The sequence below is a fragment of the Vigna unguiculata genome, chromosome 4, assembly GCF_037176805.1.
Source record: "Vigna unguiculata cultivar grain cowpea cultivar isolate G323 ecotype 2 chromosome 4, ASM3717680v1, whole genome shotgun sequence".
Classification (NCBI taxonomy): domain Eukaryota; kingdom Viridiplantae; phylum Streptophyta; class Magnoliopsida; order Fabales; family Fabaceae; genus Vigna; species Vigna unguiculata.
This window is the reverse complement of record NC_140795.1, coordinates 15,100,739-15,172,827: the sequence shown is the minus strand read 5'-3', so window position 1 is coordinate 15,172,827 and position 72,089 is coordinate 15,100,739. Positions and strand designations below refer to the sequence as shown.

Sequence of the window (72,089 nt, the reverse complement as noted above, 5' to 3'; positions counted from 1 at the left end):
CGTGATGGTGGAATTGGTGGAATTGGTGTTGTAGTGGGATGTGCTGGAAGTGGTGGAATTGACTCTTGAGTAGTCCTTGGTTCAATTGAAGTTGAACCTTGTGTACAAATCACGACTGGTGGCACATTTGCACCTACATCAGAAATGGATGTTTGGGTTCCAGGGACAAATTGAGCAGAAGTAGATAGTTGGGATGGAGGCACAGATTGTTGACTGGACAGATTTTGCCCTTCATCGGAAGTTGGTCCCTGGTTTGGAGGCATAGATTGTTGACTGGACATATTTTTCCCTTCATCAGAAGTTGGTCCCTGGTTTAGAGGCACATATTGTTCATGTTGGGCTTCATCATAAGTAGTTGTTGGTAGTGGAGATGGTGGAGATGGTGAAGCTTATGGGCAAGTGGTTCCATTGTGTCCAAGTTGCTTACATGTTGAGCATTTCTTCTTTATCCCCCCTCTTCTAACCTGGATGTCATCTTTCTTCATCTCAGATGCTTGTAATCTTCTTTTCTTCTTAGGTCTTTCAGGCAGTATACGCTTTAGTGGAGGCAGTATACGCTGTAGTGGAGGCAGCACATCAGGGAAGGGAGTGATTTCCCAGATATCTTGGGCGTTTACAGGATATATGATTGAGCAATATATTTCTTCATATGAGGACTTGGTAAACCAGTGTGCTACATATGGATCTACACTCAGATTTAAGAATTTCATTGCAGCCAGGGAATGTGAGCATGGGATGTCAATAATACCCCATTTCCTGCAACTACCTTCCATGTTGTCCACATTAACCACAAACGTCTCACCAATAGTAGACACATGTTAGACCTCAAAAAGCTTGTCTGCTGACCAACTATATTCATTAAAAAAAGAACACATATTATTAAACCAGTCACAATCTTGAATATATAAAACAATCCAATCAAAGGTGAGCAATACCTGGGAACCCAATATTTTGTTAACTGCAGCTCTTTATCTAGTCTGTCACGAATCCTAGGGTATATTGAACCTTCGAAGGAACTTACCTTCAACCTATTACTTGCCCATCTATTCATCATGTACAACCTTATGTCTTCAAGCATGGTAATTATTGGCTTACTCCTTGCATCCACAATGACGTTGTTGAATGCCTCTGACATGTTGTTAACTAGTGTATCACACCTGACATTGGTATTGAACCTTAATCTTGACCAATACCTATTAAATTTGCGGCATGTCAGCATATTGATACTAATAGCTATTATAGTATATAAAAAGCTAAGTAATCAGTGGAGGAACTGGCCTTGGAGGAATAGCTATTAAATGTTTGAATGCATCCTTGTTAACTTCTTTAAGCTCTAACATAACCTTTTCCCATGCTTGTGGATATGTGCAGTAAACAGCCCTCCACATTAAGCGTTTCAGCATTTTCCCTGGAAATTTCTTCCCGAAATTCTCATACATGTGGCGCATACAAAACCTTTGATCAATTCCTGGAATGAGTTCATTCAAAGCTGGCAGGAGACCCTAACAAAATAAATATATTAAATTCTGTAAAAAGCTGCCAGTACACATATTTCAAACAACGAAGTAAAAAAGTTTACCTTTTGCTGGTCTGATATAAAGGTGATTGAGGCACAACATTCAACCCTATCAAGATCATCAATTAAAAGGTCTAAGAACCAAGACCATGTGTCCTTATTTTCAACCTCCACAATTGCATATGCTAATGGCAACATCTGATCATTTGCATCTCGTGCCACAACTGTCAATAACTCACCACCAAACCTCCCCTTTAAAAAACATGCATCTAATCCTATTATAGACCTACATGATACAAAGTTGTCCTTGCATGCTTTTAAACAAACATAAAATCTTTGGAATATCTTTGCACCATCATGATCTTCAACCTTTAATTTTATTGTTGAACCATGATTTGATCTGCGCAGCTCATGAGCATAATCATAGATGTGTTTGTATTGCTCTGTAAACGACCCATCAATCTTGTTTGAAGCCAATGATCTTGCTCGAAAAGACATTGCACGAGATATAGAAACGTTCCACTTTCTTAAGCCCTTTTCACGAATGTGCACAGCCTTCACAATAGGATTTTCTCTCACTATGTTTTCTATTCTTCCACTTAACCACTTTGCATTCATTAGCAAGTTGTTAAACTCTCTACAACAGGTATGTTTATCAACTATCTTTCTTAATTGCCAAGTCTGAACAATAGGTATATATGCACAATAAGCAATCCAACCACATTTTCCTTTTGAACCCAAACAGGTCACCTTTACTCTTTTTTAGTCATTCTTACCAATTTTCAAGTTTCTCCCGTTTTGCAACCCATATGTTCTAATGGCTTCTATAAATTCTTCTTTACTTACAAAATATGTGCCCACTTCCCATTCATAGTCAACCATACTTTTGGGAATAGAAAATGTGGGAAACTTTCCACATGTGTCTTCCTCTTCATTATCAGAATCAATGCCTACCAAACTCAATAATTCATCAGATTCCCATTCATCATCAGAGAGTCCCCTAGCATGTTTGTTGATTTGTACATTATTCTCAACCTTATTAGTTCTTTTCCTCTATCCATAGGAGGTCCAATATGAACCACCCATCCCTGGGTCACAATCTATATCCACATCAAACAAACCATCACTTTCTTCATGTATGGAATCAATGGAGGAACCATCTTCAATCTGAACCTCTTCCACATTCAGTGTTTTAGGCTGGACCTGCGAGACACCACTCTCAGGCTATACCTGTGATTCACCCACATTCTGAATCTCAACCTCAACCTCAACAATTTCAGGCTGCACCTATTCTGCTGCCTCACACTGCACCTCTTCTAAAACTTCTGCCTCACACTGCACATGACCCTTATTTACTAACACTTCTGCCTCGCACTGCACCTCAACCTCACCAATTTCGGGTTCAACTTGTTCTGCACCATTACACTGCACCTCAACCTCATTTGTGAACAAATTTGGCTCACTCTCAACCTCAGCTTCATTTCGTAAATCCTCTACGGGTTCAGCCTCAGTGTCATTCTCCACACCAGTATTGTCTTCACCATTATCCCCAGTTGGATAATATTCCAACATATGTACCTCCTCTGCTACACAAACTGAGTGAATGACATACATATGGACTTCACCACGCTGCTTCGCGATTTGGACCATATGCAGTGCCCCAACATCATCAACAAAATGACGCAACCTTTCCTCCAACACTGGACAACCTCCTACTGAATAACATAGATCCTTCATATTAATATAACCCATTTCTCTCAATATAGAAAGCACCTCGAAGTAAGACCACTTGTCTTCATCACACCATAATTCGCTTCTTTGGCCATAAACGTACTTGATTCCCCCCTCATTCATGAAATATCCTCCATGGTGAATAACCACTTGAAACTTGTCATCTTTCATCACAAAAACTGGGTACTGCTTGTAAACCTGTGAAATGACCAGATACCCATAACGATATACATTTGTTACAACATATACCACTGACAACCCGACAGGATACACAAACCCCGTTAAAGGGGGACCACAAACTACATATTAATGTGAAAATGGTGGGACAACACCGAAACATCAAAAAAATTAAACAAATTTTCAATTGAAAACGACAATCAAGCGTCCAAATCAAAACCCTATACCCAAAACCCCCAAATCAAAATCCTATACCCAAAATCCACAAAACCCTAAAACACAAGCTATAAAATTCGAAGCACAACTGACCTGGAATATGCTCCATGATTTCGATTACAGATGATAACCCCAAGAACGAAATTGGTGCTGCTCCCAATTCCTCACACCAACGCAATGCCTCGACAAATCTTTTTCACCTTGATCCCAATTCCAATATCAATAACCCTAATTACATTCAACCCAATTCACCTTCCACATAAGCATAGTGTAACGAGCCACGTAATTCCAAGTGAGACAGAGTAAAACAACCATGTCACTGTTCCGTTATTGATTTTGACGCTGTTAACTTTGAGGACTAAATTGAGTCACTTTTGAAAACTTGAGGACTAAATTGAGACTCTGAATAATAGAAGGACCATTTTGATATTTGCTAACAAATTAGAGGACTAAAACAATAATTAAGCATTTTATATTATCACTACAAACATATCATTAAATAATTCACCAATTTTAAAGACAAAAAATAATTAATCATTTTATAATGACTAATTTGAATACCAATTTATAAACTAAAAATTATTGGTATCTAGTCTCTACTATGAATACAAAATTATAATTAATGTTTGAATTAAACTTTAAATTGGTTTCCAACATTAAATATCAAGACTTTAGCTATCAAGGAATTATTGTTTTCATTTATAACTAATAATGGTGACAAATTTAGATTTTAATTCACAGATTATTTAATCAAAATATAAATTATTTTAAATACTAATCATTTTTAGTTTATAAATTAATATTTAATGAAAAATTATTTTTTATTTTTAAAATTGATTATTATTTAATAATTTCTTTTAGTGTATAATACAATAATTTATGTATACACTAGTAAAAACACATGCATGCATGTTGAATTACTTTTCTTTATGGTAAAAAAAATTATAATTATAAAAATAAAGATAAATAAGTTTTACAATTGACTTTTATGAATTTTGTAAGTAATTCTTTTATTGTAAACGTTATTTTAGTTTTAATAAAAAAATTAAGTTTTAAAAAAAAGTTAAATAAGAAAACGGAGCATTAAAACAAATAATTTAAAGGATAAAATTGGTAAAAGAAATTATTTTAGTTTTTTTTTTTTTAAGTTAAGGATAACATTGTGAATCACTTTATATAATGGTGTAAATTTTAGTTTTAGTATTAATTTTCAATACATAATTATCAATGCTTCATTTTTTAAAATTTAGATATTTTAATCTATATTTACAAAAATAACCATATTTTTTTTACTTTATTTTATAATGTAAGATTCAAAAATTAACTAGTGGAACAATTATATGAACTGTTTTTGTTTTCCTCATCAATTTCTGTAAATGTATTATTGAATGAAATGAGCCAATAATAGGTATTTGGGGCTGAAACTGAAATAAAACTTTGATTATTTTTATTAAAAAATAAAAATATGAATCAAAATGAATTTCTTATAGATGCTAAAAGAACAAATCAATTTGAAACGTAACTATTAAAAATCACAAAAATGTGTGAATATCATTTCATATTGAATAAGCACTGTTCATGATTTTAGGACATATTGATGAAAGAGAAGTTTTTACTTTTGTAAGTGAGATTTTTAACTAGTTAAAATTATTTTACTATGCAAGCCAGCAATGGTTTTTGTATCTGTATTTACATTAAAAATGCATAGTTATTAAGTTCAATTAATTTATTGCAACGTCATAAAAAATAAATAATTGTCTATAATATATTTGTTAGCTTATAATATCTCTTTAAAAAAATTCTAAACTAAGGTTCATTGACTTAATTGATAACGTAAAAAATTTCTTATATTATTGGATTGAAAATATTAGATAGTTTTAATTTTCTGCGGGAAAATTGAAATAAACATGTGTTTCGTTATACTATTAATTAATGAAATAAATTTTAATATAATTTTTAAATTTATTACAAAATTCATCTACTTGAATTAAAAAAGAGTAAATATACTATTTATTAGTTATTTCTTATAGCATTTATTAATGACTTTTTAACAAAATTTTCTGTTTGGCGTCTACTATCTTTTAAAATTATATTATGTTGGTCTTTGTGCTGTGATGGTCTGTTGTCAACATTATTTGAATGTATGTCGGGGATCTACCTGTCCGCGCCACGTGTAAAGTGGGTGGCATCAGACGGTGTCACCATCCTCTACAGTTTCAAAACCAAACGTATGGTGTGCGATCATAAATTTAACCATTTAGATTTATGAAATTTAATTTTGAAAACTAATTTATGATTCAATTAAATTTCATGTGTAAGGTAAATTTAATTATCTTTAATTAAACTTCATTTAATATTCTTAAGTGTTTATATCTTCAATTGATTTAAGACATTCTCTCTCCTTTCACCTTCTCTTTTTTCTCTTTCTTAATAATTTTCTTCTCCTTTTTTTTTTCTTTTTATATCTCATATTTCATTTTTTTTTCAGAATCTAATCGCATTTAATTTTTTTCTGTGTTTCTTTATTTTTTTTATCAATTTTGGCTAAACTTAGTTGGAAAATTTTATTATAGTATTTTAGGTCTCGAATAAGTTTATTGCTTAGATTTAGAAGTCGATATGAAGAAAAGATTTATGTTTTTTCATATAATCTTAAGATAAATAATTTGAACACCAAGGTGACATAATTACATTAACTTGAGTTTTATGTAAAAATGATGTTTTGTTTGAAAATTATTTAAACATTTGAAACTGAATGTTATTTGAGTTGTTATTAAAATATTATTATTTATTACCATATCATTTTTTTAATTAAGGGGATTTCTCTTGCATTCCCAATCTTTTCTCTTGTACTTCCGATGTTAGTATTAATTATGATTATATCCTTATCTACTTCGATGGTTGAAAGTAATTATCAAAATTTACTATGCGCTGTGTTTTTACTTTTTCCTCTCAGAGAGAGAGCCTGCACCTCCAAAATTTTTCCTGTTCCGTTTTTCTCCAAACATTTTCTCTAATCTTTGTCCATGGTCTAGCTCTTATCAATAGTAAGTCAGGAAGTATGGTCTTCTCGTCTTAGAGTGTGGTCCTCTCGTCTCAGTCCCTGAGTGTCTCTTGAGTGTCTCGTCTTCTTCGTCCTCTTTCAAGGGTTTTCTCTTTCACAAGTTAGTATTCTTACCCATCAATTAATGTTATTTTAATAAATGGTGGCAAATAATGTTGTTGGTTATTTATGATATTTGTTTGTTATTGCTTAGTTGATATACAAAATATATGAAATATTAATTGTTATAATAGAAGTGGACATCCATAATAGTATTTCAGTTTTTTTGCGGTTGTTGACATCCGCCACATTCTTTTTTAAATTTTCGTATATAATTTTTTTAGATCGAATGTTGATCTATTTTGGGCATTACTGATAACGTAATATGTAAAATAATTAATTTAATGATTTGGTAATTTTTTAATTATATAAATCTAATTTCATTAAAAAAATTAAAAAAATATGTTAATAGATAGTGCATTGTAGATGTCGACATCCGTTATTGAATTTCAGTTTGTGTTATGGATATGGACATCTGTAAACTATTTTTTTTTAAATTTTTTCGTTTATATTTAATTTTTTTGGTTTGATTTGTGATCCATCTCATCTAGGAAAAATTCTATAGTATGTATAAATACTAATATAGTTGTTTGTAATTTTTTATTTTAATTATATCAACATGTTTTTATTATAAAAAATTAAAATAAGATGCTAATAAAAATCTGTATTGTGGATGTCGACATCCGCAATACAATTTCAACGGATCTTAGATACTGCGGATGTCGACATCCGCAACTTATTTTTTTTTTCCTTTTCATATTAAATTTTTTTGTGGTTTGATTTGTGATTCATCTGATCCAGTAAAAATGCTATAGTATGTATAAACATTAATACAGGTGTTTGATATTTTTTTTCAATTTTAGGAATATGTTTTTATTATAAAAAATTAAAATAAGATGGTAATTGAAAACTGTATTGCGGATGTCGACATCCGCAACTTAATTTTTTTTCCTTTTCATATTTAATTTTTTTGGTTTGATTTGTGATTCATCTGATCTAGTAAAAAGGCTATACTATGTATAAACATTAATAGAGGTGTTTGATATTTTTTTTCAATTTTAGGAATATGTTTTTATTATAAAAAATTAAAATAAGATGGTAATTAAAAACAGTATTGCGGATGTCGACATATATGTCACGTAATTGCTTCCTTCCCAATGCAGGGAAGTTCTCGTATATCCAACTCTATATGAAATAACATTTCATTTAACTATTGTGATATAAAAGGGCAAAAATGTTAAATATTAAAAAATGGTGTAATATATAACGATACCTGTAAAAGAGGTATATATCCAAATAATTGCTTTGTATTTGCAAAGCTAGCATCTCCTAGCTGCTTATAAAAGTAGACAAGAGCAGCAACTCCCTAAGCATATTTACGACATGTGGGGAGATCTCTAAACATCTCCAAGTAATGGGTCCGAACAAATGTGGCGCTCTTATTAGCAAATATGGTGCACCCTACAAGGTGCAAAATATATACGCACGTAGTAAACTCCCATAGCTGGTTTTCACAACAGCTGCTATAGAGGTCTCTCAACCAACTAAGTCTAACCTGTGAACCACGATAATGGTTCAACTCATCGAAAGCTATAGCACGATCAACACCAAGAAGTGTCATCATAGTCTGAATTGAATCTTCATATTCAAGAGGTTCAGTCGAGCAAAACTCTTCGGTGACAGCAAGATGAATGAGCGACCACACGTCATCTAAAGAGATGGTCATCTCACCCACTAGTAGATGAAAATTATTAGTCTCGGGATGCCATCTCTCCAGAAAACCCAAGATCAACCTAGTATCGGGGTAATCATATAAAATATCGCACAAAGGCGAAAAACCAGAACTCAGCACAAATGGCTCAACAGAAGGATGAGGTCGTCCCAATCTTTTTACTTTTTTAGAGTGAGATACTAGTTTCACAACTCGATCCTAATAAAAAAGAAACATAAAACAATAAAACAACATAACAACAATATAATAACATATTTTAATTGTTTTTAACTAACTTGACCCTCCCATATGATACGTGCAACATGACCAACATAACGAGTCAATAACGATGTATCAAATGAACCACCAAGAAATCCTTCTCCATCATTCTCAATCTCCTAGTCCTTAGCAACATCGACATCCCCGTGCTCAATAGGATCATCATCTTCATGATCTGACAATGAGTTTTGGTCATGTACTGTAGGTATAGCCTACTAACCCCTTCTACGAGATGAAGTGGTTGGTCTCCTTCATGTAGCACCCTTTGCAGAACTCTCAGGTACATCATGTGCAGAAGAAGATGCACCACGTCTAGATAAACCACCTTGTTTCTTAACCATATCTATAAATATCTATAAATATAAAAGTTAGAGTACATAACAGGGTGATGCAAGGGTGGAGCAATCAACACTGACAACCTATTTATTATTCAAATAAATAGTGAAACACTAAGTGGCTTGGGGGAGGTGAGAGTAGGGACAACAAATTTTGGGGAGTTGAAAATTGAGTGAGTAAGAAGAAGATGGTGAAGGTGAAGGTGAAGAACATGCAGAAGAAAGGTCAAGGGGAGGGTTTATGGTGTGGTAGAAGAACCCATAATTGTGACCTTTCAAGCTGGTTATTGTTACAAAATAAGTGTGAGGAGTGATTGGAAAGTGGCATGGAGGCAAACACCTTGGCACCATTCTCATGTTTCTCGTGGCCTACCAACACCAAACATGAAACGAATGTCGCTCAAAACGAAAAAAAAGAAACAGATGTCGACATTCACAATTTAAAATTTCTAAAGTGGATGTCGACATCTGCAATGCATCAAAAAACCAAAAAAATTTACGAAACGGATGTCGACATCCGCAGTTATATTTTTTTGAAGCGAATGTCGACATTCGCAATGCATCCTGAAAACATAATTTTTTTATGAAACGAATGTCGACATCTGCAATTATATTTTTTTGAAGCGGATGTCGATATCCGCAACGCTGAAAAACAAAAAAAAAATAATAAAACGGATGTTGACATCTACAATTCAATCGACTGAAGGATGTTAACATCCGTAATGGCCAACTTAATTGAAAAATAAAATGGGTCTTGAAATTAAACATGGATCTGTGGATTAAAGTGATTCAAACATTGATCTATGCATCTATTACATACATTGCAAACAACAACATTCAGGTTCATTAATTAGGTAAAATAAAAAAAATGTGAATCAATGGTTGAGAAAAACTTAACTGGATTTGATGCTAATGGAGTGTGGATGAAATGTGGACGGAACTGGAGGTTACTATTGCTGCTCATATCTACTTGAATACAAAAGGAAAAAAAGGGAAGGAAAAAAAGGGATGGGCTGTAATTGGAAATGGAATGCGCCACGAATACATGAGGAAGCTTCTAGGTCAAACTAAGATGGAAAAGGAGATTCAATTTGGGGTGTACGAGGAGCTGATAAATAAAAAGTTACAAATTTACTATTTTTTTCTCTTTCTTCGTTACTTTCTTACTGTGTGGGTAAAGCTGAAATTAAATATGGTTTTGGGATACAAGAGAAAGGGTTGGGTGCAGGGAGAAGCCCCTTTTATTAATCACAATAACTAGATATAAGAAGAAAAATAGAAAAAACAATATAATAATTACATCATTAAAAAAATAGTAAAAAATTAATTAAAAAAATATAAAAATTGAACCTTCAATAGATAATACAAATTAAATAAAATCTCAATTAAAAATATATAAAATTTTCATATCCTTATTAAACCTTAATTTACCATACATTAAAATACAGTGTTAATCACTAAAAAATTTAACTATTAGGTTATATTAATTCTTGAATTCCTCTTACTTTTGGTTCTTATTATAATAAAGTAATTTTGATGGATGAAATTCATGGAGAGAGGAGAGGGGATCAAATGAGAGTTGTGATGATGTGTGTACCGTTGCCATAGTTGAAAGTTGAATGAAATAAAAAAAAAAATATTAAAGGATTAGAAATTCTTGAATGGATCCGGTCTAATTATATAACATAAACAGTCAAATTTGAATTGAAAAAGTCATAAGTTAATAGAGTTTAATATTTTCATAAACGATTTCATACTCTTAATTAGTTAAGAATGTTTTTATTTAATTTAAAGGTGACTATTGGATTAAATTGTTATTTTGATATTTTTTTTATTATTTCTGATTGGCATTTCAGATTTCGTTTGTGCTTTTATTGCTTAAAGTTTAGAAAATCAACATTTTTGTTCAAATTACTAATTTGCATTATTTTACTTTTTATTTATTTTGCTTCAATTAAACCGTATACCTAATAATGTTTATTTAAATTATCATAAAAGTCCTTTTTCATTTTTTGTATAATTACAATATAAAAGAATGCATAATTACAATATATATATATATATATATATATATATATATATATATATATATATATATATATATATATATTACTAAACTATTATATAAATAAACTAGTGACGGATCTTGACCAAAATTATTAGAAGAAAAAATAATATACTTAAAATTTATATATTTAACATTATTGTCACTAATTCAATAAAAATGAATAGATAATTTAATATAACTATAACTATAAAAGAAATTATACATATATGAAGGATTGTCCATTGTTTTTTCATATTCTTGGACTTATAAAATAATTCAATCATGATTAAATTTTTAAGCTATTTTTTTTTTCAATATAAATAACCCTATTATCTACAAAATATTCATTTTCCATTTTACTTATGTGCACATATCGATTCAAAAGTCATCACAAACATTTTATTTCATTGTTATGTGATGACCAACAATATTGTCCTATTTTGATCTTCAATTTTCTTTTATCAATTTTAAAAAATGGATTTATTCTTTTTTTTTTCATCAATACACCTATTTAAAAAACAAGTTTAAGATTGTACCACACCAAGCCAACTTAACAAAATAATGATAAAACGATCACCATACCAAAGCATTCAAGTAACCAGCCTAGGCTGGCTTAGCCGGCCAAAACCGGTAACCTAGACGTCTAAAGGAATGACCTACCTAAGACAACCCATGAGTAACACAAACCGCCAAGGAAAGTAGTCGATTTAGGCCGACAACCTAAGTATACTCAGTAAAATCGAAGCCCCCGGTGTTCAATAGGTCCTAAGGGCCTGGGTTAGGGCCTAGGCCCACTTACAGCCCAAACTAGAGCCCAAGCCAAGGCCCAACCCATGGGATAACCAGACATAATTAATGCTCTATAAATACACGTGGACCCCAGTAATTAAAGGTATGCATTCATTAATCACTGATTTGACCTTTTGAGAGTTTTGACTCACTTGAGCTTCAGAGCCCCTTCTGCAGGTAACCCCTCCTAGGTCCAAACCGACATGTACCAACCGGGAAGAAGCCAACTGAGGAGATAGCGGACTACACGGGTAAGGTGACGCTTGTGCCTAACTTATCTTGTTTGTTCTCTGCAGGAACAATTGGCGCCCACCGTGGGGCACGAGACGAACACCTTTAGTACCCGTTTTTCTCCGAAGATGGTTTCCACCCGCAGTAGAGCTGGAGTCAACAAATAGGCATATGCTGGTCCCTCAGGACCTGCTGGCATCACCCCTGACTTAGCCGCCATCCTAGACGGCCAAGCGAAGATGCAACAAGAGCTGACAGATCTGAAGAAGCGTAGTGCTGACGAGATGCAGGCGCTGCGACAAGAGAACTCTCGCCTTAGGCGAAAGATTGAGGTTGATCCTACCCTGAAGGGAAAGGCCAAAGAAGCCTCCAAGGCCGCAAGGTCCCCAACCTTCCAGTCCACGGAGGAAGAAAGCGAATACAACCTCACCCCTCACACCTTTACCACCACCCAACAAACACCCATCCCCTCCACCCACCTCACTCACTTTCCATCCACTCAACCAGGACATACCGCAAACCCAACCCCTGCCGCTACCCTCCCTGCCACCCAGATCCCCTACAACATACCCACCACCCTCCACACCACACATGTTCCACAATATAACCCACAATACCTCCCAACGGCCCATATCCCTCCTCATAATCTTACCTCTACCTTCCCCGCCATGATCAACCATCTCATCCCACCTCATCTGCTCCCTACCCACCAGCCTAGGAGTCGCCATCCTTTCACCGACTTCATCGCCAACACCCCCCTACCCGTCTAGTGGGAACCCTTCACACTGGACCACTATACTAGTGAGACCGACCCTGACAAACACCTCAAATTCTACATCACCCATGTCGCCCTGTACACGTCCCAAGATGCAGTCTTCTGCAAAGCCTTCCCCACCACCCTCAAGGGCCCTACTCTGGAATGGTTCACAACCCTTCCGCCTTACTCCATCGACAACTTCGACGTCCTTTCACACATGTTCTCCACCCATTTTGCCGGCAGCCGTCCACACCAAACTACCACAATCTCCCTCCTGGGCATTAGACAAGAACAAGGCGAACCACTCAGAGCGTTCATAGACCGCTTTAGTAAGGCAGCTCTTCGCACCCCACACCTCAACCAAGAGATGATCCTCCAATGCATGGAACTTACCCTACAACCCGGCCCCTTCGCTAACAATGTCTACCTCCACCCACCTGCCTTTATGCACGAACTTAAATTGCGTGCAACCGACTATGTCCACATGGAGGAAATGCAGACCCTCCATACCAAATTTTGCAATGACTATGCAGCCACCACCACCAACCCTACCCCGCAACCTCCCTGCCCTGATACCCGCCCACGCGAGCCCCGCCAACCTCGCTTCACCCGATATGCCCCTCTTACCGTAGCCCGCTCCTGCATCCTCGATGAGGCCCTACAAGCTGACCTCATCCCTCCACCACGTAAGACAACCACACCTCCTAACGCTGATATGACCAAATATTACCGTTACCACCGCAATCACGGCCACACTACAGAAGACTGCAAAGCACTCTAGGATAAGATAGAAGAACTGGTCTGTACTGGTCACTTTCGTCACTTCATCCGTAGAGATGAACATCCCTCTCGATCCCGCCACCCCCTTGATCCGACCACAGACGCCCCCCACACGACTCCCGTCATGACAGATGCCCCGCCCAAACCGCTAACCAGGAACCCGAACCAGCCCGCACCGACATCACTCCCACCGACCCTCCCCTGCGTGGCACCATTAACACCATCTCTGGTGGCTTCGCTAGTGGAGGATCCACCTCTTCTACACGAAAGAAACACCTCCGCCATATCCAATCCATCAACCACATCACCCATTCCCACCACAGACGCCGCATGCCTCCTATCATCTTCACAGATGACGACTTTCATGGCCTCGACCATCAACAAGATGACCCCATGGTCATCACTGTTGAAATCGAAAACTACGCCGTTAAGAAAGTCCTTATCGACCAAGGCAGCTCCGTTGACATCCTCTACTGGGCCACCTACCAAAAACTCCAACTTCTGGACACCGCCATAGTCCCATATGACGAGCCGATCTATGGCTTCTTTGGCGAACAAGTATCCACCCGTGGCTACATCGACCTCTACACCATCTTTCGTGAGGGAACCCAAACCAAAACCATCCCAATCCGCTTCCTTATCGTCGACGCGCCAACATCCTACAATGTCCTCCTAGGCCGTCCTTCCCTCAACACCCTTGGTGCTATCGTCTCCAGCCCCCACTTGGCCATGAAGTTCCCTTCTCCCTCTGGTGACATCCTTACCATCCACTGCGACCAGCGCTTAGCACGTGAATGTTACATGGTCAGCCTGCGCCCACAGCTTCCAATTCAACAAACCAACCACATCGAGCGACCATCTGGCTCCAGCATTGCCCTGTCAGGCGAAGATCTAGATCCCAGAGTAGGCCATGATGTCCGTCTCGAACCAGTTGAAGAGACCTCCCCTCTTGAACTTCCCAACGGCCACTCTATCAACCTAGGCACCGGTTTGAACTCTGACGAGCGTGCCATCATCACACTCATCCTCACTAACAACACAGACCTTTTCGCTTGGTCAACCACTGACCTACCTGGGGTGGACCCTCAAGTGGCATCCCACAAACTCTCTATCTACAAAGAAGCCCGATACGTATCCCGGAAGAAACGCAAACTTAGCGAAGAACGCCGATTAGCGGCTAAGGTTGAGGCCGACAAGTTACTGAACGCAGGATTCATAAAAGAGGCTCACTACACCACTTGGCTTTCTAATGTAGTCTTGGTGAAGAAAGCCAATGGCAAATGGCGGATGTGTGTAGACTACACGGATCTGAACAAGGCCTGCCTTCACGATGCCTACCCCTTGCCCAATATCGACCGACTTGTTGATGGTGCAGCAGGGAATAAGGTGCTAAGCTTCTTGGATGCATATTCCGGATACAACCAAATCCCCATGGCCATATCTGACATGCACAAAACCGCCTTCATCACGGACGACGCAAACTACTTATATAAAGTTATGCCTTTTGGTCTTAAAAACGCTGGAGCAACCTACCAACGTCTAATGAACAAGGTCTTCAGTCATCTCATGGGACAATGTGTCGAAGTATATGTTGACGACATGGTTGTCAAGTCTCCAAGTCACCATCAACATGCCGAGGACCTCTCGGCCGTCTTCTCCGCACTACGCCAATACAACCTCCGCCTCAATCCCGACAAATGTGTATTCGGCATCGATCGTGGCAAATTTCTTGGGTTCATGTTGACCCAACGTGGCATAGAAGCCAATCCCAAAAAATACAAGGCCATTATTGAGATGCGCAGCCCCACTACCATCAAAGAGGTCCAACGCCTTATAGGCCACCTCACAGCCATTTCCCGTTTCCTACCCAAACTAGCCAAACAAACCCAACCCATCGTTCAACTCCTAAAGAAATCCACTCGGTTCACGTGGACTGATGATTGTGAACAAATCTTCCAGAAACTGAAAACAACCCTTACTTCGCCGCCTATTCTCCACAAGCCGGACACTCGCCAACCCCTCCTTGTATACATCACAGCCACTGACCACACCGTCAGCGCTGCGCTTGTACAAGAAATAGAAGGTACGCTACATCCTGTGTACTTCGTTAGCAGAACGCTACAAGACCCTGAAACCAGATACCAAATGATGGAGAAACTAGCCCTGTCCCTGGTCCACACAGTCCGCCGTCTACGCCCATACTTCCAAAACCATAACATCACCGTCAAAACCGACTATCCAATCCAAAAAATACTGCAAAAACTAGATCTAGCCGGACGGATGTCATCCTGGGTCATCGAGCTGTCGGAATTCAACATTCGCTACGAACCCCATGGCCCCATTAAAGCCCAATGTCTCTTAGACTTCATCAACGACCTCCAGTACACACCCACAGAGGACCAGTGGACGCTCCATGTAGATGGTTCCTCAAATCCAAAAGGTGTCGGTGCTGGCATCGTGTTAGAAGGCCCTAATGACATCCTCATCGAAAAATCCCTTCACTTTGCCTTCAAGACATCAAACAACCAAGCCGAATACGAGGCTATCCTCGCTAGCCTTTCCCTTGCCCGTGAAGTAGGTGTCAAGACGCTAACGTGTAAAACCGACTCCAAGCTTACTGTAGGGCACCTAAATGACGAGTTTTAGATCAAAGACCCCATCCTTCTACAATATTACCATCTGGTCTGTGCAGTCATTCAATCCGCCTTTGAACGAGTTACACCATGATAGGTGATGATCTTTACAAATGCGGGTACAACCAACCCCTCCTTAAATGCGTCATGGCAGAGCAAGCACACTATATTCTTAAAGAACTACACGAAGGCATTTGTGGCTACCATTCCGGCGCACGTACCATGGCTACCAGAATTCTTAGAGGCGGGTACTTCTGGCCGACTATAGAAGCAGACTGCCAGGATTATGTCCGAAAATGCAAACCATGCCAGAAACATGGCAACCTTATCCACCAGAAACAAGAACAACTGCACCACATACTATCCCCATAGCCATTCGCTAAGTGGGGAATGGATATCCTCGACCCTTTCTCACCCGGCAAAGGGCAGGTGAAATTCCTAATTGTAGCCGTCGACTACTTCACCAAATGGATAGCAGCCAAGCCGCAAACCACCATCACGATCCAACAAGTTCAGCAATTTGTTTGGAAAGATATTATATGCAGATATGGCGTCCCACATACTATCATCCCAGACAATGGTTGACAATTTATAGATAAGGAGCTAGCCAAGTTCTACACTGGCCTGGGTGTTACAACCGAAATTGCGATGGGACGACGAACCAAAAAAATAAAATTTGTAAAAACAGAGTTTGGAGTTGCCACCATAGTTATTATAGGAAACTGTGGAAAACCATAAAAAAAATAAGGTCTGCGAAAAACCAGATTTTGGGTCCGGGAGTCGGTTACGCGTGGGGAAGGTATTAACACTCCACAACGTCCGTCCTAAGACGGTACCTTTAATTAAATGTGCAAAAGTTATGTGGTTTTTTCAAAATATTTAATTTTCCCCAAAAATATTAATAAAAGAATGTACACAAAACAACAAAACTATTTTTTTGATTTTTTGGGCCCGACGAGGATTAATCCTCGCTCCTACGTATCTCCATGTGAATGGAGAATCAGGGTTACGTAGTTCTTTTAAAAAAATCTATTTGGAAAATTATTTGAAAATGATTTAATTTGTTTTATAATTTTAAAAATCTTTTTATTTAAATTTTAGTATTATTTTAAAATTGGTGTCATGCGACGTGAGCGGCCGGATAGACACTTCAAATAAATTTTTTTCTAATCTTTTATTTTTTTATTTTTTAATCATTTATAAATTTTTAATATTTTTTTAAAGTTATTTTGGAGTAGTTGTGGATGTCATTGCGACGTGAGCAACCAAATAGATATAAAAGAGTAAACAAAGAAAGTTATATTTTATTCTTAGATTGATATATATTTTTTCGAAAAAAAAGGAACGAAAGTCTAAAATAGGTGTCATGCAACGCGAGCGGTCGAACAGACACCAAAAAAATGGGAAAAATAATTTAATGATTTAAAAAGAATAATAAAAAATTGATAAAAATAAATCAAAAGAAAAAAAGAATGAACTAGCAGTTACGTACCTTAAAAAAGGTTCAATATCTCCTTACCTTTTCTCTTTTTCTTATTCTTTGCCTCCTTTTCTAATATTTTTGTTTTTTTAGAGAGATAAAGATGAGAGGTGTCTATGTGGGTGGTAATGAGAGAAAGAGAGAGGGTAGAGAATGTTTTTTTTTCTTTTTTCTCCCTACTTCAATATGTTTTTTTTAAAAGAGAGATTAAAAAGAGGTGTGTATGTAGGAGTGGTGATGGGAAAGAATTAGAGTAGTGTCTTGAATTTTTTTCTGGTCATGACAGAGTGCGTATTTATATTCACAACTTGCAATGTCAATGCAATCTCAGCCTTAATTGTAACGAACAATATAAGGAAGAAATTGATCATGATAGTAGCAAATTATGAGTATCAAATCGCAACAAAATAGAGCACAAAATCAATCATCATCAATAACAAATCAGAGCACAAAATTAATCCCAATTAATAACATTGATTCTTACCATTTGAAGAGATATTGCTTCTAATTATTATTATATAATTAATTTCTCTGTCAGGAACAAAGATAGAAAATATTTGAGTTATTGAGCTCATGAAAATAAATAACAAATTGGGCTCTTCCTCCATTTTTTTCTTCTTTTTTTTCTCTCTTTTTTCTTTTTTTTTCTAAAGTTGATGTTTGAAAATCTGTTTGAAGAAAATTTTGTTTCACATTTTTTTTATTTTCCATTAACTAAAAAAACCTTTTTTTATTATTTTTTTTTTATTTTTTTCGAAAATAAATTTATTCACCCGGACGAAATTGGGTGTTGACACTGGGCATCAAACACATCACAAGTTCTGTAGAACATCCACAAACCAATGGACAAGCAGAGGTGGCAAATAAAGTTATCCTAGTGGAGCTACGCAAGAGATTAGATACCGCCAAAGGCCGATGGCCCGTAGAGTTAGTAGAAGTGCTATGGGCTTACAGGTGCACCCCTTAATCATCAACAAACGAATCCCCATTCAGCCTAGTCTATAGTGCAGACGCCATGATACTGGTTGAGATTGGTGAACCATCCCTGCACCGAGAACTATACGACCCAACTCACAACCACCAAAACATGGCTATACATCTCGACCTCCTACCCGAACTCAGAGAAAAAGCCCAGATACGCAATTTAGCTGCCAAACAAAGAGCTGCCAGAAAGTATAACACAAACTTATGTCCACGATCGTTCGCAATCGGGGACTTAGTATGGAGAATGGCCAACAGTGCAAGAAAGAAGGATGGCAAATTCTCCGCCAACTGGGACGGCCCATACCCCATCGTGAAGACGCAAGAGGAGGAGCTTATCGCCTTGAACATTTATCTGGGGAAGAAATACCTAACACTTGGAATGTATCCCACCTCAAACTTTATTTCAGTTAAATGTATGCTGCAATAAGCCGAACACTTGTAACCCTGGGTGTACTCTTTTTCCTCACCTAGTCTTTTTTCCCTAAGGAGGGTTTTGGCCAGGGAGGTTTTAACGAGGCACCCCATATTCAATAAATAAAACAAAGGGTTCTCAACTATACAACTTTCCTACGTTTTTACTCTCATATTCGTTTAAGTTCCCCACCCTTACCACAAGTAAGCAGCCTAATTCGAACACCCTTAATTTGTGCTTAAATTGTCTTAGTTCCCCACCCTTACCACAAGTAAACGGCCTGGGTCGAACACCCTTAACTTGTGCTTAAATCGTTTAAGTTCCCCACCCTTACCACAAGTAAGCGGCCTGGGTCGAACACCCTTAACTTGTGTTTTAATTCGTTTAAGTTCCCCACCCTTACCACAAGTAAGCGGCCTAGGTCGAACACCCTTAATTTGTGCTTAAATCGTCTTAGTTCCCCACCCTTACCACAAGTAAGCGACCTGGGTCGAACACCCTTAACTTGTGTTTTAATTCGTTTAAGTTCCCCACCCTTACCACAAGTAAGCGGCCTGATTCGAACACCCTTAGCATACAGTCGAACGCGCCATACATACACCACAGATCATCAAAATCCATCATACACCATAACATACAGAACATTAATCGCATTCAACATAGATGCAAAAGTGTATCAATGTAACACAATGTACCAACTATTACAAACATAGGCTCAAATAATATTTTCAAATCAATAAAATTCGAGGTCCTATTCTGCTGCATCAAGGGCCACCTCCTCGGCATCACCCGCTTCCTTCACCTCTTTAGCCGCCTTCTCCTCCGCCTCCTCACCCGTACTGCTTTCATCTTCCTTCACAAGCCTCCCATCAATAACATCCTTGTTAACATCAAACTTTGTGTCCGTAATATCAACCTTCTCATGGAAAAAGGCTGCTTGACGTAGACTTTCTCAAAACCGTTGATGTGTTCTTGTATGATATAGTTCTTCAGGTCGTCAAGCTCACCGATAGCACCGTCATACTTTTCCTTCAGTTCGTCATAGTCCTCCTCCAACTCCTCTATTCTCTTGTTCAATTTCTCCTCAGAATCCAAACACCTAACCCTCCACGTTGCCAACCTCTTTCTCTCTGCCTCCCAACCCTCATTCTCCTTCTTCCACGCAGCCCTTTCCTCCTCAAACTTGTCAACTTTCCCCTGCAGCTCTTCCACCTTCTCCCGACCTCCCTCCTTCACCTCCCGTCGATATAAAGACCCTACACGACGACTCAATATCAGGGCCTTGCTCCCAAATTCCACCATTGTCCTTACGATATGATCCGCCTCCATACCGTCGATTGAGTTTATAATGGTATTCGGGAGGTTGATCGCGATATCCTTTCTCAGATATTTTTGGCAACTCAATTAAGCCAGATTTCGGTCCTTTCTCTCCACTAGCCGACCCTGCCCCAAGCAAGACCGCCCTCACTTTCTTCACATCCTTCCCATTATCGGCGCGAGGCGGCAACTCGGCTTTCCTCTTCGTTCCACCATGTACGTGAACTTCCACCACGGACTCTTGCAAATTGGGAACGTCAACTTTCCCAGCTGCCTTAGCCTTAGCGGCCATCTCCTTCCTCAGCGACTGGAAGAGCGCCAAATTCTTTTTCCCTGATTGCGCTATGTGCCCTACAATAACACAGTAAACCCCGGATTAAAACAACTTAGAATCATTAACACAGTTTAAGTAACAAACAGATACCTTCAATATCTATAATCGGATGCACCGAATTATAAACTCTAACTAAGCCCTTAGTGGGCAACTTATCGAATAACTTCATTAAGATCTTCACCACCTCCTTATCCCCCGCCGACAACTCATCCGTCCCCATATCCTTGTACCGAGAAGGGGTACCCGTCCAGCTAAATGGGAACTTTGTACTCCCATCAGCATTCAAGAAATAAGGCTTGCCCTTTTCCTTCACCACAACTTTGCAGTACCCATCCTTAAAGTGCTTAAAAGACTGGGAAAATGCATCCAGTCTGCTGATACTAGGACTACTTATCAGAGACAACCAAGTAGTCAGCCGACGGGGTCTGGTGTCATAGAAGTACAAGAAAGCGTAAGGAGAAGGCTCCAGGTATAGAGATTGGCACAAGATGCGAAAGGCTTGCAAGTAAGCCCAACTAGTTGGGTGCAACTGTGTAGGTGCCACGTTCAGCGCGCGCAACACATCTATAGCGAAATCATCTAGCGGTAACCGCACATGTACATGTAGAAGAACTTCTCTGTAGCCCCCTCCTGCCCGTGACACACACGATCAATAGCGCTAACCCTCTCCAGGGAAATGATATCCCTGCTTACACCCTTTGAGATGACAGACGTACAGTTCAGCCAGGAGTTCAATAAGAGAGACCACCGGAACAAAGATGATTGATTGCGGACATCGGCAACCGCCCACCCATAACCACCTTTGGCCGGCAAATCACTCTCGGCCAACTCCTCAGGGGGATCTTCGCGGACCTCCCTCACCATTTCCATGGGGATCCCACTTACCATACCTCTAGAACTAGTACCCTCTTCATCAACTTGCCTACCTCTACTACTCTCCGACCCCATACTCTCACTACTAGATGTGGACAACGATATACTATCACTACTAGACATACATTTTTTTCATGTTTACGGAAAGATGTCGACTGAAATTAGGAACTAGTCGAACAGTAAAATGCTCACAAGACCTCTGAATACAAAACTCTCGCAAATGAACCAAGTAACCCTTCACTCGTTTTGAAATCCATATTTATAGCCCAGAATCCCAAAAGGCGAAAACCCCTTCCCGCCAAAACAACAACTCATACCAATCGACACCATCATTACAAGAGACGTGACTATTAAAAATGACGACGCCAGAACTTCCTGATTTGACCCTTGACACCCCTTCACCTACCTTCAAACGATTACCACTTTTTAGCCTTAACATTTTTCATCACACTTAAAGGCTGGGGGACTGATGTATCACACCTAGCCGGTTCCGCTAGCATATCAACACATATCACCCTTGACCGACACCTATGTCGGTCAAGGCTGGGGGACTGGTAGTCGGTTTAGGCTGACAACCTTAGTATACTCAGTAAAATCGAAGCCCCCTGTGTTCAATAGGTCCTAAGGGCCTGGGTTAGGGCCCAGGCCCACTTATAGCCCAAACTAGAGCCCAAGCCAAGGCCCGACCCATGGGATAACCAGACATAATTAATGCTCTATAAATACACGTGGACCCAATAATTAAAGGTACGAATTCATTAATCACTGATTTGACCTTTTGAGAGTTTTGACTCACTTGAGCTTCAGAGCCCCTTTTGTAGGTAACCCCTCCTGGGTCCAAACCGACATGTACCAACCGGGAAGAAGCCAACTGAGGAGATAACGGACTACACGGGTAAGGTGACGCTTGTGCCTAACTTATCTTGTTTGTTCTCTGCTGGAACAAAGACTAAAATATAATTTATCATAATCTAACAAAAAATTTAGAGATAACAAAAAATTATGATAATCAAGTCCACTTAAAAATTGTCTGTAAAAAAATAAAATAATACATTACTTCCGATTCTATATTCATAAAAAATAATATACAAAATGTCATGAGATAAAAAATAGTGCTTAATATTAAACAAGTATTTCACTACCAAGAGAGACAAGAGAAAATTATCTTCTTTTTTTTCTTTAAAAATAGAAGAAAAGATATAAAAAATGAGGGCAAAAATAATGAATTTCTGTTTAACTTATTTTTTTTTCGATAACAAAAGAAATTAGGTGAGGGTTGTAACATCCCATTTAATTTAATATGCGAAATTAAAAGAAGCGTCACATAAAGATAACATACTAGCGTAGTCCTGGAGTTTCAAACTCAACTCCTTACAACCTAAGGCACACCACGATGCCCAAAAGAAAACTGGATAAAAAGTTTACAAAATGTATATAAATCCAAGGATAAACAAGTACATGGGCCACAACCCTAAAGAAAAGCCCATAAAGAAAATTTAAGCCCGGTCCACGCGGACTATGCAGCGGAACCATCACCTCCCTGTTGCCCACGGGTGTTCCTCACATCTGCTCACACCAACAAGTTGATGATCATCGCAAAGGAGATTACGACACAACAGGACACAACAAACAAGCAGGGTAAGCTAGAGCACAAAAGATTTTATCCACGCAATCAAATATATCTTTCACATTTCCATATACACATATCAACCAAGCATGTTATGACTTCACAGGCATTACACTAAGACACGACTCGACTCATTCGGATACATATAACCTGGTCAGATTCAGCGGATGCTTGCACTTGTGGTGGATACCTCTACTTACCCCCGAGCTGCTCACCCCTAAGCATTGTGTTATAAGTGTTACAATGAATCAATTTCCCTCACCTCAAGGTTAGCCCTTAGTGAATTTCAGGCCTCCTACGACTCTCACCATAGGAGTCAATCCGCTCTAGGTGAGACTAGCTGACTCCTTAGAGTGTCAGGATGCAACCTTACCTTGAATCCTTACCAAGTTATACAGATGGGGCACCACCATAGACACCCACTAACAGGTGTCATGGAATTACGTCCCGACCACTAAAGCACGACCCTAAAAACCCCACCTAGGGATCTCAAGGAATTACGCACTAACCACAAACTAAATCATCATCAAATATGTAATTATTCAACACATATACGTAAATATCCCATGTCAACCTTAGTAATTCCATCCTCCGTTGCATCCCATGTCAATCTCTTACATTCACCAATCTCAAACCATGAAAGTAGAAGTGTGTTTCATACCGACACCTTGCCATATTCATTAAACAACCTTCACTCATGTCTCATGCCAAATCCATACCAACACGTCATTTTAATTCCATGAATCATCTCATACCCAAAGCATAATCATATCATGTTAAAACTCATGAATCACAATTCATCATCCACCTTATTCATGCAAAGCCACTCAATTCATACTTAGAAAGGCATAAACAATTCATACATGTATTCAACATCCAAGAACAAAGAAATCCATCAACATACATACTCCTCACTCAGCCCTTCGCTCAAGCAGAAGAGCCTCGCTCAGGCGAGAAGTCTCTCTTGCTTAGACGAGCACCCTCCGCCTAGGCGAGGGCTCGAGTCAGGAAGTGTGGCATTATCGCGCCCGCTCGCTTAGGCGAGACCACCTTACCTCAACGAGATGGGTTCTCGCTCAAAACTGGCGCTCGTCGCCTGGGTGACCATTCGCCCAAGTAGCTTGGGCGAGTTACTGCTAATCTCGCCTGGGCGAGATGTACTCGCTTGGGCGAGACAACCAGAACCCATCACTGTTCACGTAGGCAGATACATCCAAACAGACCAAAACATGTTTTTAACAGCTCTAACACAGTTCATAATGGCAACCCAACATTCAACTCACGAAACAAGACCAAGCATACAAGAACACGAAATAAAACAGTAAGCCCTAACTTCCCCGTACCTGGAAAATGTTAGCTAAGGCTTTGATACTCGAACAGTGAAGGACAATAGCTTAAGGAACCACTTCACGAACTAAAAAATAGTGGGACAAGTTCAAAACGAGTTCATTAGAAAGCTCTAACTGAGAACATAAGGAAGAGGCGAAAAGAACAGAGAGCTTGAGTTGGGAGAGACTTACGCGGAATGGAAGAATGAGGCTGAGCTTGCTAGGCTGTGACGGTTCCAAACTCAAGCAAAGGATGACGGCAGCTGCTCTAAGGGATGTGAGGAATCTGTTTTTACGAAAAGTGAGCACAAGTTAGGGTTTGGGGTACATTAGGTCAGAAATTGGATTGGGCCAACCCCCTTTAGGCCCAAAAGATTGGGCAACCTTTAAAATAAGATGGGCAAAAAATAATTGGGCCTTGTATTCCTCATATCCTCCTCCATCTCCCAAGTAGAGTCACCCGTCGTCCGATCCCAGATGACTTTGACAAGACTGACCGTCTTCCCTCAGCGTTCCTCAACTTTGCTGTCCTCTAACGCGATGGGTGGTACTTCCACAGTAAGATCCTCTCTGATCTGTATATCCTCAGCTTCTAACACATGAGCCGGATCGAACACATACTTCCTCAGCTGCGAGACGTGGAACACCGGATGAAGATTTTCCAACTGAGGGGGTAAAGCTATCTCGTAAGCCACCGGTCCAATCCTCCTCGTGACCTGATAGGGACCAAGGAACTTAGGAGAGAGCTTCTTTGGGTGGAGAGCCCTTCCCACACCAGTGGTTTGGGTCACCCTCAAGAACACATGATCGCCAGCTGCGAACTCCAAGGGCCTCCTCCTACTGTCTGCATAGGCCTTCTGCCTGCTCTGAGAAGCCTGCATTCTATTCTTCACCATCCTCACTTTCTCATTGGTCTGTTCTAATAATTCTGGTCTAACCAACACCACTTCTCCATCCTGGTACCAACAGAGAGGAGTCCTACACCTCCTGCCATAAAGAGCCTCGTATGGCGCCATGCCAATGCTCGCATGAAAACTATTGTAGTAGGTGAACTCTATCAAAGGCAATACCTCATCCCAAGCACCCAGGTGGTCTAGTATGCATGTTCTCAACAAATCCTTTAATGACTGAATTGTCCTCTCAAACTGGCCATCGGTCTGAGGGTGATAAGCTGAACTCATGGTGAGCTTGCTACCAATAGCACTCTGTAGCGTCTGCCAAAACCGAGATGTGAACCGCGGGTCTCTGTCGGAAACTATGCTCGAAGGCCCCCCATGAAGCCTTACTATCTCCTTAATGTACAATTGGGCACTCTTGGTTAGTCGATCCACTATAACCCAGATTGTATCATGCCCCCTAAGAGTCCGTGGAAGATGGGTCACAAAGTCCATGGAGATGCTGTCCCATTTCCATACTGGTATCTCCAAGGGCTGTAGATTCCCACAGAGTCTCTGATGCTCCACCTTCGCCTTCTGGCATGTTAAACATGCTGATACAAACTGAGCCACATCTTTCTTCATCCCTTGCCACCAGAAGGTTTCCTTGAGATCCTGGTACATCTTAGTCATGCCAGGGTGCAGACTAAGGCAACTCTTATGTCCTTCCTCCGGAATTAACTTCTTTACCTCAGCATCATTAGGTACACAAATCCTACCCTGGAATCTCAAGATATCATCATTACCCAAAGCGAAATCTCTAGTCTCATCTCACCCAAGTTGTTCTTTGACTCTATTCAGACTGGCATCCAACAACTGTCTCTCTCTAACCGAGGTCAAGAAGTCACTAGATATAGTCAGGGTACTACACCTAATGAACTCAAACCTCAAATCCACCTGCAGCCTCATGTCTTTGAAATTCTCTAGTAGTTCCACCTCCTTAATCATAAGGTGTGCACTATGCACTATCTTCCTACTCAAGACATCCGCCATTACATTCGCCTTCCCGGCATGATATAGCAGTTCAAAATCATAGTCCTTCAAGAACTCCATCCATCTCCTTTGTCTCATGTTCAGCTCTTTCTGATCAAACATATACTTGAGACTCTTATGATCGCTGAACACACGAAACTAGGCACCATAGAGGTAATGCCTCCAGATCTTCAAAGCAAACACTATGGCTGCCAACTCCAAGTTATGAGTGGGGTAGTTTCTCTCATGTACTTTAAGTTGCCTCGAAGCATAGGCCACTGCCTTCTTTTCTTGCATCAAAACATAGCCAAGCCCAAGATGAGATGCCTCACAGTAGACCACAAATGGTTTCCCAACATCCAAAATTACCAATATGGGAGCACTAGTCAACCTCCATTTAAGCTCTTGAAAACTCTCCTCACACTTGTCCGTCCATGTGAAGGGTTGGTCCTTCCTAGTAAGCAGTGTCAGAGGCGCCACTATCTTGGAGAATCCCTCTATAAATCTCCTATAGTAGCCCGCTAACCCTACAAAGCTCCTGATCTCTATGGCTGACTTAGGACTTTCCCACTTAACCACTGCCTCAACCTTCGCTGGATCCACTGAAATATCCTGCGCCGATATCACGTGCCCCAAAAACTGAACTTCATCCATCCAGAACTCACACTTGGATAACTTGGCATAAAGTTGCTTTTCCCTCAAGACACCGAGGACCAACCTCAAGTGTTCTGCGTGTTCCTCTCGAGTCCTGGAGTAGATAAGTATGTCGTCTATGAAGACCACGACAAACTTATCTAAGAACGGTCTGAAAATCCTGTTCATGTAGTCCATGAACATTGCTGGAGCGTTAGTCACACCGAACGACATAACCACGTACTCATAATGTCCATACCGTGACCGGAAGGCAGTCTTCTGTACATCCTCTGCCTTTACCAAGATTTGGTGGTATCCTGACCGTAGATATATTTTTGAGAACACCGACGACCCATGCAGTTGATCCATCAAGTCATCAATTCTTGGAAGCGGGTATTTATTCTTGATCGTCATTTTGTTCAACTGCCTGTAGTCCACACACAGACGTGAACTCCCATCCTTGTTCTTCACCAACACTACTGGTGCTCCCCAAGGCAAAGTGCTGGGTCAGATAAACTGCTTCTCCATTAGCTCTTCTATCTGTTTCTTAAGTTCAACCAACTCTGCCGGAGCCATGCGGTATGGAGCCATCGATACCGAGCCGGTTCCTGGTACTAGATCGATAGAGAACTCTACCTCTCTGCGGGGAGGCAACCCTGGCACCTCGTTAGGAAATACATCCTCAAACTCATGCACGACTAGTATAACTGACGTCCTCTCCTCCTTCTCCATCCCCAGATGTGTGAAGATTATGTAACACTGCGCGCCATCATGGAGTTCCTTCATAACACCCTGAGAAGATACCAACCCAGGCTCCTCTAAGTCGGGAAACAACAGTTTATTCTCTCGGCAGTCGATAAGAATGCGATTGGCAAAAAGCCAATCCATCCCTAAAATCACTTCCAAGTCTTGTAGTGGCAGGCAGATTAGGTTCACCTTGTACTTGCGTCCTTCCACCTCGACCGGACACCTAGCACATAAGGACGACGTCCTGACCAAACCCGACGCCAGAGTAGACACCGCAAGCTCGCATTGCAGCTCGCACACCAGCAGACCCAAATGTTTCACACAATCATCTGACACAAAGGAGCGTGTCGCTCCAAAATCTTACAATACACAGCAAGACATACCAACTATCATGCAACTACCCATAACCAGGTTACTTGAACCAGTCGCCTCTGCTCTTGTCATGGCATACACTATGCATGTCGCCTAAGGCCTGTTGCCTCTGTCTCTCCCCTGGTGCTGGTGAGGAGTCTGAATTGGAGGGCGTGTTGCTGCCCTAGCAAGGTTGGGACAGTCCTTCCCAAAGTGGCCCTCCTTGCCACAGTTGTTGCATCTGCGGTAACCCCCATGCGTGGGCAAGCACTCCTCAGGTGAGGACCTCCACATATGTAACACTGCACTCGACCCTGCTGAGGGGAGAAACTCCTAGACCCCTGAGGTTGATGGTGAGGTCTGTCATATGGTCTCCTTCGCTCCTTATGTTTGGGCTTGGACCTAGATGGTCCGCCAATCCTCTGAGGCTATTGTGGCTACTGTGGGCGCTGGCCTTCCACCTCACGTTTCATCTTCTCCATCACTCTAGCCTTCTCCACCAGAGCGGCAAAGTCTTTGATGGACAAAGGAGCCACCATCAAACAGATATCACCACGGAGACCATTCTCAAACTTGCGGCACCTCAATTCCTCGTTGAGCGGTAGAGTGTAGAAGCGGATGAGGTGCTTGAATCTCTCAGCATACTCTGCCACGGTCTTCCCTCCCTGGGTCAAGTGGAGGAATTCCACCTCCTTGGCGTATTGGATGCTGTCTGGGAAATACTCAGAGAAGAATCTCTCTCTGAAAGCCTCCTATGTCACCGACTTATCCCTCTCCTCAAGGATGGATTTGGTGCTGATCCACCAATGCTCCGCCTCCCCCGTGAGCATATACACAGAGAACGCTAACATGTTCTCTGCGGGGCACATCTTTACATCATAGATGTGCTCTAGGTCCTTCAGCCATTGGTCTGCGGCGTCAAGACTAGTCTTGTCGTCAAACTTCACCGAGTGATGCTTCAGGAAATCTTCTAAGCTCCACTCCCTAACTGCAGATTGTGGTTCAGGATCGAAGGCAGGTACAACTGTCCTGGTCTCTTCCAGCTGCCGGAGAGCCTCCATGTGTTGCCTATGGGCCTCCTCCGCAGCTACCCAAGCAGCCTCTATCTACTGCATCACCACCTGCTGCTGCTCAAGCGACGCTGCCTATCGCTGCATTGATGCCTCGTGCTGCTGCATCACAGCTGTACTCTGCTGTATCATAGCAACTACCATGGCTTCTATAGCTCTTGGGATGTCCGGGGCATCGCCCTAGGAGGATTGTTCCTACGATGAGGTGTCATAGCTCACTGGAACATAGAAAATCACTTGGTTAGGCTTGATGAGATAGGAATGTAACTAGGACACTTAGAAAGACACAGAGAAATAAGCAGACATCCAAGTCCACAGACCTAAGGAATGACCGCTCTGATACCATAAATGTAACACCCCATTTAATTTAATATACGAAATTAAAGGAAACGTCATATAAAGATAACATACTAGCGCAGTCTTGGAGTTTCAAACTCAACTCCTTACAACCCAAGGTACACCACGATGTCCAAAAGAAAATTGGATAAAAAGTCTACAAAATGTATATAAATCCAAGGACAAACAAGTACATGGGCCATAGCCCTAAAGAAAAGCCCATAAAAAAAATTTAAGCCTAGTCCACGCAGACTATGCAGCGGAACCATCACCTCCTTGTTGCCCACGGGTGTTCCTCGCATCTGCTCACACCAACAAGTTGATGATCATCGCAAATGAGAGTACCACACAACAAGACACACAACAAACAAGAAGGGTAAGCTAGAGCACAAAAGATTTTATCCACGCAATCAAATATATCTTTCACATTTCCATATACACATATCAACCAAGCATGTTATGACTTCACAAGCATTACACTAAGACACAACTCGACTCATCCGGATACATATAACCTGGTCGGATTCAGCGGATGCTTGCACTTGTGGTGGATACCTCTGCTTACCCTCAAGCTGCTCACCCCCGAGCTGCTCACCCCTGAGCTATGTGTTATAAGTGTTACAATGAATCAATTTCCCTCACCACAAGGTTAGCCCTTAGTGAATTTCAGGCCTCTTGCTACTCTCACCACAGGAGTCAATCCGCTCTAGGTGAGACTAACTGACTCCTTAGAGTGTCAAGATGCAATCTTACCTTGAATCCTTACCAAGTTATACAGATGGGGCACCACCATAGACACCCACTAACAGGGCCATGGAATTACGTCCCGACCACTGAAGCACGACCTTGAAAACCCCACCTAGGGATCTCAAGGAATTACGCACTGACCACAGACCAAATCATCATCAAACAAGTAATTATTCAACACACATACGTAAATATCCCATGCCAACCTTGGCAATTCCATCCTCCGTTGTATCCCATGTCAATATCTTTCATTCACCAATCTCAAACCATGAAAGTAGGAGTGTGTTTCATACCGACACCATGCCATATTCATTAAACAACCTTCACTCATGTCTCATGCCAAATCCATACCAACACATCATTTTAATTCCATGAATCATCTCATACCAAAAGCATAATCATATCATGTTAAAACCCATGAATCACAATTCATCATCCACCTTATTCATGCAAAGCCACTCAATTCATACTTAGAAAGGCATAAACAATTCATACATGTATTCAACATCCAAGAACAAAGAAATCCATCAACATACATACTCCTCAGTCAGCCCTTCGCTCAGGTAGAAGAGCCTCGCTCAGGCGAGAAGTCTCTCTCGCTCAGGCGAGGGCTCGAGTCAGGAACAGTGGCACTATTGCGCTCGCTCGCTTAGGCGAGACCACCTTGCCTCAGCGAGATGGGTTCTCGCTCAAAACTGGCGCTCGTCGCCTGGGTGACCGTTCGCTCAAGCAGCTTGGGCGAGTTACTGCTAATCTCGCCTAAGCGAGATGTACTCGCTTGGGCGAGGCAACCAGAACCCGTCATTGTTCACGCAGGCAGATACATCCAAATAGACCAAAACATGTTTTTAACAGCTCCTACACAGTTTATAATGGCAACCCAACATTCAACTCACAAAAGAAGACCAAGCATACAAGAACACGAAATAAAACAGTAAGCCCGAACTTCCCCGTACCTGGAAAACGTTAGCTAAGGCTTTGATACTCGACAGTAGCTTAAGGAACCGCTTCGCGAATTGAAAAACAGTGGGACAAGTTCAAAACGAGCTCATTAGAAAGCTCTAACTGAGAACATAAGGAAGAGGCGAAAAGAATAGAGAGCTTGAGTTGGGAGAGACTTACGCGGAATGGAAGAATGAGGCTGAGCTTGCTAGGTTATAACGGTTCCAAACCCTAGCAGAGGATGATGACAGCTGCTCTAAGGGATGTGAGGAATCTGTTTTTACGAAAAGTGAGCACAAGTTAGGGTTTGGGGTACCTTAGGTTAGAAATTGGATTGGGTCAACCCCTTTAGGCCCAAAAGATTGGGCAGCCTTTAAAATAAGATGGACAGAAACAATTGGGCCTTACAAGGGTGAGAGATGAGTACAACATATGAAAAACTCAAAAGACAATGAGAAAAAAAAATGAAAATGATCTTTATAATTATTTTTTTTATTATACTTGATTTTATATTTTACTATTTATTAACATTAAATATTTTACTTTATAAAAGAAATAAAAAATACCTAATTTAGTTTTCATTAATTTTTCAATATAATATTATCTAATTAAAAAAGATTCATATAATTTAAAAAATTAAAAACATACATAACTTTAAAAAAAGTAAACACATATAATTTAAAAATATTGAAAAAATAAATAAAAAATTAGAAAAGTTTGGGGGCTGTGGCCCCACTTGCTCCTTAAGAGCTCTGCCACTGAAATATACTACTCTATTTAAATTTAAAGAATTTCATTAAAATTTATCACAATAACAAAATGAAAATAATTTTTATTTCACCCAATAATTTATTAAAGACAATAAATATATTTTCTTAAATCACAATAGGTTTATATAATAAAGAATATATACCAAGAAATATCTTATGATACCCTTGAAAATAATTATTTTAAGCATTTCCTACGAAAGATTAACCCTTGGCTCATCATAATATCTCAAATATAAATCTTGACAATATAGGTCGAAGTTAGTTTAAAATGTATTAATCTCTAGACTTTAAGATGTGTTCTAATTCACTTTTTAAATCTCAAAATGTGTTTTTGACAATATGATAAACCTCCCTCCAACATTTGGATACTTGATATCTTAAATTCGTGACTTGTACTATTAATGAAGTTAAAAATATATAGTTCTTTTGTTAATACATACTTTCAGCATGATCCACAAATCATCCCAAATTTGTTACCTTACATTTCATACATATATATCATCTAAATCATACTTAGTCACAACATCAATCAATTCTCATAAAATATTATTTTCAAGCATTTAAAAGAAACATAAATAATTACACTACAATATAATCATCATTTGATTACAATAAATTAAAATTGTGAATATCTAAACTATTTAAATAAAATAAATCAAAATTATTTAACTCAATCTCTACACCATATACCATGCCTCTTACTTCATTATATTGTATCAAATTTTAAAAACAACTCATAAAATCATAAATCATTCCACAATAATAATTAAAAATAACAAACCATACAAGTTATACCTATCCATTCAAGCTTAAATGCAACTCATAAGAATGCTAAGATGATAAGCTACAACTCTTACAAAGACTTAAACTTCTAACAAAAGCATTTACTTAACTTAAAAGTTCAAAAATCATAACAACTCCAACTAAAATTGAAAAACTTGATATTTTCTCACTAAAACAAACATAAATGAAGTTCTAGACTTCCTTTATAATTTATTTCAAAACTATTATAAAGACAACATCTGAGAGCACAATATTTATGAAGACTACTTGACCTAGTTATTGACCTAGTTATAGAAGTCTTGATCTACTTAGTACTTACATATTTGCTAATTAAATTTAAGATAATACTTTCACTACCTACTTTTGGGTTTGAATATGCTAAGTGAGGATGAGAGTAATGTTGAGTCTCTTAATAAAATTTCCTGGATGAAATTTCCATCCGTTGAGTAAAATATGCATAGTTTTCCATTTTTCAGAATTTCCAAAACCATTTTCAAAGTGCAACCAATTATTTCTTTTAACCAAACACATATGTAATAAGTTCTAAATGCTTACCTTCAGCTACCAACAAACACTATTTCTATTTTCACATCAACACAACTAATTTTGACAATACAAAAACAAATTGTTCAATTCACTACACCATTTTTCATTTTGGACCCAACTCATGGACCAAAATATTTATCAAGAAATATCTTATGATACCCTTGAAAAGAATTATTTTAAGCATTTTCTACGAAAGATTAACCCTTGACTCATCATAATATCTCAAATATTAATATTGACAACATAGGTGTGAGTTTAAAATGTATTAATCTCTAGACTTTAAGATGTGTTCTAATTCACTTTTTAAATCTCAAAATGTGTTTTTGAAAATATGATAAACATCCCTCTAACTTTTCGATACTTGATATCTTAAAATTCGTGACTTGTACTATTAATGAAATTAAAAACATATAGTTCTTTTGTTAATACATACTTTCAGCATGATCCACAAATCATCCCAAATTTGTGACCTTACATTTCATACATGTATATCATCTAAATCATACTTAGTCACAACATCATTCAATTCTCATAAAATATTATTTTCAAGCATTTAAAAGAGACATAAATAATTTTATTACAATATAATCATCATTTGATTACAATAAATTAAAATTATGAATATCTAAACTATTTAAATAAAATAAATCAAAATTATTTAACTTGATCTCTACATCATATACCATGCCTCTTACTTCATTATATTGCATCAAATTTCAAAAAACAACTCATAAAATCATAAATCATTCCACAATAATAATTAAAGATAACAAACCATACGAAGTTATATCCATCCAATCAAGCTCAAATGCATCTCATAAGAAAGCTAAGATGATAAGCTACAACTCTTATAAAGACTGAAACTTCTAACAAAAGCATGGACCAATGGTTTAAAAATCATGGCCTAAAATAAGTATAAGCAATAATTTTTAATTGTTGCCAATATAATAATTTTTTTCCTTTAAACCAAAATATAAAACAAAGCCATTGTTTATATATCTTAAGCAACCAGTGATAAAACATTGATACTTAAGGCCACATTTATTAAAATGTGAGTATTTTAAACAACATTTTTTAAAATGTGGATATTTTAAATAATGATTTAAAAAATGTGGATACTTGTTTCACTCAAATAATTAAACTAGACAGTCCCTTAAAAATGAAACTCAAGAACCCGAAACTTAAAAATGTTGATTAACTGTGAAAATGAAGAAGGATTTGGTAAGCCCCTTTCAGACCCACACTTCACCCTCGCTTAAACTCTATCCCGCTCATGCTCCTTCCCTCTCACACTTTGTTCGAGTTCATAAGCATCTTCTTCCCGTACTACACTCGCACCCTTCAATATATTTCTCTTCACCGTCTCATTCTACAAAGCAGAAGTGAAAGGATTTGATTTAGCGAGATTGAAGGTGAAGGCGGTGGGACATCACAATAAGGTATTTTATAAAACTAATATTTAGGATTTTCATGATGAAAATGGGATAGGAATCAATTTTAGGATTTGTGGTTGACAATCGAAAAGGGATTTTCGTTATGTCAATTTTAGGAACTATTTTTTGGAATTCTTCATTAATATGTTAACATGGAAGCCCATGAGATCTTTGCGTTTTTCAACATTGGGGTTGCCCTCATAACCTTCTACACTAAATATTCGAGGGTAGACTGAAATTTAAAGTTTATAATCCAATCTTAACTATCCATATTCAATTATTCTCTAAACAATCATAAAATAGTCCTTACATGTACTTGATCATATTGTACAACATCAATTATATAAAATACGACTTCCAACTTTATATTAACATAACCAAAGTTAACCATACCAAACCTGATCATACAATACTAAATAATTGTTTTTTCAAGATGAACGTATCACACCCAAATTTAATTGTTGTAATACAATATAAGGTTCATTAAAATCTAATACTACTATCAAGTCATAACTCTCACCTTCCACAACAACAACTTTCAATATACAAGTGTAATTTTTCAATCAATTCAACATAAATACAAGAAAAATCAATTTAATGTATGTCATTGATAGATCCCATAGTCGCATAGAACTCTAGTAAAAATAAATAAAAAGCTCTCTTTAATGAAGTATAGAGGAAACTTGAGTCAATCCTAGGAACTCTAATTTTGGTAGCTAGCTTATGAGAGCTTAACCATGATGAATGTCACAAAATTTGGGGATATACAATGTAGAACTATAAACAAATATGGATACAACAACTATTAGTCTAAAGAAGGAAATGGATATGATGCATGAGATTAAAAATAACATATAAAGTATATACAATGCTATTGTACATAATGTATGACAATATGAATGAGAAAAATATGCAAATCAAGTATGAAACTAATATAGAGTGATTAGGAATGAGTAATGCATGTATAAAATGTAATGAATGATGTATGTAAACATGTTTTGAGTGTTATAATTTGAAAAAGTTGCGTGGAAATGTGAGACATTAAACTTCTCAAAATTCACAAAATTGTATGAAAAACCAAAATCTGGACAACTTTGGTATATTTTCTATTTTTGATAACAATTAGTCCATATGAGTAAAATATGCAGAATTGAGTTTTATTCAAAGGAATGGATTAGAACAAGTTTAAATCACTAAAACATTGTATGATATAAATGCAAAATTGGAAAAGAACTCAAAAATCACGAATTCACAATTGAAACCAGAATTAGATAGCATATTCGTGACAACAAGTGTTGATAGCAAAATACACTATATAAGATGTGATGGAGAATGTGTTTATATGATATTCTGTAGGTGGAATTATGGCATCAACATGGAAATAAGTTGGAAACAGTACCAATTGAACATTAAAACTGAAAATTGATAAAGAGAATTAGTGCATAATCAAATTCTGAAAATTAGCAAACAAGAAAACCTAACTTAATACAAGGACTGGAAAATTGAGTAGTAACACTGGAATTGAGTTTGGAGGCATGAATATAATGTGAAAACAATAACAAATCAGTAATCTAAAAAGAATTTAAGCAGTAGAAACTAAAAATCAACATAGAAACCAATGTGAAACTGATACGCGAGAAATAATGAGAATAACTGCCAAAATGAAAAATTGAGAAATCTGACTTGGATCTAGAATGTAACAATTGAAGCAAGTTTATTATCATGATAATAAGTGAAGTAAAGGATGTTTAATGAAAAACATATTAAGAAAAAAAAATTCATAGAATATGTATTGAAATCAAGAAGAATAGTAAAATGAGTAATCTGAAATAAAAAAAGTAGGAAGCACAAACTTGGCCTTTCTTTCCTCACTCTTAATTGCTAGGAACTCCAATCATGAGTTCTTAGAATGAGGAAGTTAGAAAGACTAATAGAACACAAATTCAATCAGAAAACTATGCTTGTAATATGCAAGAATGAAAAATAGAGTTCTCGTGATTGTCCATATGGATCACTTGAAAATTGTCCTTTCTGACCTTCGTCATGGGATGATTGATATTAATTGTATTTTTTTCTACTTAAGAGTATATTGGTGTAAGGATCATCCGACAATGTTTCACATATCTTCCAAGTTTAATCTCAACTAGAGGATAAACTTTCAATAATCATTCACCAACTTAAACATTTAGATCAGATTCATTTATAAAAGTTGATGATAATAGTTTCCTTTATCTAAAAATTTAACTATTCTAACAAAACTTCAATAGTCCTTGATTAACATTGAAAACTCAAACCTACCCATAGAAAAATCTTATTATCAAGTTGATGATACTATTATGGTCCTAGACTACTAGAGAATCATCCTTGTCCTCAAACTACACAAGTAAGTACATATACTAGGGAAATTAACCCAATTCTTACAAATCACATGTTCTTATAATCCACTTCTTTTTATCCACATATCATTGTCCATCCAATTAGATTTTTTTTTAAGTTATTTGTCATTCGCCATTTTTTTCTTGGTTTAAAAAGAGGTGGATGGTAAAATCTTTAGGGTTAATCTCGTTTTATCCACTTCTACTCGTAGAAAAATTAATTGGGTTCTTATAAATCACAAGTCCATTTTCACATTTTTTGTGTCAAATTTACATTCAACAAAAATCTCTATTTGAGTAGTCTAAACTGAGTGCAACGTCTTTCTAAATTACAATCTTATGTTAATTATACCTTTATGACATTTCAAATGATCTAATCCCATTTAGATAGTCTAACCCCAATGTAGCCTCTTCAAAAGAGTTTTAATAATAACAAAAAGAAGAAGGAGGTAGTCTTATATATGTTATATTCATATGAACCTTTCAATGCATGTTTTATGCTAACTTTAGTTCATCAAATGCAACCCATTTATTCTTTATATGCAGTTCATATGTCCTTCAAGCTCATTAGATAATCTTAATTTGTATGTCAAATCATCTTAATTATGAGTTCACAAAATCATTTGTACAAGGCTTGAAAAAAAGTTCATCAAACAAAGTTCACCATAATGTCTCATGTTTAATAAGAATATTCTTAAAAATAAGAAATGTGTAATCAAAGCTATAAACACAAAATTTTTGAAAGATTAAGCAAAAACATCTATAAAACATTCGTACACATTGTAATTAGAAATTGGAAAGAGTTTTTATATAGAAAGTACATATCCTTACAAATTTCTTATTACCTAGAAGGAATAGAAGGAATCATGATACACTCTAAACTGCATTTAAATCTTATTATGGATATATGTTATATGTTTTTTATTTGTTTCCTTTCAAAATGAAGTCAATCTCAAACTATCAAAACCTTCTATATTAGGCTTATCGTCAACACAAATAAAGACATTCAATGTAAAATTAAAGTAGCTAACAAAGATTTTCAAAGAAATCAAATCATAACAATATATTAAGGTAACAATCATAGTCAAAGACTTATAATAAGGCATCAAAATGAAGTAGAAGAACACAAGATATTACATACAAGTGCTATATAACCTTATGTGTTCATTAGATTCCATATGTTCTTTGTGGGTGAGCGAAACCTTCGTGATTCTTCACTACATGAAGCTACCCAATGAGCTTAAATTGTTCTCTCTTTGAGAGTTCTTTCCTTTTCTATTTTAAGATCTTAGTCTCAATGAGAGATTAAGACATAATAAATAGGACTCATGAAAGTTAGGAGTTATTTGTACATCATAATAAAATTGTGTTATGGTTTTTTTGAGTTGTTTGTTTGCTTGACACAGTCTAGTCTAGTTGTAGCACGCCAATTTAGGATTTCACGGGAAGATGTAAATCATGTATATTTAGCATAAAACAATTATTTCTAAAATTGTACTTAGGCAAAAGCTTATCATTTAATTTTTAAATTTCGTAATTCAAAAAATCAATGCAGCCCTTGCACGTCCCATCAAGGCCACCACAAGGAGCCCTTGCACTGAACATTATCAAGCAGGTTCGTGAACAATTTCCATTGCACCACAAAAAAATCGTGAAAAGGACAACCATAGCCATAGAAACTATTGGCAGTACCACGCCCACCTTGCATCATGCCTTCAATCTTTAGCTTGAGAGGACATCCTCGTGACCATGAAGAACCCCATCTTGGATAGCACTTCCACTCACCAAAGTGCGACATATACAGGATGCGACACCGCCAGTCATAACCACCACTATCAGCACGTTAACAAGAGAGAAAGAGCTATAGGAAACTGATGTAAATCCTTAGCCTCATGTAGGGGTAAACCTATATGCATGCATGGGAGAAACCTTAAGAACTTTAAACATACAACTGTGAAAGGGGTTTCACAACATACTCAAATAACTTGAACGAGAGTAAAATTCCCAGAACCAATACAAAATTCCAAAATAAAAGAACCCTTTAGAAAGGACGTAGAGCAAAAAAGAAAATGTGGTATACCAATAATAACATTAGGTTCATAAATCAGAAGATTAACAGAGGCATAAACAACTCCCGACATCATACATTAACACATACAAACACTCTAAATTCTCATTCCGTAACACATAAAAGTTTCAAGCATTAACCAAGAAACGTATAAGGAGAGAAAAGAGACAAGGTCAAGCTTCATTAATACGTAAATAGACATAAAGGTTCAACTTCCCCTATCTCATGTAGAAGTTCCTCCAAGTTATGTTTCTCTCGCCTAAGAATGCTACAGAGCCACCTCCTCTTGCACTCTTGTTTTACGTTTTCACTCCTCTACTAAATTCCTATTGCCTTTCCCTCTTATCCCCCACTCTCCCTTACCAAACCCTAGAATCAAAACCACTTATTTTCTTTTCTTTTGTGCTTACTAGCATTTGAAAAATAAAAATTGATCTTTGTTTTGAGTGATAGCAATGACATAAGCAAAATATATAATGGAGCAAAAAAACAGAAATAGAAAGTAAGAGAAAGAAACGGGACATTAAAGCAAAAAAAGAGAGAGAAAAATACAAAAATTAGCCACATGATTTCTCATAATAATATGCGCATAATAAATTTATAATCACATGTATTCCATATTAAATATAATATTAATAATTAAATTAAATAAATCCAAAATCTTAATGAAGCCATTAATATTTTTCATGTGTTTCTCTTTATTCTAATTTTTTCATGGATCTTATACTAGTTATCTACAAAAGACAACTAATGTCTCTATTTAACCCCTTTTTTTTTAGAGAAAATTGTTCCAAAATAATGGTTTTCTTTAATAATATAATTGATTTATAAAAAGCAAATAATTTTTTAAATCATCTTCTAAAAGAATGTTATCAACAAAAAGTGATGGCTTTTGTTAGAATAAAAGTCTGGTATCCTATGATTTTAATTCAGTGCATAAAACAACCTAGTATAAACATGATTATGTTTCGTCTAAAAGATGACGCCCTAACTCTACAATAGATGTTGTAAGATGGAATTGTTTCTTCTAACAAATGATATAACACTAGGAAATCTTGTTTTACCTTTGACATAGCACAACATGTGTCTGAAAGATAAACACATAGAAGTAGCTAACCTTGTATTATACAGAAACATATAAACACTTATTCTGTATTGTAGGGAGTGCTTATTCCTCCCATCTACAAATAAATCTGTTAAGAAAAGGAAAAGTCACATCTAAAGGTCGCTAGGATAAAAATTTAAAACTATTTTTCTTCAACAATTTCCTAAATCATGCATTGTCAATTCTTAAAGAACTATTTACTTTGCACAATGCTACACTTAAACTAATTCATGGAAAGATACAATGGCCAAGAAGAGATAAGTACATACACTTATTGGGATGTTACTAAAGAAGAAAATAACAATTATTATTGCATAGAGTGTGTAACATCCCGTCAGGATATTACTGATTTTTAATAAAATAAGGAAATAAATTAAAATACGCTACATTTAATAATACCTAATTTTCCCAAAACGCAGAAAAATTTAAACTTTATTAAATAATTAAACAGTATTCAAATCGATAAATCACCAAAACAAAATGTTATAATAACACCCATAAGGGTTCACAACTTATTTCAAAACCAAAGAAAATTAAAACATAAGGTTTCTCGAGCTATCCCCTCTCCGTAGCTAAGCTTCACCAGAACCACCTGCATCAACATCATCTGCTCACGTGTACCACGCACACGATCATCGCCAAACACAAACAGATAGGGTGAGCTTAATAGATAAAGCACATGAAATTATATACACATATATAACATATCCATATACCACACAATCATTCAAAAGAGCTTCCAATCTTTAAGTTCTACCACCTGGCCATAACCAGGTCATTCGTGTTCTACATCTTCTAGTGATTACTTCAAGATGACTTGCTGCCATACCTATCGGCCACAAATGATAGAGCACGTGCGGGAACCTTTGCTACGGATCATACACCGTAGCGCCAGGTGGAGTTCCCAAATGCGAACATAGTTCGCAACGTCCTAAGACTACCAAACTCGTTAGTCAACCATTGAGGAGGGCAATCTATCTGGACCCATCCGTATTGGCCACAACCAGCACACTCACACTGGCAACACTCGCCAACCCGAGCCACAACTCAAGGGTTCCTCGTGTTCATCCGCCATCCTGAGCCACAACTCAAGGGATGCTATTCCGAGCCACAAATCAAGGAACACCAGTAATCCTACCTTTAAAGCATCACTACGGAGTCAACAACTCAAGGCTGCAACAACAAAATCGCCTGGCGGGGGACACGTGCCACCAGGCGCTGCTAGCTCCCAGACCGCCTAGCGGGTGTCGCGTACCGCCAGGCGCCCAATGCCTCAGAAACAACATTCACAACAATCACCGCCTGGCGGGACAGTCCACACCGCCAAGCGCCAACACTCTAGTAGCCCACTGTTTCTACTTCTATCGCCTGGCAGAACCTCCCTTCCCGCCAGGCGTCACTCGCACTAGGTTCCTTTGTATCCTCGCTATCGCCTGGCGGTTGGTATATTACCGCCAGGAGCCATGACAATGTTTGCGCAAAACTGGTTTCTCTTCTAGCCCAGACACAATTTCTCTCCAATTACTCATCTGGTCTTTTCCCCAGGATCATATAACTTAGTTGGATACTAACGATAGCGAGGTTTAATTACCATCCTCTAGTTGATAACATTCCATATCCTCCTATTACTTCACATTTTCAAACCTAAGTTTCCACATTTCCACCCTATCATTATCCTTTTAGCCCTTGGTCTTAAGCTAATGCCATCCTATTACTCCTGTTATGGAATACTATTCATTGGCCAGCACCAGAAATCTTGATACCACATTGCTTATCATATACCCCATTGGAAGAAATGCCTAATTCTAATCCATACTATCAAACCAAATTTTCATCCATTCAACTCTCCCTATACATATGTTAGAGCCCTGCTCCTCGTCTCACTCTTCCTTTGCAATTTTGGGTTTTGTTATTGTATTATCAATTTCACACCTACCATTACTAGTCTACACTCTATTAATTCTGGACCATTCCAACACATCTCCTAGTCCATATAATTTTGTAACACAAGTTTTACCGTATAGGGAGCCCCAATCAATTTCTCTACTCCACACTTATATCCCATATGAGCTGAAATTCTATCCACCAACCAAAATGCACCAAGAACTCCAACACCTGCATCCTGATAGGGCGCCTGGCGGCAAACTGAGAACCGTCAGGCTGTTCCTGCATTTTTCCAGGAACACCTATTTCTCCAAGCTCTGCGAACCCTAAGACATGCGTGCAACCATGATTTCAGCCCATTTCTCACCCCCATATCTTAAAATTCTCAACCCAATTGCATTCTTTCAATTATTCCCTACAATTATTTTCTTTGAAAATTATAGTCCTAAGGTGTTCAGACACAAACATCCCCCAAACTTTACAACATAACACTGTTTCATTCGATTTAACCATCCATCACATGGAATTCAAAGACAATTCCACATCAAATCTTCCCCCACGAGAAACCCAAGTTTTTCCTTTATCAAAACCACCCTAGAACCCCGACATCATCAAATCCAAACCAAAAAGGGTCAACGTCGCCTAGTGATTCGATAGTCACCGCTAGGCCCTTCATAAAAACCTAGAAAATTGGGTACAGGCCATGTGTCGCCTGGCGGCTAGGGATGCGCCGCCAGACGGTCCCTTCGCAGGAACCCAAAACCAGCATACAAATAACGTATCTTCAAATCAAACATATACATTCTATAATCATACAATTACGCATAAAAACTCAGACAGAACGTGGTTCAGCTCCCCTAACCTGGATCCTTTTACTTAAAAGTGAATTACTTGAGTGCTTGCAATGATCACCAATGACCTCCCTTTTTGGCTTCCTCTCAATTCAGTCTCAATTCTACACTAAACCTCACCACTCTCCAACTTTCGTGCTTTGTTTCTGGGTATAATTTAAGCCTTGCAAAACCTTTCCTAATACCTCACTTTTGTCTTTTAAATGGTGCCTTAAAGCTAGATTAATGATCAAAAACGAAAATGCCACTTAATTGATTGTTAATGGCCATTCATTGTCCCATTATGGGCTGTTTTACAGCCACTATTGGCTACTAGTTCCTCTAGGGTTTACATTAACCTATCACATTCAAGCCAAAGCCAAAAATAATGTTTAATTTAGGTTCTCCAAGGCTTGAACCCATAACCACACCAATGCCAAGTCAATGTTAAACCATCATGCCAATTCATGTTTCATGCTAACTAATACAATTCAAGCATTATATCATGAGAAACGTGATTAATCATATCATTAAAACAATAATAATTAAATAACACATAAACGACATACATAGGACTTGATCCCAAGTCCACTTGAGCTAGTACTTTTCCACATCATACCAATAAGAATTTAATGCCATAAAGGCTTCTACTACCCGCATTTATTAATTAATTAATTATTTAATTAATTAAATTTCGTGGGTCTTACAGAGTGCATTTTGTTGACATGTGAAGCCAAGGTGGTATGCTTCTTGAAGATTTGATGAAGATTTAATGAAGCCCTTTTCAACTATCTTGAAGCTTTTACCATTGAAATAAAGCCTATATTGATGAAGAAAAGGAGATTTGATGATATTCATGTTGATCAAGATTGGAACGTGTGCTCTCCACATAGTTACATCATTAAGAAAGTGTATTTGAAGTTTATAATTCATATTGTAGACCTTGTAGCATTAATTAAATGTATTTGGTCTTAGGTGTGTCTTTTAATCTGTTGAATGGTTTTTCAACAGGATAAAATGTCTCTTGTAATATATTGAATGGTTTTTAACAGGTTAAAAGGTTGGCTGCAGTAGTCTTAAACTGCAACAAATTCAATCAGTTGATTTATTTTTTAATCGACTGATTTCACTTAAGTCAAGTGAAATCAACTGATTGATTTGGAAATCAACTTGTTGAATTTCGTAACAGTTTAACTATAAAAGTTGTGATTTTTGAAAAAGAGGTGGGTTGATAATTTTTTAGTGCGAAATTGTTATGGAAACTCGTGGAAACTCTCTCCTTCATGATCATACAATTTGAAGTAGTTGAAGATTGATCTTAGATAAATTTTTAGAGCTTTTGGCTTGGTTTGAAGCTTGGAGAAAGTGGTTTGTGGTAGGTTGGGATGTGCTATCACTGAGGTTTGATCTTTCTTAAGCTTTGTGTGTGTGCCTGGTGGTTTTTCAGGTGTGCACGAGGGTTCTTGCTGTGCTGGTGTGACTCTTGTGTGATTCAAGAGTCTTTTGTGAGGTTTTTGCATATTTTTAAACTGTAAGCGTGGATACTTTGTAAATCATTTGAAATAGTGCAAAGTCAAGCTCAGGTTGCCTTGACAAACTGGATGTAACTTAGGTTTGAGTGAACCAATATAAAAATCTTGTGGTCTCTTCTCTTCTCTAACCTTTCTCTCTTGCATATTCATTTTCAAGTTTAAAGAACTTGTGTTTTAATAATCATGTTCTTGTATGTTTTCATGACATCTGTAGCATTGAGCATGTTTGCATAATCATTTAGAACTTGTCTTGATCATTCTTGTGCATTGTTCCTAGTTTAAAACTGAAATATGCATTTCTGCATTTTTCCTAGTATTTTAGTCGACTGTTTTTCTGTTTCAATCGGTTGATTATAACATAACAAAATTGTTTAGTAAAATCAATCGATTAACTCTGTTTTTGATCGATTGAAAGTATACAATTCAATAGTGTTTGCATCCTAACTTGGTGATCTAATTGATTCAATTAAAGGTGGTTTTTAGCTTTCAAAGATAGCCTAAATTTTTAACTAGCCAATTCAACCCCCTTCTTGCCATTTCAACCATTTCAAAACTAACACATTTAACATATCCATCACTATCAAGCTCATCACATAAAAGAAAGACATTTGAAAGAGCTAAAGTTACCCAATGGCCAAAAATGATTTCACAATGAATACTTTCTTCAAATCCAATATAAAGCAACTCAAGAGGAAGAAAAAAAGATATAAACTAAATTGTATAGTTCATAAACACAAGTGAGTCTTCAGGGCCAACAAAAAGCTTCATAGAAGAATATTATTCTTGTTCAGTTGGCAAGCTAGAAGAGAGAATAAGAAATCCCATATACACCAACAAATTATCACGTTATCTAGTGCAAAACTTTATGGTCCTTGATCACCCTTCAATGAGGTGGTTAGAATGTTCTTTGTTGTATAGTCATATTGGGCAAGCTTCCTTTCTTCCATTGTCCATTAATTCCATGTCTTGTCAAGCTGTTTGTCATCAACATGTTTAGGAATGTATGATCCATTCATAATTGCACCCCAAATTCCTAGGTTAATTGATTCAATGAAAATTTCATACATATTTTTCAAAATGGATAGTTTATACCACTAAACATAGGAAGCCCATGTATAGAAGCACCTTCTACAAAATGAAGTTTGTTTTCAGCCATGTTTAAAAAATAGTTTAGGATCAAACTTGAATACATTTCAAGATCCCACTCTTGATACATCTAGTTTATCAGGACAACCTGAACCTGATCATGCACTATATTAAAAGAATTACAGAATCTGTAAAGATTACACTTTTGAATTAAGCAAAAACACTAAGATTCTTGAATCCCATAAGAATATTAAACCCTACACTACAAGGTCCCACTTGTAGACTTGGAATCATACTAGGAAACATTTAGAAGCACAAGAACAACCAAACCTTGGTGATGGCTCTCCCTAGCCAACCGAAACGTGTTCTTCTAGCTTCAAAACAAGCAAAAATTTTCTCTAAGATTCAAAGATCTTCAATCACAAGCTACACACTGTGTAATCTAGAGAGATAAAATTTTCCAAATTGGTTTCACTATTTTCGTGCTTAGAAATCTCAAGTGTTACTCGACTTTTTGAAAAACGAGTTAATATAGTTTGGTCATAAGTGAATTCAAAAGGTTTATTTATATGTATAGTTTGTTGATTTCTCTTGACTTAAATGAAATCAGTTGATTGTATAACGATTCAACTAATTGAATGTATTCATACGAAAACTATACGCATAAGCCTTTTAACCTTTTAAACCCTTTTTAAAGATTGAAAATGACAAACACACGACAAAAGACATCTACATTATGTCGTACAATGTACAAGTAGAGTTCAAACATCAAGCTTCTTGATCTTTCCGTGATTTCCAGATTCACCATACCCCAAGCTTCATCCTCAAGGAATCTCATCAATTCTTCATCATTCACACATGATCTCATACACTTACTCTATCAAATCCATGTACTAAGGTTACCTGTGCTAACAAATATAATGTGTATTCTCGTTTCCTTTTAATCTCTTTATATTGCATTTTAACGTTATCTACACTAACTTAGAAGTAAATCAATTAAGCATTAAGGCTACATCTGTTGGACATCATCAAATGCCACTGTCATCAATTGGTTATTTAACATACAAAAGTATCATTTGAATATTTCCTATAAAATGCCTAAAAGATGTTAAAAACATAATTCAACCTCTCTTCTTATGTTTTCTTGTCTTCACGAGTTATTACCTATTTGTTTAACTACAATTATTCTTCCTTTCTGGATTCCTCCAAATGTTATACTCATAAGATAAACTTTTTTTTTGTCATGTGTCATAAGTATCGTGACCCTGGTATGTGTGGTGTTGTTAAACATACATGCAAGAGGAATTATTTTTTGTTAAGGTACTCAAGTGGACTTGTTTCCTTGGTCCTTTGATATTAGTGTGTAGTATGTGATTCTTTCTTAGGAATGTCACTATACAATGTAGAATAAAATGTGTGATTTTTCTTTTGATAAGGATTGTCTTCCTTATGGCCTATTTCCTTTTTATTGTGGGTTTTCCTTGGCGTTCTTATTAGAATATAAGGTCTATATCCCCATAAAAATTTGGGAAATGGCTTTCCTCAATATTGTTTTTTCTACTAGTAGATTGTTTACTATTTTTTTATCTACTGGGGATAAACACTCAGGAAACATTTCTTTTTTAAGCTTTCAAAATTTTGTACTTTGATTTCCATAATTCTATTTTATGCTTTCATTTTCTTTGTATAGTGTTTGATATGTGTGGTTTAATTTGATAGTTTCTTTATTAAGATTGTTTGATGGTTTAAACTTAATTATCAAAGCTTAGAGTTTTTGATAGTTTTGAAATTTGTCTCAATACTTTTATAAGCTTTCAAAATTTGAAAAGCAGTATAAATAATTTCATTGCATTGATAAAGACAAGACCAAAACCAAAACACGGAAGAGCTTTCCCTTGTAGATGTTTTTTTAATGATAAATAAACAAAACTTTTATTGTGTGATATAACTTTCTCGATTGAATGTGTGAATCATGAATATAAGGAAAATTTTCATCTTATATTAAGAAGCATAAACCATCACTACCTTGACAAATTCTTTTAGAGTTTTCAAAAATGTTTTAAAAATACTTTATGAGCATTTTAATCAATTATCCCTTATAATTGTCAATTATCTTAAGTTGGATAATCGAATTATCATTCATAGTAATCGATTAATATTTGATTAAGGCAAAATGTTTCAAAGAATGCTTTAACTAATTATCAATTCATTCTTGCTATAATTGTTATGTGTTGATTTCAAATGTTTTCAAACCTTTCTTTAACTGAAAATCAATTAGATTTTAATATAATTGATTATTGTTTCATTCGTTTTAACTTGTCTTAACCTCTCTTTAATATGAAGACCTCAAAACATATTAATAAGAAAATCCTTTAAGAGAGAAACATTTAAGTTCACTGGGTGATTTCATAAAGTGAAAAAAGATTTTAGCTCTCCTATAAAACCTTAGAACACTTACACAAAATATGTAAGCTAGTATTTCTTGAAAGTTTTTTTTTGTTCTTCACTTGAGTCTCGAGTTTTCTTATATAGCCTTAATGAATTAAATCATTGCTTCAAGTTATTCTTTATATCATAATCTTTGCTAATTTCTTGAAATCAATGTTTCATGACTTGATTACCATTTGTACCAAGATGAAACATAAGGTTGCATTACCATAGATGTTGCAAAGCTTAACATAGAATTTTTTTTAATATATGCAATAAACGTGTAATATGACTCAATCCAATAAATCCCTTTGCATTTCTTTTGTTTCCTTTCTTAATTCAATATGAACATTCTGAAACATTTGTTTCTATTTATGAATTGCACTTGAATGTAAGGCAAATTTTATAACTTGAATATATAAACTTATCAACTATACTTTTTTTTAATTCTAAATAACATTTATGATTATGATGAAGGATTATCTTGTTTTCTTTTAGAGTTATGAATATGGTGAAGTTATTTAAGAAAGATTTTTGAAAATTCCCACTGGACATTAAGATAACAAGCTATCTAGATGTGAAGGTTCATTTCTCAAGCTCATTAAAGGAAGAAGAGAGTTGGATTCAAGCTTAAACTCACACGGCATTAACAACACTTAAAGAATCAAAATGAAAGAAGAAACATTAAAAATGGAAAGCATAGAAGATGAAGCATGGAAGAAGCACGTCACTCATAGGGGGGGATCTAAGCCAACCAAGCCCTAGAGATGAGTGATGGTGCCGCCACTTGCAAGCAAGATAAGGCAAAGGTGAGTTCACTTCTAGGAAGGAGAGCTCACGAAAATTTAATGGTTGAAACACAATAGTTTAGACACAAAATGATCAACCCTTTTACAAGACAAGGAGAACCCTTTAAATAGGAGTTCATAGGGGTCCTTTAGCAAATACAAAAACATGAAAAATGATTAACTAGCAAACCCTAAACCTAATGTGAGAGTGAGTCTTGGCCAAATGAATGGAGATGATTGGTGGAGGCATTCCCATGAGGATTCTAGGCCAAAAGAGGAAGGAGACCAAGTGACCCTCTAAGGCATAAACCACAAAGGCAAAAGGAGACAAGGTACATGTCTACTTTTGATTTTGCTTTATGCTTTTTGCTTTCCTCTCTCTTCCACTTCATCCAAGTGTTCCAATCACCAAGGGCCACCTAGCCATGCTCTACTTTCTCTTAATTACCTACAAAACAAGATAAACAAGGATTAACATGTTGGTTTAAGTTAATCTAATCTTGGTCAAAGGTCAACTTTGGATCAAAGTCAACAAGTCAAACAAAATAAGTCAACTAGAAACCAACTTAGGGAATTCAAACTAAAGTAATGCAAAACAAAGATAAAGGTCATTGAATAGAAGACTCCCCTCTAGACATGCTTCTAGTGATCCTTCTTGAGGGAGCTTCTAAGGAGGTGGTCACGCCTTCCTCAGATTACATATATTATGTTGGATCTTCATACAAACACATTGTATATCCTCCAACATGTGATGGTTACCTCTAGAAGGCCAAATGAGCTATAATTTACCTAAAAGACATATTAAAAGGTTTATAATAAATAAAATATAAATATGTAGGAGTCACACTCAATATTTGTTATTATAATAACATCTTATATAAGAATGATCTACTAATTCTAGATTGGTTAAATTGTCTAGGTCTCAACACACATATGCTTCAAACTAAATATTGTCTTTGAATGACGTAATTGGTAACCTCTTCATGATTGTGTTTCAATAGTTTGTAGAATAACCTCAAGTTTACATAACCACCATTAATTTTCTCTAATAAACATGAGGCATAAGTCCTTCTAAGTTGATAACTTGTCTAATTAAATATTATATACATTACCTTGTACGTTGGCAGTAAATAGCAACTTCGTGTTGGTTTTTAACAATACATTAATAGTATTTTTAAAAAGAGCATCATATTGATTGTTACACAATTGGCTTATGTAAAAATAGATTATGTTTCACAACATCTAAAAGCAACATTATCAACATATCGAGAACATTCATTGTCTTGGTACCATAGCATATGTTAGTTTGTTGTTGTTAAGTGATGATACATATTTTATACACACATTTATAGTTTTAGTACAATGAACGCACTTTCCATATACCTTTTTTTTTTTAAGTTTTTAATTCTTTTAATAAATTGGGTTCATGTATACATTTGCTTTAACTTTGTAGTTTTTTCTCACCTAACCTTTACTAACTCTTTTTGGCCATAACTAATTTTGTATATGAGTTTTGTCTAGTGTGTATTATAAATTTCCATGCTTCAAATTGAATATATAGTTTGTTTGATTTGGAGTTTTATAATCTTTTTTTAGTTGAGATAAATTTGTTGAAAAATTGTAAAAGAAAATTAGACTTTTTTTTGTATTAGTTTAAACTTTTGTAATTGGACTTACGAATCTAATTAGAGCCCATATTGATGTAGATGAAAACCAACTGAATCTTCATTTGATAATTAGAAACAAATTATATTGAATGATCCTTTGATATAATTTGTATAATCGACTTAATTATTTAAATCAATTACTTGTTTAAATTTAGGTATAAGTCTTTAGATAACTAGGATAAAAAGAATTGTTTGATTATTGAATTTATGAATTGATCCTTTATTTGTAACATTCCATTTAAATCTACTAAAGGAAAATATCACATATTTAACACTTTAAGTAAAGAACATACACTAGGAGTTTCTATTATAGTTATCCAAGACATAAACACAAAACTGACATACCACCACAATCTAAAACTCTAGAAAAAAATGGCAAGAGATAAACCTTACAAGGGGTTTTCAAAAGATGCAACTTAACAATGAAAGAAAATCTAGAGAACTAAACAGCTGCACTGCCATCACCATCGCTAGGGGAGCCAACACCTAAATCCTCATCTGCTCACACCAAATATTAGTGATCATTGCAAAAGAAGAACAACAACACAACACACACAGGAGAGGGTAAGCTAATATAAAACAAATTTTCCATTAATCATAAGCTAAATCATATTAGGGACCTTCCAAACAAATGTTCCATTATAAGCAACAAGCCACATCATAAAAGACCTATAAGACTTAGTTATCCGGATAACAAGCATTAAGGTAGAACTACTTAGAAGTTTTGGCACTTGTGATGGATAATCTCCACCCACAAGGTTAATCGTATACAGGTTCTTAGAACCACAAAAGGTTCTTCCAACAAAGAACTCCTGCACCTCTAAACTCTTAATTCATTTTCCTGTACATGAGTTTGAATGATTAGTAGAGTGTTAGGATAAACTTCCAAATTCGGAGTCCCTGCATCAATACATATCAAAGCACACATACTTTAAAACGATTTTCCCATGAAAATCCATTCATCAATCTCAATTCACAGTTTCACATATCATTGTATTCCAAAAGTTCATATCATATCCGTACATTGACATAATCCTAAGTAATTTACCGAATAACTTAATAACACATGCAAATTGATTTGCGGTATTTAAAAAAAATTTGCAACTTATACAAAGCTACAAAAATTATGTTCTAACGTTAAAATGAAAGATAATTAAATCTAGAACTCGATGCAAAAAGAATCAATCCAATTAGGTACCTATAGAAAAAATTATGCACTAAACAAGTGACAAAGGTCAAGTTGCCAACAACCTAATCTACGAGAACCTTACAGAAAACACTACTCTCACTATACACTTCCAAACAAATATTACACTGCTCAGAACAAATCATCATGTGTCTAGGAGTTACTATAAAAATTTCAGCTCAATTTGACGGTTAATGAAGCGGGAATTCAAAATTTGCCGAGATTACTCAGAGTTGGAAAGCCCAACTCACCCAGGGAGATATTGGGCTCGTCCAACAAGTCTACATAACTCAGAAACTCGAGTTCTGCAATTTGACAGTGTCAAATGAACCTAATACCCATTTTAAGCCTTATATAAGTAAGAAACATTTCCAATTTCACGTTATAGGTCAATTTCCCATTAAATTCATCTTAAATCACACGCATTCAACAAAACCCCCAAAATTTTCTAACCTGTACATACCCAAACATGAAATTAGGGATTTTTCATCTCACACCCATGAAGAGCAACATCAACAAATCAATTTGAACTTCCAAACCCAACATCAACACACAATTAGACATTTTAACAAAAAGTTATGATGCAAAAGTAAGGTTTAGCTTCCCTCACCTTCGAAGATAAACTCAAACTCTAAGAACCCTCAAGGCACCTTCGAACATGCGAAAGTTCGACCTCGACCTAAGACAATGAAAAACAATCTGATCGTGCCCACATAACTACCAATTAGAAGAGGTACAAGATGAAAACTAGAAAGGCAGATGTAAGCAAGGAAGACTTGCATGCATAGCAGAAGAAACGAAAAAGGCAAGAAAAATTGGCTTACCCCAAACAAGAAACTGATTGGTAAGAATAAAAGGTTTTGCTGCAAGAAACAACCCTACGGTCTCAATTCTACAAACGAACAAACAGAGAGTGAAAAATGAAGGTTCAAAGATGGAGATGGAGTTGAGAGAAAGTAAAAAAGGGCTCTGTTGCTTTCAAAAACAAAAAGCTTGGGAGTTTCAAGTTATTTTGGAAGAAAAAATAAATAAAAAGAATTTACAATGTTTTATATATCTGGTCTCAAATTTTGTTTTTTAATTGTACTGTGTTTTTTGAATTCTTATATCCCAAATTAATTAATACAGAAAAACTACAACAATTGAATACAAGTAATATGTGTTCTCTAATAATAGATCTAAGTTGTATTCTATATTACAAAATTTAAAATAATTAAACAATTTGTATGAGGTATTATATTTTAGTTAGGTGTCTATAAGGTTAAATCCTTTTATAAGTATAGTATTGGGAAGATGTGATCTCAACTCAAGTGAGAAAATTTTAAGTGATAAGAGTTTCTGAATTAGTTATTTATGATAAATGTAAGCTAAGTTTTTCCAACATTAAATTAAATCGACTAGTGTATTAATATTGACATGAAAAAGTAAAATCTTTTGAAATTTATTGTGATGTTTTTTTTCCCATCATATTAAGTATATTTTGATCCAGGAAACAAAGGTATAACATAGACTTCTTGTTAGCTGAAAATGTATGATAAGAATAATTCAAAGTAGGATTTATAATTGGTGATAATTGTTTTTAATTTGAATGGAATTGTGTGTACGATACTAGATTGGATATGTTCAGTTCTCACAATAACTTAATATCTATTTGACTAAAAGAAATTAATATAAGGCCAAAAAGCTCCAACTACCTAGAAAACACCCAAAACACTAAAACATCAACATCAAGGCCAATCTTGATGAAAAATCATCTTCATATCTTACAAAATATTTATACAAAATCATAAAGCTGGTAAGTAAATATAATTTGTTCAAAATTAGGATAAACTTTGAGATAAACAAAATATCATGACATATCTTATTCTCTGAATTCATGGTTAATGCGAATCTTTCAACAATATTCAGTCATTGTTTATATCTTGTCATATGATTGATGGTTTTGAATAGGCTTTATTTTTCATATTTAAGGATGTTTGTTTTATGTTATATTTTCATCTTAATTACTACTGTGATATTTTGACTGTTGAGATTTTTTAAGGTTTTTGGAAGATACGAGAGATATTTCTTTTTATTGTATGGAGGAATTTATTATTTATTTTATTTATTATTTTATATATAAAATATAATATAATAAAATATTGAACATTTATAATATTTTAATTTTGATTTTTTAAATCTAATAATAATTAAATATATTTTTAGTTTTATGTTTAAAACTGAAAACAATCCTAAAAATCAATCTAAATAGAAAAGATATTAAATAAAACAGTTCAACAAGAATAGAAATAGGAAGGAGAAGATAGATTATTATATTATTTTGTTTAAACTTATTATATATATGTTTACATTTTGTGTTAATAAATAAAAATATATAGTTTGGTCATGTAATAATCAACTAAGAGAGAGAACGGGACTCGCTAGCTATCTTATATTTGTTCTGGTGTTACAACTATTGTTGCTATATATACTGAATGAATGAGTATAATAAGAGATTTTAATAGTTGATCGCGATATAAAATATTATTTTTCAAGATTTATTTTAGAAAAATTATTCAGGAAAAGTAATCTTCAACGTTTATGTCAGTTTTGTTTTCTGTTTTCTTTAAAGAAAAATAGAATGTTAAATGTAAAAGTTGCTAACTTTTAGCTACTATCAATTCCATCAATAAAAGATTATAGAAAAAGCCAGCATCTGCATCAATAATTCATCAAACTTTTATTTTATTTACATTTTTCTTTATTGCTGTAAAAATATCATCATACATCTTAAGTAAATATGATGTAAAGAAATTAAGAAGAAATGAGAATAATTAAAGTATAAATCATTAAGAAATCTATAATAGAAGTAAACATGTTTCAAACATCAATTTGATGTGGTCGTCTTCCATGTGTAAAAAGAAATTTAAATAAAATATACATTACAATGGAAAATGATGTATTCTTGTCCTTTGGGAACATTATAATAATAAAAAATGCATCTATATATTGGGTTCATTGAATCTTCTTCCTATGCCCACTTTCCTTTCTGTGATTGCAAATAAAAATTTTTATAATTAATTGTACCTATCAAAAGATAGATGGAATGGCAAGGCACATTTTTTTTCATATAAACAAGAAAATAGTATTTAATAATGAAACATTACAAAGGGCTGCTTGTAGTAGGGAATAATGATGCATGATGAAAAAGAAACCTACCACGAATTCTTTTTCAAATAGTATTAACAAATCTCTATAATTTTGTGGGTAGTTAAAACTTTGAATTTTTCAAGACCATGACTAGATAATCTTTGTAACCCTTAAAGTTAATTACTTTTTTTTTTTTCTTGACTTATATTAAGTTAGATCGTTGAACTCAATCATTCCAAAATCCTGGATTATTATGGATAAATTTATTTAAAAAAAAATTATAATCATATAATATATGAAACTGCACATTTCTTTTAGTGTGATGACAAAGTCAATAGAATTTAAAAAGTGAAAAGTTAATATATTTAATAATAATTTTTTAATAAAAGTTAAAGGGAAACAAACATTTACTTTGGTTTTAATGCAGATACGTTGAAATTACAATAAAATTTTTAAATAATCACAATTTTTAATAATAACATTACAAGAAAACTCTTAAATAATGACAATTTTTAGTGATAAAAATATATTTAGAGACTAATTTATTAATTAGAAATCAATTTAGAGATCAATTATTTTGGTAGTAAAAATCTTGGTAACTAATATCAGCGAAAATTTAGAGACCAATTCAGAATAAAAATTATTTTATCACCGATTATAATTTTTTGAAACTATTTTAGTTACTAATAATTTTTAGTTTATAAATCGATATCTAAATTGGTCACTATACTGACTAATTATTTTTTGTTACTAAAATTGGTCATCATTTAAGAATTTTATAGTGTAATTAAATTGATTTTGAGTGAACACATATAGAATTTGATTGGATAAGAGGTTTACTAACCTAACTTAAATACGTAAAGTATATATAATAAAATTATTACTTGTCTAATAAATTTTCTATAAAGCAAGTTTATATTTTATCATATGAATATATTATATATAGGTTATAAATATTGTGTATACATTAAAAAATTTTATTTTTTTATTTTTTTCTTTGAAGACGATTATAACATCTAATTAATGGTGCAAACCTACCAATTAGGACATTATATAATTGCTATGCATCAAGCATAAATAGAATATATGATTACTTCATTACAATAATCCCAAAAGATATTCTGAAATAAAAAAGTAAGTGCATATACATACCAAAGAGAACATAAAAACTATATCAGAATCACAAAGCTTTTCAAAAGCTAAAAAGGTCTATAATTTGCTAAACAAAGAACTAGACCATTGCGTCACCATCTCCTTCTTGAGATGGATCAACACCTATTTCTTCATCTACTCACACCAAATAATGGTGATCATTGCAAAGGGAGAAAATCAACACAAAAATACAAACGCAAGAGAGGGTGAACTAATTTATAAAAGAGACTAACATATATAAAATAAAAAGATTCGTTATAGCACCAACCACTTCAAACAGTCACACAAAAATAAAACAAGTAAGCAAAGACTTTTATAACTCAATTATCTAGACACATGAATTGATATTGAATTCACTGGAGACATACACTTGTGGTGGCCTCTACTATTCTGCAGAGCCATTGCTAATGAGTTTCACCCTACCACACACAAGGTTAATCCCCTTCGCGTCTTAAGCCAAGGAAAAATCCTAGACTTGGATCTCTTGCTACTCTCACCATATATCCCATTCTACTCTATATGAGTGTGGATGGTTATTAGAGTGTCAAGATATCTACTTAATTGAATTCATACATCAATGTATACACTAAAGACAACACAAAACTAGGATTTTCACTATGGAATTCCTTAAATAATAACAACTCATACATTACTACAACCTAACTCATATAAGCAATTCAAACCAACAAAACCATAAAAAATCAGGATTACAAAACAAATAGAAACACTGCATTGCCTGATGCTCAACGTTACAAACCATCGCCTAGTGCTCTATCACTAAACAACTCTTTGACTTTGAAATTTAAGACTAACATTCAACTTACAATCCACCTCTCACCACTCTGTCACGAAATTACTCTGACTTTGAATTTTAAGGCTAGCGCTCAACGCCCACTTCGTACCTCTTAACGCCATGACAACAGATGTAGAAAATGCTAAGTTTTAACTTGCAAATTGATCAAATTGGTATTCCATTTATTTTATTAACTCAATTCATTTTAAATAACATGTTGTACTTTGTACCAATTAGACTAATTACTCAAGTAAAAATGCCCAATTCAATCATATTCCCAAATCACAATTTAGCTCTGAACACACTTGATTTTCTCATAAATTTCATACAACACATTTGAACATACATTCAATGCAAACACAAAGGTAGATTTAATAAGCAATAGCACTAAAACTCTAAGCAAGCAAAATTTTCAAATTTACATTACCATCACACCTAAACATAACCAAGTAATCAGGGTAGAAATTTCACAAAATTCAACAAGTTTAATTAGCTCCCCTCACCTTATTGAGCTAGACAAAATCTACCCTTGCCAAGACGCTCTAAGACTCCCAAGCTTCAAGCTACCTTTAGAAGCATGAAAAAAACTCAAATGAGTACTCTAAAGAGGGTGCTTGCATGTGAACAACAATCATTTACCCTGGGGTTGATATGAGGTTAGTGAAGTTGAGAAGCTCTCCTCTTCTGGTTGTGCTACAAACCCTAGCCGGGGAAAGAAGAGATTAAATTGCACAAAGGAGCTTTTAGTTGAATTAGAGTAAAGAAAAAGAGTTTTGAGTGTGCATAGTAAGGAGGTTCTTTGTTTGGCTTCATGAAAAAAGAGTTTTACAATGATAGTTTTTTTAATTACTCGATTCGATTTAGGGGTGGCAATGCGGGCCGGCCTGACCCGTTTAAGCTCGACCCGCATAAGGCCCGCAACGCGAGTTGGCCTGCTCCGCCCTGCACATTTTATACGGACTGAAAACAATGGTCCGCCCCGCATACTCCTTGGCCTGCGGGCCCATAGGCCGGCCCGTTTTTTTTTAGTTTTTTTAATTATTTTTTTTTTAATTTTTATGATAAAACTTTCAATGTTTAAAAATTGGGAAACTTTAAGAAGTTCACAAAATTAAGTAAAAACTTTGGGAAATTAGATTATAAATTGATAATTCAACATTTTCATCATATTCATACATGACATACACAATGTATTCTTTAAATTTTAGCACATTAAAAATTACATAATACTTGTCTTTTCCAGTTATACAAGAATTTGAAACGTTAATGTAAGAGTCCATAAAAGAAGTAATTAATATACACAAGTGCAAGTATTTTTTTTTTATAAATTTTATGCGAGCCGCGGGCCGCGAGCCTATGCGGGTCGGGCCTATGCAGGCTTGCAGGCTCACTGCCCTGGCCCGCCCCGCATTTTTTTCACGAGCCTGCAGGCCAGCCCAACGGGCCAGACCCTAATTGCCACCTCTAATTCGATTATTCACTCAATTTAACTCCGTTAAATATACTCCTTTCAAAAAAAATCAAGGAAGAAACCATTAGGGAAATGTATCCACTTTGATTTATACTTGTTAGTTACAACCACTTTAATTATATATTGTTTTACTCAAGTAGAATTTTGAGGTTTTATAGTTTCTCTAACTCTCCCACTCTTAAGTTGAATGGGACAGACAAAAGCACACTTGAGAAAGATAATGAAAGATAATAGTTTTTTAAATTGTTGTAAAAGCTAATAAAATTCAGTACGTTATCGACATTTTATTGTATTAGAATTAAAATAAAGAAAAGAAATATTACTTAAATTCATGTCATTAGCTAAATTAGTTATACATAAAATTAATTTATAAAACAAAACAGAAAACTAATTAAATTTATATTATTAGTTAAAACTAGTTTAGACATAAATATATAAAAATATCTTTAATTTTTCATCAATTTTAATTCGTGCATAACTTAATTTCATAAATATTTGTTTGGTATGTAAAATGCAAGTCTTTGTTCAACAACCAATCATGTAAGTTCCAAGTGTTTCGTTTGTCAAACGATACAACACTGGGTGATCTTGATTTTACGTTTGATAAACACTATGATGCTCAAACAATACACACATTGTTTTAAGCTAACATACTTCAAAAAGATCTCTATGCTTAATATATATTGTAAGCAATGCATTTTTCTACTTTAGACCAATTAAATAAGCTTACATCACTTCAAAGATCTTGTAGAACCTTTGCTAAAGTTATTTTGCTTCAACAACACCCAAGTGCATGTTTTATCAAGCTCGAAAGGTCTATTTGCTTCATACAATTTGGGGATTTACACAAGTTTAACTAAAGGCACTACGTCCAAGGAGAGATAACTATAACTAACTATCCAGACATTTTTGGTGCAAGATGGCTTTAGAAGGGGCAGGGGGACGAATAAAGTCTATAGACATTTTAAACATTTTGCACAAATATCAAATAATCAAAGTAAGGATGTAAGGAAGAATTTACACATAAAATTTATATTAGTTCACCCCACACATTGAGACTACATTTAGTCTCTTAAGCAACGTGCTTAAGATATTCCACTAATCAAAACACTTAATTAGAACGAATATCACTGTCTCTAGGTTACAACACGTATCAACCTCTCTAGAAAAATTTCAAGATATTCTTTAGAAAATTTAAAATCTTTAGAATATTTCCTTGCTCGCGATTGATCTAATCATATAAGATATTCTTCAATACTCGAAATCGTCAATTAGTATAGATATACCTCATGTTAGATATATTAGACATCTTATATCTTATCTTGTATCTTTTTATTTTATCCGTTATTTCTTCTTTTCTATCATTATTTGTAATTTGGGCTTAGCCCATAATCTTTTTATTACAAATACAGTACCCTATGTGTATTTTCTACAGAAGCGAGATTAATCACATACATAGTTTTTGAATATATTTAACATGATATCTAGAGCATAAGGTTATTTTGAAAATTTGTGTCACCCTTGCCCATTGCTTTTGTTGCCATCATTGTAGCTAGAGCATCAGTTTCGACCAATGACCACATGATTCAGATCATCTCATCCAGACGACCATAACATCATCAAGATCACCACCATCATAGTCCAAATGCGCTCCCACGCGACGATCGAAGGTCACAATCGCCATCCTTTCTAGCTGCATGTGTGTTGATGCTCAAATGCAATCAATTTTACCAACAAGTATATTTGGTAGTTTGTAGTACAACAAGTGGTGTATCCATAGGAATTTGGTAGAATACACAAAGTTTGAATTAGCTTGAGTTAAATGAAGCAATGTTTGAGATGCATAGAAAATATGAAAACAATTTTGTTGTAATCATAACGTTGATCTAAAACCATAAAAATGTATTAAGAAAAACAACTTTCAAAAATGATTGATGCCAAGATAATGAAGACGTGTTGAAGCTAGATTTCACCATTTTGTCCCTCTCTTGCACTAATTCAATCATTATTTGCAAAGATACAATCATTCATGTCCTTAGAGTTCTCTTAAAATGTAACTCTCTGTCCATTTGTGGCATCTAGAGCCTTGGATTATCAAACTTCAGTATGATTCCTCAATGACTGCTCAAATGAATCACCTGCATTAAGATCAATAATCTATAACAATCTAGAGCCTTAGATATATTTTGAGCATCTAAAAGTAGAAGGAGAATGAGCTAGACCACAACTTGGAACCCTTTACCGCTTAATCTCAAGCCAATGAAATAAGATGAGTGATAGTTCATCCAACAACAAGCATAACCTAATTCACAAATAGGTAAGGAAAGCATACTTTGATAAATATAATAGTACCAATACATGTGAGTTCTGAAGGGTTACATTTTTGCTTCAACAGTTAGAGAGATTTCTAGCATCTAATAGCAGAAGGAAAATTAGTTGGACCACAACTTGGAACTCGTTCCTACTCAATCTCAAGCAGGTGAAATAAGATGAGTGATGAGTCCATCCAACAAAGAGCATAAACTAATTCACAAACATGTAATGAAAGCATACTTTGATAAATATAGAATTACCAATACAAGTGAGTTCCAAAGGGTTACATGTTTGCTTCAACACTTAAAGAGATTTAGCTCTTCATAATGGATAGAGACAAACAAGATATAGAAGAATCATTTCTCTTCTACCCTCTAGTAATTTTCACTAAATACAGAGGTAAGTATTTTCAAAAAGCTCTTAAGGAATCTCTCTAAAGAATCCCTCAAAAAGTTTGTCTAAACAGGGGTGCAACTTTGTTTTTATAAACTATCTAGGGCAATGCTCAACAGTGCACTTGTGGCTCTAGTTGTAGATGTTTCCTTCCAAAGTGAGTTTTCTTTATGGCTTAGCCATCATTATTTGGTGCAACAACTCCTGAGATAACTTCCTAAAGAAGGAGTCTTCATGGCTTAGCCTCAGGTTCAGTGCTTGAGGTTTCCCTTTCACTACAACATTTTTGGCTTTAGGCAACACAAAATTTATCCACAAATAAAAAAGTGTTGCCTAAACATGAAAAAGGCAACACTTTTATAAGTGTGGCTTAGAAAGTACCTAAGGCAAGAATTTTCAAAATGTTGATAACTTATACCACGTTTTTTTCAAATGTTGCCTTAAAAAGTGTGGCCTAATATATTAAAACATGGCCTAAAATAAATTAAAAAATTTTAATTTTAACCAAAAATTCTTAGATTCTGAAAATTCCCAAAACTAAAATTTCCCTCCTATTAAAAATTAAACATTGCGCCAAAACTAAAGACACACCGCTAAACCTAAACACACAATCTAAGACACCAAAGCCATCTTCTTCCCGTTTCCTTCTCTTGTTTCCCGTCAATTTTCCTCTGAACCCGAACCCTAACCAAACCCTACCTCCTAAACATCTCGACGATCAGTTCCTCGTGCGGCCTCCTGATCTTCCTCTTCGTCAAGTTGCGCAGCGACCACCACCGCATGTCAGAGCCCACCGCTCTCGCCTCCAAGCTCCTTGTTGTTTAGCACACCTAGGCCACGACTGCAAATCTGTTGTCAATTTGTTGTCTAATCTTCAGGCCACGGTTTTTTTACTTTAGGCCATGGTTTTTGGTCCATTGCCTAAAGTCATTTTTCCTGTAGTGTTTGCTATGGGTTTGCTTTTATGGCTCAAGCCTCAACTCTACAGCTCAGCTGCACTAATATTGGTTTTGCTCAAAATTGCTTGAAATTTATCCACTTTCTTTATTTTTCCACTTTGACTCTCTATTGATATTGGAAACTGCAAAACAAGTTAAACTGGAGTGATTTATACACAAATTAAAAAAAATCAAAATAAGATAAGTGCCAAATTAATCTAAAAATGATCTCATATTGGGCCTCTTTCTAGATTTGGCCTTGTTGCGTTGATTGAGCCTCTTGATTTTTAGGCTTTTCTCTTTGCTATTTATCCATGCCTTCTTTGGTTGCTGCCTCTTCTGACCTCTCTTCTGCCATCAACACTTGTAATTCATCAGTATATATTAATTATGTCAATGTGCGTTTACTTATTGATAAGTTAGATGACACTAATTATGCGACTTGGGCATTAGACGTTAAACTTTGGCTTGAACGTCAACTTAAACGTTAGGGTATGTTGATCATATCACTCAGAAAGTGACTACTCTAATTGATGAGGCCGCCGGCGCCGTTAATCGGCGGAAACTAGCTCCAATCGACGGTGAACATCTGGAACGACCTCCAAAGGTTGATTCGTTCGGTGGAATCAACCGAAAACATAACGAAATACTCAATTATGTTTGAATCTCTCTCGTTCCAGTGGGGAACTCTTGTTTCTCACTGGTTTGGAATCCCTAGGAGGAGAAATGCTCTACTAGGAAGGTGAGCTGACAAATAAAGGGATTAAACCTCAATTTTATTCATCTAAGCTAAGCATTACAAAGGAATGGCTTGCCTTTTATAGATGAAGGCAACCGGAAAACAACAAAATAGAAACGCCGTCTAACATAGACCTAACGGCTAGAGAGAAGAAAGCGTGAACAAAGCTTTAGACAACAAGCTCTCTAACCCTAACAGAAAGAAATGGAAAGAACTAACAGCCAAAACCCGTGTACAATGAGAATGGGAAAAACGCGAACAAAAACCTATATGCATGACATGTTTCAGGTGGAGGGGAAGAGAAGGCTTTCTCGTGGTGAACCCTAACAACTAAGGGTTTGGTGTGGAAATGAAAGAAAGCAGCTTGGGCTGCGCATGTGGCTGGATCCGTGTGATGCAAAGTGATTCACGCAAAATGATTGGGATGATTGAAGACGAAGCCCAATTGCCTGCTTCCGCATTCCAACATTAGGCCAGCTTTATTCCATACTTCAGGATGCGCTGCAAAAATGGTAACGTTGGCAGAATATTTAGTCTTTTATCATCACTTGAGTGTTGAATGTCTCTACTTGATAGTATATCTTGATGACATCATTGTTATTGGTAGTGACAGCCATGGCATCTCCTAGATACTAAACTTCTACCAAATCAGGAAAAGCTTGTGTCAAACCTCGAGCAGTATAGAACACTAGTTGGAAAATTGAATTATCTTATAGTTACTCGTCTTGACATTTCCTTTGCAGTTAGTGTGGTAAGCCATATTTTAATTCTCTGTCTGAAGATCATTGGAATGCAGTCATCCATATATTAAAGTACATTAAATGATCTCCTAAAAAAGGATTGTTATATGGTTTTAATAATCATATAAGAGTTGTTTGTTATTCATTTACTGATTGGGCAGGATGTCCTTATGATAGAAGGTTTACATCCAGATATTGTGTCTCCATTAGTCGTAAGTTGATCTCTTGGAAAAATGAGAAACAATTGTTGTGGCAAGATTCAGTGCAAAAGTAGAATATAGAGTTATGGCCTCAACCACTTGTGAGCTTGTTTGACTTAAGAAATTACTTAAAGAGTTAAAACTTGGAGATGTCACTCAAATGACACTTATATGAGATAATCAAGTTGTTATTCATATTAGTTCCAATCTCTTCTTTCATGAGAGGACCAAACACATGGAGATTGTCTTTCATTTCATTCAAGAGAAGATTATATCTGGAGACATCAAGATTGAGTTCGTTAACTCAAGTATCAGTTAACAGATATTTTCCATAAGTCTTTACGGGGATCAAGAATTGATTATATTTGTAACAAGCTTGGTACATACCATTTATATGCACCAACTTGAGGGGGGAGTGTTAGATATATTAGATATCTTATATCTTATCTTGTATCTTTTGTTTATATGTTATTATTTCTTTTCTATCATTATTTATAATTTGGGCTTAGCCCATTATCTCTTTATTATAAATACAATACCCTATATGTATTTTCCACAAAAGAGAGATTAATCTCTTACATAGTTTTTCACTATATTCAACACCTTGTATCAAATCTTCAGTCAACCAGATTTCTTCTAATTCTTGATTTTCATCATACTAAATTGGACATTCTACTCGTTGATTTAATTTTCTTGTTCAACATTAAGATTTATTTTTCTCAAATGATGCATCACGCCCAATTGTAGACTTAGTTTAGTCAACTTTGACTTTGATCTTATGTGGTTAACTTATTCAAATTTATTGGTCTTATCAGCTTTGACTCGTTTGATGACTTTATGTGTCTAGTGATCTCACTCATCTGGTTGACTTCATTTGTAACATCCCGGTCGGATATTACTAATTTAAGTAATAAAATTAAGAAATATTATGAAAACCTCATTTATTATACTTCGCTTCCCAAAAATGCGGGAAATTTTAAAACATTTATTATTCGGAAGTTATCCAAAAAAATCCATAATTTATGAAACTCCAATATAGTATCCAAATTCACAAATTAGTAAAACACTATTTACAAAGTTAATAAAAACAATAATGATAAAACTTCAGTAAATGCTTTTCCCAGCTAACCTTATCTCCGATGCTATGACTCACCAGCACCACCTGCAACATCATCTGCTCCCGTGTAACACATTACACGATCATTGCCAAACACAAGCAGATAGGGTGAGCTCATAAACAATTAACATAAAAGTTAATAAAAAAATTCAAGATACACTAATCTATTTTATTCTAGTTAAATCTTGGCCAAGACCTTAATCCCCAAGGCTTTTCAACCTTCACAACATACAAATAGTTAGCCTCGAATTTAGGGTTTATGATGCTCACACGAACTTGCCCGCTCGTGGTCCTGCCTCTACGAACCTCCACGCTCGTAGTCCTGCTCTACGAACCTCCCTGCTCATAGTCCTGCTTTACGGACCTACCCGCTCGTAGTCCAACACACGTGATCCACCAGCTACGTACCTCCCCGCACGCAGCATCTCTCAAGTGTGAGTACGGAACATACGAACCTACCTCGCTCGTATCCCCACACGAGAGTAATAGGATATGAACCTCCCCGCTCATATCATCACGTGTTCATCACCATTCGTGAACCTACCCGCTCATGACAACATCAAGCATATCCCAGACCAAGACCAACACAACAAACCATGCAAAACATATCACAATGCACCCTGCCACCACACCATCGCCTAGTGCAGCCTAAGCGCCGCTAGGCGAATTGGCAGTACCGACCGCTTGGCGGTTCCATGTCACCGTCGGGCGCCACAACTCACAAGACATCCCTGTTTCCTACTATCGCCTGGCCGTTCACTCTACACCGCCGGGCGCTACACCAGTAATGTGACACTACTAGTTTTAGGTACTGTAATTCATTTCATAGAATTCAACCATTCAATTCTCAAACATCCAGAAATCGACATACATATTCATATATTCCAAATTACAACATCAGAACACATATTCATCTTTCAAGTATAAGCACACATTCCTCTCTTTTATAATTCATATATACTTACCTCTTAAATTAATTCCAACACACTTTATTTTCACTTTCTTATTTTCCCAACCTTTTTCATGCTTACAATCCACATACCCCACATACAAAGCTATATACTTACTTCACATGCCCTCACAATTCTATTACATTTGAAGTATGATTATCATGTTCCCATACTTTCCTAAAACCCGTCATGATCATGCAACACTCGGTCATAGTGATATCATCAATAGTGACCTTTTTCACACACTTATAACAGCATACATTCAAACTAACATATATAGGTTCATATATTCAACATGTATCAACAAGCACTGCCAAAAACATACTCATTAATCACACATCTTTATATTTATATATATACATTCACCAATCAAGGTAATACCAACAATTGAGCACACTTAATCATCCATTAGTAATCATACTATTAGGGAATTCAAACAACCAATCATGCGTGATGTATATCTCCCTCTACAGGCATCCAATTCAAATCTCCACCGTTTAAAGTGAAGAACAACATGTTGTGAATCACCTTCCAAAATTTCACCTAAATCGGACAGTTAACGAAACGAGAAATGCAGTTTTACGAAAACTGCGCGAACCAGAAAAATTGGTTGTGCCTGGGGGGACTATACTACCGCTGGGCGGTTCCTATTCTGCGAAAAATACGAAAAACAACGTTTTTCGTGAATAAGAGCACCACACATCACTGGTATGGCTCCTGGCAGCCTAATAGGTGCCGCCAGGCGGTTCCTGTTGTTCCAAGAACCCAGAAATTTCCTCAACACTTGCGAACCTTATTCCAACCCCTACAATTCTGATTCCCTTCAATTTTAGACTTCATACTCACAACTCAAGTGTTTAGGTTTGCAATTTATTTCATACAACTTCCAATCACACGGAATTCCATTAATTTAACCCATTCAATTTAATCCAACTCTAAATTCCCCAAATTCACAACCCTAACATGACGTCTATGAGAGTTTTGTCCAATTTGACCCCAAACTATGTTTAATCCAATGACTATGATATATAATCATTCTCACACAGTTAGAATAGCATTTTTCCCCTATCAAAATCATCCCAAAACATCCAGAGCATCAAAATTGAACCAAAATTGGTTCGCGTCACCTGGCGGGTCATTCACCACCGCCAGGCCCTTCATCAGAACCCAGAAAACTGGGTTAAATAGCTATGTGTCGCCTGTCGGTCGGGAGCTTACCGCCAGGCGGTTCCTCTTCAGGAACCAAAAATAGGCTAACATGCATGTGCCGCCTGGCGGCTATGAGTAGCCCGCCAAGCGATTTCTGGAAAATTTCTAGAAACGTGAATTTTCATACAATTTGGACAGATTACTAACACCCAATAATCATATATTTGATGCAATCAAACAATACAAAATTAAAGGTACGATTCCAGCTCTCCTAACCTATTAATCCTTGCTCAATTTGAAGAATCAAGGCTTCTTTTGTGTCACCAATAGTCCCACCTTGGCCTTCTCCCAATGCACTTGATGCTCTTATCAATTTCACACGAAAACTCTCCTTCAGACTCTCTTTTCCACTTTCAAATTTGTTTGTCCACTACCCTTTCACGTTTTCCTCTCTTTCTTCTCCAAAACTACACTAATTAAACCATTAACTAAGCCTTAATGCTTGTTAATGTTAGGGAAAACGAAAATGCTTTCAATTAGGTGTTAATGATCATTGAAAGATTATTATTGGCTGCCTTCCCAGCCCACTAGGTTGTCCTTCTTGCAGCTAGGGTTTTCTCTGCCCTTTCATATTCATGCCAAAAGAAAATTTGGCAAAAAGAAAGTTAAATTCGTTCTTAAAAAGATTTGAACCCACAACCCCTCAATTACCAAGTTAATGCATAACCAATTCAACCAATTCATATTTCATGATAATTCCTATAATTTTAGGATTACATTATCACTAAGTACATTCAAACATAACATTAAAATAATACACTTATTAAAATAGCATACAATTAGCATACATAAGACTCGAACCTAAGTCCTTTCAACATAACTAAGTACTCTCAACCATTTGAGTTAATACTTTTCCACATCATAACAAACCACATTAAATGTCATAAAGGCTCCCAAGACCCGCATTTATTAAATAGTTATTTATTGAATTATTTAAATTTCTCGGGTCTTACATTCCGTCCACCTTAAAAGATTTTCGTCCTCAAAAATTGAGCATACCAGCAAACAAGTGCGGATAATCAAATATATATTTAAATATAATCACAATATATAGTTGGCACATTGATTAAAAAATGTCTAATTAATGTGTCATGTAATGGGTACTTAGCATAGTCTAGTGATGATCAAATCTAGTCTAGTCTTTGTATGAGTGTATCCTACTTATTTCTTTGGCTAAACTATGACTTAAATACTTGAATTATTCTGACTTATGTCCTTCATTTCATTATGGATTTTGTTATCATCAAAATTTGCTTTATCAACATTAGTGTCAAATGGGGTTTGTAGCGTTTGGCTCTAACAAATGTAGCTTAATGAAGAGGAGAGCATTTATTGCATGCATAGACTGTACTTGGCATCTTAAATGTTCAAGCTCATTAGATGCAAGAAAGAGGTCCAAGTGAGTGTGAAGCTACTTAACAACAAGAAAAAGGATTTGCAATGAATCTCTTCTTTTGTGCCTATATAAAACTTTTCATCAAGAGGAAGTCAAGAGAAGTTTAAATTGAACAGTGATAAAATGTTGTCTAAATCTTTATGTGACCTAAATTAGCTTTGTAAGAACATTATTGTGTTCACTTAGCAAACTAGGAGAGAGTGTTTAACCTTGTAAATATCAAATGACACTATCGCTCTGGAATAACGAACCATATTATCTTTTGATCACAACCCAAAATACTTTTGTCTTAGAAGGAGTGTGTTGTTATTGAAGAATACTCAAGTTTTATCCAAAAGTTGCTAGTTGTTAAAGAATAATTGATGATTTAGAAATAGTTGCGTTCTGAAACAATACTTGTACGAGTTAGGAAAAAGTATATATGAGTCGAAAGAATACTCGTTTGTATCTTGTGACGATAGTCTATAGTAGTAGAACTCAACTTGTTGATTGAGAATTGAACATAGTTTGTATTATTAGACAAATCAATATAATAACATCTTAAGTAATTTCTTCATTTTCTTGCCTAATCATATTACCTATTATAACCCCTCCACTAACTTAGAAAGGTCAAGTTTTTTTTTTTTGAACTCAGCTTGTGAAATTCTATATCAATTTTGAACTCATAATCAGACGATACTTACGAAAAACTATAAAAAGTTTTAGAAACATGATTCAACCCTCTTCTTGTGTTTTACCTATTTTCATAGTTGTAATTACAAAAGGAGGGTTTAGGGGAGGAAATTTATTAGACAATAATGAAGTTGTAACACCCCAAACCAAGTGTCACATAACTCATGTTGCCTATCTCCCAATGATTAATGGTAAAGTAGACTTGTGTACTCAAACATAATAGTTCCATCAAATGCGTCTAGAAAAGCGAATAAAGTATATCATGTGATCAATTATAAATTAGAATATCACAAGTATTACAAATATGTCATACATTATGTTTTTATTTATCATAATTTATAGGTTAAAATACTCTGTTGGTTCTCGTTTTTATACCAAAATCTCAATTTGGTCCTCGTATTTTTATTAGTCTCAATTAGGTCCACAACTCCAAAGCTTGAAGTAAATAAAACAACACAAGTTCAAGTAGTGGTAGCGATTCTAATGCACATATTTGTGTCATTTATCTTTTTGCTCTTTTGTTTTAAATCTTTTCTTCTTTTATTTTTTCTTTTGATATTTTTCAACTCTTCTTCAGCAACACAAAAAGCAAAATTTGAATCACTACTACACTAGTTTCAACATATAAAATTACTTTCAAGAAACTAGAAACAAGAAGTTACTCAAAGAATGAAACCTAGAGGAATCAAAGTGTAGAATAAGAAACTCAATGAAACTTCATGGAAACTTAACTCTATGAACTCACTAATGACCTACTGGCAAGTATGAACTCAAGAAGATCCGGTGCACACATTACAAACAAAGAAAATATCATGTTTTTGCAAATTTCATCCGAACAACACTAGAATTTATGACATGTAAGGACTAAACAAGACTTCTAGACAACATGTAATGACATGATCCTATCCAGGAAAAAAAACGACCATTTCTGAATTTGAATCTTCAAAAGATACAACAAAGTAAATCAGAGAAGAACGTGAAATAAGACAAGGATAAGGGATGCCACAATCTAGCAGATTGATAAATCAAGTGAAGATTTGCCACAAAGATGTTAATCTTTGATAAGAATTAAGTTTTGATCTGATAACCAAGAGAATCCTCTCCAAAAGAATGCAAATGCATATAATATGACTCAAAAGTGTTCACATTAGTTTTTGGTACCTCTATTTATAGGCACATAAGTTTAAGAAAAGCTAGAAACTTTAAAAGAATGCCCAAGCCCAAAAGCATAAAAACATAAACTAATTTCTAGAAGAAAGCCTAAAACCTCAAAACCTCAAAACATAAAAACATAAATTACTTTTTCTAATAATTATTCTTCAAATGTGCTTATGATCTTCATATTCTTTAAGTTTCCTCCTTCGTGGAACATTATAAGCTTCAAGAAGACATGTTTTGATCTTTGAACTTGTCATAGATCCTTTGAATTGCAAATGTGCTTCTTCGGGTTCTTCTTATATATGTTTAGGAGATAGTCCTCTATCATACCCTCCTTCTTGAAGAGAATTTGTCCTCAAATTCATACCACTTGAAGTTTAGGAGATAGTCCTCTACCATACCCTCAAATTTGTATCACTTGAAGATTCCTTATCGTTCTCCCCTTTTTGGAGAGAATTCGACCAAACTTCTAAAGGATCCTAAGCACAAACACAAACACAAATCAAAACACAAATTTAAAATAATAATAATAATAATAATATAAATTATACTAAAATGAGATTTGGATCCTGAAAGAGGCTAATCTCTTATTATCAAAGATTTTGGAGGTTTGCCTCTTGAGACCAACTATGATGAATTGAAGGAAAAACATGACGGTTTAGAGAGCGAACTTGAGGACCTGAAGGGTCAGATCATCCAAGATCATATTAACGACTTCTAGAAAGGTTTGAGGCAAGCTGCCTTCTTTCACAAGGATATAGATGCGTCAAACGCCAAATTTGATATGAATAAAGACGTGGTTGATGGGCAACTTGTAAATGAAGCAAATTCAAGCCAGAGGAAGAAGCGGAAAAGGTGGCGAATGAAGTTGTGGTGAATACCGATAAGGCTGCGGCCGTGGAAATGCTCATGGATAAAATATAGACTTAGGTTTTATGGAGCTGAACATTTGATTTAATTGTTTTCAACCTAAGTCTGTAATAATGCGTACATTTTTCTTATTTTCTTAATTTGATGAATGCCTTGTCTATACTCGTCGGATGAATGTGCTTTATATACTTACTATGTTATATGATGCTGCTAGTTTGTGTTATAGGGACGCGCTGTTTGATATTTATGTCAATTTTATACTTGTTATAGTTGTATGATGTCGGCATTATAGACCGTATACTTTGTTGATGGGAGTATTTTAGCAATAACTAAGGATTCAACATAGCAAATTTGATATTCGACCTAGGCCGCCTACTTCAGTAGATGGTGGAGAAATTTTTAGAAAATCTTTTAATGATTCTTAGGGGAATAATGCAACTGTTTTGCTATTCAGCACATGCAGCTTATTTGTTGTAAGTGGTAGGGAATTTTTTAAGAAAGAAACGTAATAATTTGATATTCGACCTAGGTCGCCTACTTGTTGTAAGTGATGGGGAACTCTTTCAAGAAAAAATGTAATAATTTGATATTCGACCCAGGCTGCCTACTTGTTGTAAGTGGTGGGGAACGTTTTTAAGAAAGAAACATAATAATTTGTGTTCGACCCAGGCCGCCTACTTGTTGTAAGTGGTGGGGAACCTTTTTAAGAAAGAAACGTAATAATTTGTGTTCGACCTAGGTCGCTTACTTGTTGTAAGTGGTGGGGAAATTTTTTAAGAAAGAAATGTAATAATTTGTGTTCAACCCATGACATTTACTTGTTGTAAGTGGTGGGGAATTTTTAAGAAAGAAACGTAATAATTTGTGTTCGACCCAGGCCGCTTACTTGTTGTAAGTGGTGGGGAACTTTAGAAAATTAACCGAGTAACTTGTGTTCGACCCAGGCCGCTTACTTGTTCTAAGTGGTGGGGAACTT

The 72,089-nt window shown here is 35.8% G+C and overlaps 2 protein-coding genes across 2 annotated transcripts; both read right to left on the bottom strand.

The window, feature by feature from the left end:
• Positions 1-27,707: 27,707 nt before the first annotated feature.
• LOC146886844 (uncharacterized) lies at positions 27,708-28,088 on the bottom strand. The gene has a single exon (XM_085671899.1). The coding sequence runs from the start codon at positions 28,086-28,088 to the stop codon at positions 27,708-27,710; it is 381 nt and encodes a 126-aa protein (XP_085528025.1).
• A 647-nt stretch (positions 28,089-28,735) lies between these two features.
• On the bottom strand, positions 28,736-29,359 carry LOC146886843 (uncharacterized). Its single transcript, XM_085671898.1, has 2 exons — positions 29,064-29,359; positions 28,736-29,006 (listed from the first exon to the last, which is right to left on the bottom strand). The coding sequence occupies exons 1-2, from the start codon at positions 29,357-29,359 to the stop codon at positions 28,736-28,738; spliced, it is 567 nt and encodes a 188-aa protein (XP_085528024.1).
• Positions 29,360-72,089: the final 42,730 nt, after the last annotated feature.

What these genes read in the sequence shown, in the direction of transcription:
- LOC146886844 (XM_085671899.1), bottom strand. Translation starts at nt 28,088, where the DNA reads ATGGATTGGCTTTTTGCCAATCGCATTCTTATCGACTGCCGAGAGAAT.
- LOC146886843 (XM_085671898.1), bottom strand. Translation starts at nt 29,359, where the DNA reads ATGGAGGCTCTCCGGCAGCTGGAAGAGACCAGGACAGTTGTACCTGCC. An exon ending in ATCCTTGAGGAGAGGGATAA is followed by an intron (nt 29,007 to 29,063) that starts GTCGGTGACATA and finishes TTTCCCAGACAG; the next exon opens with CATCCAATACGCCAAGGAGG.